The sequence below is a fragment of the Clinocottus analis genome, unplaced genomic scaffold, assembly GCF_023055335.1.
Source record: "Clinocottus analis isolate CAN_PGR_092001 unplaced genomic scaffold, fCliAna1.0.p SCAF_15, whole genome shotgun sequence".
NCBI lineage: Eukaryota > Metazoa > Chordata > Actinopteri > Perciformes > Cottidae > Clinocottus > Clinocottus analis.
This window is the reverse complement of record NW_027175876.1, coordinates 9,273,258-9,338,729: the sequence shown is the minus strand read 5'-3', so window position 1 is coordinate 9,338,729 and position 65,472 is coordinate 9,273,258. Positions and strand designations below refer to the sequence as shown.

Below are 65,472 nucleotides of genomic sequence, written 5' to 3'. Positions count from 1 at the left end.
ATCCTGTGCTGCTGCGCACGAGCTGCTGTGCGTCGCCCCTGTTTTCTTAACTACTGGTTTGTTTGGCTTTCTTTGGTGAACTCTGACTGTGCTAGTTAGTTCAAATGACAAAACAAATATGTTCTATCTATTTGGATGTGTCCATGGAGAAAGTTTGGGTTTTGACATTGTCTTATGTATTTCTACGTCATACGATTTCATTGGAAGTCAATTTAATTTGATTGTGGTGCTCACAGCAATGATAAAAAATACATTAAAACCCTCTCTTTGGAAAAATGTCTCTTTAACAGCTGTTGAAAAGTTGTTTTCTTAAAAGTTTTCTTTCTTTCTTCTCAGTCTGTTGAGCTGACGTCTAACACTCGAAGGTCTTGGAAATTAGTGTTTGTTAAAGCAGATGTTCCCAATTCTGTTTGACTAAAATGAACCAAGTTCCACCTGTTCAGTGTAACCACAGAGTGATTTTTGCGTTAAACATTTTTTTTCCCGGTGCATTAAGATGTAAATTGATCCAATAGCTCATGGACATAAACAGTGATTACAAAAATGTCAACATTTCTAACATTTCATAAGAATTCACTTTCACTTCAGACACAATGAGGGATTCACATTCAAATTGTCAACATTGTTTGTGATTATATGACATTTTATGACGAATGTAGAGCACCGAGACCTGTACCCGGACTAGTGGGCCTTGGCTGGGTCACTCAGTGATGTGGACGAATGATTTTTAATTATTTTGATCCTCTAGACCAAAACCCACAAGTAGAATTATTTTTTTCTTTTTGGATTGTTGACCATTTAGTTCACGATGCTTTTCCAAGTACAGCATTCAAACTGACACAGCATATGAATAACGTTTGAAAGGCAATTTTGTGAACTGCACTCTCAACAATGATCTGGTTAAGCTGCTTCTTTTTATTGGATTTCTTAGAATAGACACCCAGGTACTCTTTTTAAATCTGTGTCTCACGTGCTTTCTTTGTTGAGCAGTCAAAATCCACATACTGAGTCGATTTAAAGTCTGTAAGCTCACAGTCCGCACTCCGTAAGTGGTATATATCGTACTCTAGTACCACCATGTGACCTTTCCTTGGTATTTAAACCGTTTGCCAACTTTAGAACTGGATAGAATTAAAATGAACTGAATAATGATGAGGACAATGGCATTATCAGAGCTGTAACCCATGGTCACTGGCTGTTGTCGGCCTTTTTCTACAGCAACCCAGCCAATAATGAAGGCACTTTTAAAATAGCACATAAATCAAGTCATAAGCTCAGAGGACAGTCAGCTGTTTTTCATAACTAACCGCAGGACGTTCAGCCACGATGGCCGCTCGGCTTTCATTTATGCTTATCTGTTTATGGCAGCCCCCCACAGTCTGTTCCCCTCTGCATTGTGGCTCAGTGATTAATCCATTCTGCACACGCTGTACACTTCATGAAGATAACACAATACCTTCTTATCGAGGTATGTATGAATATTAAGCAGTCAGCCCCGTTGAAGGTAACAGTGTGCAATGGAGACTGATAGTTTTGATAAGACCATCAGGGAAAAAAATTAAGTAATGGTGAGTCATGCCTCCTTTAATCAAGGTTATAGTCAGGATAGTGCGCCATAGATCACTGAGTGCTTGTTCGGCTAATCCACAGACATCCATCATTACAAGAACACATTTTGGTTGGAGAGAGTCCAGGGTTTGCATTTATTGTAGCCTGATATATAGAATCACACAAATCTCCTTTTAAATTAAAACAGTAAAACTGACTCGGATACACTGCTTGGTATTCAATGGAAAGTATGGTCATTATTCATTCTATTGTTTTCCATAATTAAAATGTAATGTTTCCCTCAATTAGTCCATTTTAAAGATAAAGCTGCCAGACGATTAGAATTAAATCATTTCTATTTCCTGTGTCTAATCGTGTTTGTGTTTTGTCTTGTTGTCAGACTCAAAAGCTCCTGGCCGAGAGTAAGACTAAATTACTTGTCATGGAGAGCTGTGTATATGCAACTATTTATGGCTGCATAAATGTCATCAATGCTAACTTTTGGCAAGAAGTTTGTTATTGGCAGACCGTTCCTTCATTGGACAGGAAATGTGTTGCAGTTTTACAATAGAGGCACAATCCAAAAATGACTTCCATATAGAAAATTTGAGCAGGATGATCAGGGAGTATCGTCGTTGAAGATGCGCGTAGCCAATAAAACTAGTATAGCGTGAGAACCGAGACATTTCCTAACTTGTGTGAAACAAAGAGAGCAACTAAATGGACAAAAGCCGACAAGTCAGCAAATTCAGAAGTAGTCAAGAGAGAGTCTTTAAATCTGGAATCGGCTTCTTCATTTTATTGTTTCTGATTTAATTTAACTGAGACTAAGTGCTACAGGAAGTCATACACAGTAAATCAGAGGCAGGGAGAGAAAAAGCGCCTTTACCGAGTTATTACAGATGGAGAGAGCAGTATCACGTTCCTGATTCACATACCTCAGTGGTTCTCTCACTTTCTCTGTCACGCCCCACTTTGGAGTAAGACAAATGTTCGGGCCCACCGCCCCAACAATATTGTAACAAAATGATCCAACTTTTTGTGACACCTCCATCTGTGTTTTTTATTTATTTATTTTTTTTAAATAGAATGAAGAAAATTTTAAATTTGAAAATTGAATTTTTTCCTTTTAAGTAAACCAGATCGCTCCACCAGATAATAACGTGCTAATAACATGTGCACAATGCAAATGAAGTTCTATCTGTGCAAAAAATAACTAATATTTGGCAATAAAATGACCTATTGTGGCTGCAAATAACCTGTCTTGCTCTAAATATATTTCCAAGATAACAATAACCATCCATCCATCCATTATCTGAAACGCTTAGCCTGTTTAGCGTCGCGGGCGATAACGTTCAACTGAAATGTATTTCATTATACCGTAACTACGTTAATGAATGCTTTAAATATACCGTAGCTATATATGTTAGGAATATATGTGCAAAGTTTGGGTTTGATTGAGTGAAGTTAAGTATTTTTAATAATTATTTTAACTCGGCTAACCTTGAAAGTTCCCACTCCCTGCCTGGTCCCTGAACAGTCTTCGCTTTACTCTAGCAGGCCGAGAGCAAACTAAGGAATCTAAAAAAAAATCCGGATGAATCAATTAAAAAAAAAAAGAAAAGACATAAATGGCAATGTTGTGCGTATCTTTGTTGTGCGTATCAGATTTGGCGTTATTGCTTCACTATGCTCCAAGGATTCCAAAACGGTAATCCTGTAGCTTCATGCTATCAATATGAAAGAGCACATTCTCAAAACTCGAGGTGCTTTCCTAAGTCACTCTCGAGTCCCTTCAAGTCATACTTATGGTTTATGTTCATATTTATTGTGGAATAATGTCATTAACATGAACAATTGATTTCTATTGACTTGTAAGGCAAGGATGTACCCTTTTTCTTTTTTTGCTGTATGACACCAGAGACCCTTTTTGGACTTGTTGGGATCGGGGGATCGACGAAGAGGTTCGACGAAGGGCTGAGCCCCCAAAATGGGGTTCAGAAGGTTATTAATAACTAAGGATATGTAAAATGCAAAGAATACTTTCTCTACTGTGGGATTGATGAAGGATTATTTAAAAAAACAAAAACAAATTAAGACCGCCAGAGGTTTGTGCCCCTCAGTTTGAGAACCACTGACATACCTGGTGATTTACGGATGAGTCTCTGTCTCGGAGGGTCTCTGGAAAGGTGATCTGTTGCACAAACAGCAAAAGGTAATTTATTCTAGTCCCAATTTTGCCATTTGCTTTCTCCCCTTCAACCACTTGTGCTGGAGAGATTTTTTTTAAACAATCGTGGCATTACGCTCGAAGCTTAGCAATGAGCTGCGATCCAGACCTCAGCAAAGATTTGGTCTCGGTCACAGACATAAAGGCTCTGAATAGTACCAAAGCCTGGTCCTGTGGCTTTTATTCATAGTGGGGAATAGTTTTAATCAAATACTGGACCCGGTTTCTCCAAAAAATAATTTAGCTGAGTCTACTGTTTAGAGATATTTGATATGTTTTGCAGCAGAGAGCTGACCGGGCCTTACGGGGTCCACTATCTCACAATGCTGCATTTAGTATTATCAAAGTTGAAGATGACACCAGTGTCATTTCAACTTTTAGACTTAAAGTAATTTTACATTTAACACATAAAGATGTGGTGCATGAGCTGTTTAATTACATTTAAAAAACAAAATCTACTTGTTTATGTTGCACGGTGTCAAAAGTGCTGTCCTCGCTAACATGTATACTCTAAATACAGAAACCTGGATATGACAATAAAGTGTGCAAGCCTTGGTGACAAGATTTTAAAGCATTATTTATTGTGGTTCAGTTGATGCTATCACTTCCTGTGGGTGGTGGATGATTGGCAGTAAACAGTGTGATGCAATATATTTGGATATTAATGTGCAAAAAACAGCAACTGAAGGCAGCATTTTGTCCAACAGCATATTATGTATTGATGCAAGAGTGATGTTCGGACTTTGGAACTGACCATATACACTTTTGCCAAAAGAAACTTGGGTCTTATGTTGTAGTCTTATTGTTTCTTTTGGTTATAAGAAATACTTACTTCAGTAATTGATAATATCTGATAAAATGGCAACATTTCCACAACAAAATATAAATGCCTTCAGATGATCAAACAGCTGACTTTATTTTGAGGTAAAACTGAAAATGACTGCCATGAAAAGGTCAGTAATAAAACTTCATTACACAGGACAAACATGCGCCTGTCCTACGGATCTGTAAACTATGATGGATGTTTAACACAATGGACTGGCTGGCTGGTGCCAGTTTTATACCAAATAATTTACACGAAGCAGTCCAAAGAATGACGTGCAGCACATAATCCTACACAAGGTGATACAGATAGATCTCTATGTAAAATAAATTAAAAAAAACCTTTGTTATATTTCTCTCCTTGTATCATTGTCCTCCTTTTCCCCCACGTCCTGCAGGGTCGGAGAATAGAGTGAAATTACTCCAGGAATTCAGAGATGTACAGAATTAATGTTCAAGTCTGCTCAAAAGTAGAATTATCTCTGTCATAATGTCCACGCCAGAATCTCTCTGGACACATTTTGGGGGCAAAGTTTGATTAAATTGAACTTTTGCCGCAAAACCTGGCAGAAAATCAGAGCAGTACAAGCTTTGAAATTATGCCAATTATCTGCTTTGTGTTGCATTTCTAATGTTAAAAGACATTTTTGGACCGTTCGCCCTTATTTTCACTGTCTGTAGGTTTGATTTGAAAGCTGCATGATTGTCTGGCTACATGTTTTTGTTGTTCTGATTGCTTATGAGTGATGTCGTCATGTTCCCAGCTCTCAACAATTCACTGAGTGAGTACAAAAGTATTACTACTGTCAGGTATTGTGGTCAAAAAACCTTGAACTGGAACGATCTAAATACATAGAATTTAGGAATTATCTGGAAATTATCTCTTACACTATTGTGTCACCCTCAACCGTTTAGTAATGGTAATGTATATACATGAAGAACTATTCAAATAGATATATAACATATATTAAAAAACATATGAACAACATCTTAAAGCCATGAAAAATTCACCAGTAGGAAGTCCACTGCAAATAGGAGCATAACGAACTCCACCATGTCAGAGTGACTTCATATTTATGTCAGTTATTAGGCCTCATGGTGCAGAGTTACTGTAAGACAGGAGCTGAAGGGGAAACAGACAACCAGGATGAACTGGATGTGCCCAGAGAGATATGCCTCAGAAATACCCAACACTCCACCACCAGCAGGAACAATTTATATATTTGTACAATAGAGATTCCAAGAGAGGAGACGGGCAGTTTGTGCTGATACTCTGAGCCCCAAACTGATCCTGCTCACCAGTTAATCGATCGGTTGTTTCATGAGCTTTAAGCAACAATATCGCGGGAGTGGAAAACCCTTCATTGTGCAATGTGCATACTTAGTTTCTTAAAGTGCTGTAACTTTCTGAACACGGTTTTGAGTCTTCCTCTTTGTGTATTTTGCAAATATACTGTAACTTGGTTCTTGAAGCAATTTGCCAACTAAAATGAATGAATCCGTTCAAACAGCTGTCTTTGCAAAGATATTTGGCAGTAGAGTGAGCAAGCCTACTTATGTCATGAGTGTCTGTCGTGTAGTTTTAACCCTGCCAATGAGGAAACGTTAGATTAATAGTAGATTCAATGGTAAAAATGTAATGCAGTCACATAATATGTACCCTTGTGAATTATAATATGACTGACGTTTGTTCTGGTTCTTGCGGTCCAGTCAGTCTGATTTTTCTCCAAATGGTTTGACGAGACAGCTGTGAACTATTTTCAGACCCATGAATGAAATCAGAATGATCTTTTTAAAAGTGCCCTATATTTTGCTTGACAAGGAAAGAGAAACCCGACTCACCCCGGACTCTTTGTCACTCTGCAGCCGACAGTTCACCCAAATGGAGAGTCTCTGTAAGCTGAGATCAGCAGTTTAACTTAGTTAACCTCACGACAGCAGAATGACAGACTGTCCTCACGCGGCTGACCTCTCCATCTCATCACAACATTTAGGTCAGTTAATAAAACTGTGCACGTTCTCCCTCATCACTGATGTCGTGTTGGTGCGGAGAAGATTTACGGGAACACAAAAGCAAATGGGAAAACTGTGAAGAGCGACGGGAAGAAAAGGGGAAAACAATTAAAGAAAAAGGTTGATACATTTTTATCATATTTGCGTGGCTCTGTCAACAAAGTAGAGAAGACATTAGCAACTATTTTGTTGCTGCAAAATAAATGATCTGATTATAGAAAACCTTTAATTTCGCTAAAAATAGTATATACTTAATAATCATGAACATTTTGGAAATAGAAACCACGCTCTCATCATTATTCTTTTATACATACTTTTATTAAACCATCATTGGCCTCCAACAAGTAAAGAATGTACATAATAATAATCATAATAATCATAATAATTAATAATAATAAACTGAATAACATCAGAAAAAGGTTTTTCTGTTTGTATGTTATACTATCTATGCTTTATCTTTTGTCAATTCTTCAGTGAGGCGTTCTCTGGACTCTCTGCATCCTCCGACTTCAAAGCTTCAGCTAGTTTTAGAGGAATGTACAGTACAGTAAACAAAACATAATTATCTGACCCTCATCATATTATTTTTTTTCTGACATCACTACATATTTCGTCTCATTTGCTAGTCATCACACACATCTGTTGCGAAACGATTTGAAATAACCCAAACCTGCTGTGGTGAACAAGAACATGTACGCTTGCAGGCACACATCCTCTATAGACTAGTGTGCGTGCACATAGACACACGCACAAACATAATAAAACACACACTCGGATGCCTGCAGTCGGGGGTATAGTGCTGAGCTCTGGTGCTTTAATCAGACCTTTGGCCATAAAGTGTCACACTGACCGAGGCAGCAGCTTCCACAGAGCTCTTTTCTCAGCAGAACCGAACGCAGAAGGAGACAAGCATTCATCTGCCACCAACCTCGCTCTAGCACAGCACCGATAGCCGCCCATGACTGACCCTTGTCACTTTCTGCGTTTCCTGTCCATCACAGCGTCACGCTGAGTGGTACGTCCTTTGCTGCTGGAATTCAAAGGAAATGTCGCAGATGCACTGTTGAAAAAGTGACCTTTTAAAAAATACAAGACGCTCACTGAGGCGGGACCAACTGTCTGTTTTACACAACATAATGTCACCGGGCTTTGCACTGTGGAGATTGTCTCTCATAAAAGTTTGAACTTTTAAAACTTTTGAAACAATTAAAAACACAATGGCACAATAAAAACCTTTGACTTGATTTCAAAGTCTGCAGGCTGCACTCAGTCAAGTGTAGGTTTACAGTATGTTCTGACAGGCAGGTGATGCTGAAAATCTCTTTTATGGTTTCATAGCAGTTCTTGTGGGCTTGACAAGTGCAGAATATCATCCTGTCATGCAGCTGATTTCTCTATCTACCTCCACTTCTGGAGCTTTCATAAAAAGCAGTCCGTTTCTAATGGCGCTCAGTCCACCGCTGGCGGTCATGTGTCAATGGCATCCTGTACCGGCGAAGGTTCATGTGGCAAACTAGTGGCGTTGGGCAGCGGCTGCGTGTGGCTGTTCTGCTGCAGCTCGAGTGCCATGGCGTTCTGCGGGTGGGGGAACTCCTTCACCTGTCTGCGGTACTCCAGGAAAGTGGACGCCTTGGTGGCGATCGCCACCACATTCTTTCCGACAAAGATGGTAGAAACCCGGCTGTCCTGAAACAGCACCATGTTGACGCCTCGTATGAGGATGGTTACCACGTTGATGGTGACCAAGCTCAGAACTGGGTACAGCATCATCTTCTGGGGCGACATGTGCTCCCCCTGCATGCTGATTTCACTGAGCGACACGCAGGGCAGGATGAGCAGCAGGATGTAGCAGTAGAAGAACATCAGGCCCTCGGCCCAGATGGGCAGGCCTGTGTGCTGGGGCTCCCACAGGTTGGCTTGGATATCCAGCAGGTCCAGCAGGTCCAGAGCCACCCAGAATAGACGACTCCTCATGTCCTCCTTCTTCCGGAAAGTTCTCACGTACTCCATGCTATCCAGAGCCACTAGAACCAAGTATAAGCCTGGTACACATACAGATAGTAACAACGTCAAAGCCTTCCGGGCCACCGTCTCCAGACTCTTCCTGTCTGCCTTGCAATTCTGGAAGACAAAGTAGAGCTTGATCTCCAGGACAAAGATGTACAGGAACCAGAGGATCATGGCGTATCCTCGCCGGGCGGTGCGCACCTCGGCGCCGACCCACACTGCCACATATCGCAGCACTATGAGGAAGCATACGTCCCCTACCAGCACTATAATACACACGCCGATCTTTCGGGGACCCTGGTTCTGCTCCACCAGGTAGGCGTCCATGAAGGCCATGCTAGTCATAATGACGATGGTGGTCAGGCACACGTGGCGTTTGTCTGGGGGTGGCAACACCATGGCGAGGGCACCTGCTGGCACACACTCCCAGTTCCCAGCTTTTAAAAGCAAAAATAGTCCAGTTGGTAAATATGGCACTGTGTCCTCTCCAAACCTTTACGGTTGGAGAACAAAAAAAAGTATTTAAGGTGGTCCGACAGCTCTGGTGTGCAGAGGAGCAAATGTCTGACTCCTGTGTCTAATATTAGAACAGTACGATAAGTCGCTGCACTAATAGTCCGTAAAGGCGGACGACTATTACAATGTAGAAGCAGAGCAGTGTGTGGAGTCAGTGGAGAGATGCTGGCTGCTGATTGCTCTCAGAACATCACCTCGTTACTCAACGCACTTCCATTGATCCGCCTCTGCCCCTCAGCAGCGACTACAACCAACGTCTCAGCTGACACACCATGACTGATAGTCATCCACACACAGTCAAATGGAGAATGCTCTTAGAGCCGACTCGGTCTAATGCACATGCGATGGGATTGCGGGACAAGGTGCTGCAGTACAGCAATGTTTATGGAGAGGTGTATCCCGGTATGAGACCACGTAGGAAGCAGGAGTTGTATACGCGCCCGTGCTGCAGCTCAGCATGTGCGAGGAATTCCTCTTTGGATACTCCTGTCGACCGTGGTGCAGCGTGTGTGGCTCCTCGCAATCCTGCGGTGGGTGCGTAGGGAAACGGAGGAGAGGGAGGAGAGGAGTCTGCAGTGGCCAGAGGCCCCCAGCCGCCATAAATCACACAGACAGTAGGTCAACGGCCCATGAGGCCTTGCGTCCGACGCCAGCTTCCCTGGGGGGAGGCTCTTACATTGGTTTGAAGATCCATCCTTCCCTCCTCCTCCTGCCACGTTCCAGCCTCTCCACAGCCTAGAAGAGGGAGAAATAAAGAGGAGAAGAGGGGGAGGGCAGAGGAGAAGGAGAAAGAAACCTGTCAGCATTACTGGGCCATATAACACAGTTTTCATTGCCAACGGCCCACCACATACGAGGAGCCAAGCAATGTGTCAGCTTGGCTAAAATATATCTTGTTTCCCTTGATGGGGCAGAGCATATTGTACATGTTACACTAAGACTGCTTCAGGATGTCATTACCTCTCTATTGTCTGTGATGTGTCACAAGACATCTGGACACATAGCTAATAGGCTTCGGTGGTAATGTTATTATAGTCAGCATTTTTGGGACCATAATACCCAGTAGTTTCATTTTGGGGGTTGAAGAAGATTTATTACAAGCACTTTAAGTCTCTTATAGTAGCTAACTGGCACCTCTTTTTCTTTTTACTGCATTACCTGGCATTACATTTTCTTCTTATGCGAGGGTAAATGGGAAAAACGATGACAAAGAGTTCATTTCCTGCATGTTTTGAGTCACTCTGGTGCACAGTGGTCCGGAGGATTGTTAGATGGAGTCAGAAGCTCATCACACAGAAAACAAAACCACATTTTAGCTGTCTAAAACACGCCAATCTCTATTGTTAATTACATTGCTTTTTTTTGCCTTCAACTCAAGCTCTATTTACAGTCTCTTTGTTGGATGATGCTTCAAGGTGTTTCTGTTTTGACGTGTTTAATATTCCAGCTGATGTGAGTGTGTTGAAGCGTGTGACGGGTTGGGTCAGGGAGGGCATCTCATCAGCAGTCCAGTTGGACGTTTGCAGCACTTTCTTCAAAGAAACTGTGCAGATGCCGAGCGCTTAAACTCGCCAGCAGGAGCCCACCTTGTGCACTGGCCCCGTCCATAAATAACACAGCATGTCTAAGTTATTAGCACAGACAGCGAACAAGGCTGGATAAAAAAAAGGGAAATGTGTTAATTGAGCAGACCCGTCGCCCTCGGTTGTGTTTGGCGAGCTTCAAGAGAAACTAGAATTTATCTGTTGCGCTGTTCACTTCTGTCTGCTCCTCCTGTCACTGGATCCTTCAGGCAGAACAAATAAATCACATTTGTGTTTCCGTCAGCTAAGGTACGTTTCAGATTTAGATATGAATCCTTTAACCAAATTTGTTTTGATGAAAAAAGGGAGCTTGCAACTTGTGTCTCTCAGGGCTGCACTGAATTACATTTTTTTGGGCTTTCGAAGCTTCAATGAGAAATATTTAACGATATTTGATGGGGATGTGGATGGGGGGGCAGGGTGGTCGCACTACATTTGATTCTTTACAGAAATTGCAGCTTCAAAAGGTAGAGGTCGGCTCAATGTAGGCCAAATGTATAAATCTCTCTCACACATAACTCACACATGCACAAATACACACACACAGCGGAAAAGAAGATGGACAGAACGTCTTTTTAAGGAGCATCAGTCATCACTCACCCCTCAGTCAGTCAGGAAGAGAAACAGATCTTACTCAGATACAAAGAAATAAGTAAATATACTGTAGTCTATGTCTAATAATAGGCCCGCATAATAATAGTAATAATAATAATAATAATAATTCATGTTGATACATGATTAACAATTAATGTTAATACAAAATGATTAATGTAGAATTTCTATTCCTTATTTCATCTGATATTTTTTGGCAGTAAAAAATAAAATGCTGAAGCTTTTTGAAAAAAGACTAGAGAAAAAGGTCATATAAAATGTAGCATAAGAAAACAAAGCTAAAAAAAACAATGATGCATTTGATTATTGATTTTAATAATAATAATGAGCCTGTGGTCCAGTCTGTTTTCTGTTGTTGAATGTCTGTCCTTTTATAAGATCGTCACCCCAAAAACACAGGGCTCAAACACAATGAATAGATATGCAACAAATATTTAATGAAAAAGAAGCTGTCTGGCATTCAAATGTTGATTTAGATTTGTAATATCAACGTTATGAGATGTGGATTCCAAACTATCACCCCATTTTTACAAAAAGTGCATTGAGGGGAATAATAGACTCGAATATGAAATATATGTTTAGTCTGACTCTCTGCAGGTTGTACCCGACTGGTTGGTTTGCCACGGCTTATTTCACTATTTCCCAACATATCTCAATGTAATAAAAAGACCTGACAACTTTAAAAGCCTTCAGTGTATAAACATAAAATATTGATCTGCAGTGGGGTACTCCAGTGACTTCTTATTGCTTTTCCATAAAGATATGTGACCCACAAGAGACCCAATGTCAGTGGTGTTTCTAACATTAACAGAACGCTTTAATTTGTGCTCTTGCCATTTACAGTTTAGTTGAGAAAAATAATTTTGAACCCTTTTAGTGGTATTGATTAGATTCATTTTTAAAAAAGCCAATCAAGACATGTATTACAAATGGTTACCGCACTATGTTTGCTTTTCTCAATCAAAGGCTTCAACTTCACTCCCTTTTTGACTAACTGAACTCTTGATATGATAATTTTTAGTGTGTGATAAATAAACATAAGTTTGTTTTCAGCCGGGCTGTGCAAGACCAGCAAAGCAAAATGGGCTTTTGAGGTATTTGAATGAGATCCAGGGATTGTGGAGAGGTTATTTCTCCTCGAAAATACCACCCTTTACGAGCATGAACTGTATGCACACCCAGCCGGAATATACATAAAAAACAACATCAGAGCTGGAATGAAGCATTGTGCTGTATCATTGTGACATAACCTTGTGTGTTGAAGAACAATAATAATATGTACCAGCTGACAACATTACAAAGACCAGCTTAAGAAGAACATGACATGAGCCTCATTTGTAATCCAAGCATGCATTTGAATGTTTAAAACCCATTATGTGGGACAGTGCCTAAGTAAGAGATTAAATTCATAGGATGGTGATTAATTGACTGATTAGCAGAAGGCTGTGGATCATTACCATGCTATAAGGAAGGCTGATCCCACATATACAGTACATCACATCATCATTTAAATGCCATTAATTATACAAAAAAGACTTTGAGATTGTTTCCCTAATTAACGGATTACAGCCGACGTGATAATATGAGAGAGCCAAATTGGATGGTTTGAACCTCCCAGGAATTATGACTACAGCTGAGATCCCAGGATGTCATCAGCATTTGGAACTAAATGGGAACCCTAAAAAACAAGAACCGAATGAACTTTGGCAGTAATAGACAAGTTTTTATCCTTTCTGTCACATTTAAAAGTGCCTTTGTTTACGTAAATTGATGACAGAAGTGCTCTGCTCGGTTTTTGCATGTTCTGCTGAGCATTTATAATGTATAACGCCGGGCTGAAGTCTCCGGTAGAAATAGAAAAAAGGAAAGAAATTTCCATTGATTTATAATTTGACAGCTGTGACAACAATCTTTTCACAACTTATCTTGTTTTGTTCCCCTTGTGAGATGCCTCTGTCTACTGCACACTGTACCTTTCAGCTTTGCTTATATGCTTCAATTACAGCATATTAATTATGGCGTAACATAAAAATGCAACATGGAGGGCTGAACTGGCAGCGCAACATGTCTTTGCAGGAGGAAGGCTATTACTGTCGCTGTGGTCAAGGCCATTATCTTTCCAAGCAGCCAGAGTTTCCCTGTCAGGCAGTTATATTAACTATTAGCCAACCTTACAGGCCTCAGGCTTCCACATGGATCACAACAAGGACGAAGGCTGGGGCCCAACGGGGCTTTCTGCTACTTTTTGGTTTGTTTCTACTGTTGTTCTCAGAAAAGGTCTGTCAGGGTCAAGGAAAAAGAACAATGAGAAGAACAGCATTTTGGCATAGATTCCTTCAATTCTCTACAACGTGGGAAAATAAATCACTCTAATGCGTACAGGTTGTTAAAATAGTGCTTTTTCAAGGTGCTACTTTTGCGCAAAAACCTTTCCCTTTCAAGCACCGACTTATCTTAATTACCTGCGTTCTTGCTATTGATGTTTGTCTCTTTTGACTCAGACTCACAGCTTAAGGATAGTAAAGTCTTACAAGCTTCAAGGAGCTTTTCTTTTAATACTGAGGTGTTCTGACACTTCATACACCTTGCGAGGGCTGTGAGCTAGCGCTTGTTTACAGCAGCACAATCATTTCATCCTGCAACTGTGGCTGGTATGCTCTTTTACCTGTGGGCTTCAAAGAAAAGATTTGTATTCTTTTGGGAAGCCTCACTGTCATGCATTAAATGTATCGCATTACCTCCCCTATTGCGCTCTCTCTCCACGCTTCTGCTCTCATTTCTAATGCCTCAACACCCCAAGGATGATCAAATGTTTGAGTCAATGTCAGCAACACTGCAGTGGGACGACGCAGGTCTCTGGAGTGGTCCGTTTTGTTCGATATTTATGTCAGGTTGTCTTCATTAGGGCCAGAATGAGACGCATATGCCGTCTTGGCTGCGAGCCATCTTCATCATCTCAGCAGGTGTTCTGCGGCGTCCTTTGTGTTGCAGTCATCCTCAGCTAGTTTTGGGAGAGGTGGCAGATTGCTTTGAATTTGCCGAGTGCACAGAGTGCAGCTCAGCTGAGCACACACTTGTATACATGCAGAAACAGTATGCACTCACGTGGACATGTATGAAAGCTGTGACGCACACATTTTCCTTGCCTCTAAGGTTAATGACAGACAGGCGACCTGCAGGTCATGTCTTTCACACCCCGATAACATTCTGTAGCCACACACTGATCTCATACACCCTGTACAGATTATATCACATTACAGTATCATATCACCAAATCCTTGAATACATGTCAAGATATGTCTACGATAACCAACCTGGCTGTGTGTGAAGACGTCAGCTTGATTTCCCCCGGTTGCACTGACGAATGAGTATTGACATCTCTCAAGTGCTCAGCGCATTTCATGTGAAAACCACCAAACTCAGCCGCCCTAATGGGGCTCAGCCTTGTCTGTGATGCATCATTCACAATGTATATCTTCTGCATCTAATGGATCAATGTGGTGCTGCGTGAACAAATTCTAAAACACGTATGTTTGGCTTTTTGCTGTCAATATTTTCAGCGGGTTGAGAGCTTTTGTGCACACACCTCAATTAGTCGAAACACAATACACAGGGTGTGTGTTACTTGCCGCTCTTAGATTCCCATTCTCTTGTTTTCTTCTTATCACTGCACAATATACTTGTAATTGCTCATGATGTTGCACTGGGTTAGAATACTGAAGAGGATCTGGAAATAAGGAGAGGGCTGTGTTTTGGGGCAGTGGTTAAGCTCATTTTATCACCCATTATGGTTGATTAAGGCTGATCCTCGCTCTACTTTGCCATGTCACATTGTGTGTGTGTGATAAGCACTGAAGGTTCATTTCAGCACATAACTGTAACTAACCCAATCTGTATTCGGGGCTGTCGGTGCTTTTAAATAGCTGTGGGTGTTGATCAAACGCTGCCGAAATCAAACACGCGGCACATGACAAAGGATGGCTAGCTGCTGTGCAGGGTGGCCTACCATAATAGGCATTGTATAGGGTTGGATGCAGAAAGCAACTCGAAAGCGCTTTCCTCCAACTTGGCCCTCAGCAGCAGAGACGAGGCCTTTCAACATGACAGACGTGTCTTTTTCTCCCCTGCCAACTCTCAGACGGCCATACGTGCGCAGCGTCAATCAAAGTGTATTCTGTATTCACAAAGCTGGGGAGAGGATGAAAGGCACCGTGCCGCAGTGAGTCATCCGCAAAGTAAAGAGCAGCCCTCTGACACCCCAACCGGCAGTTAGTCGCTGACACAAGGGGGGCAAAGATGACTAGTTGCACAGGGTATACACAAGAGACGAGACACTCTTAGAGCATTGTCCAAAGAGGATGCTCTTTAAATGGCTACGGCTGTGAAAGGTTTCAGCTTTTTGTTCGACGTTACAATCTGGAGGATCTCTGTTTCGCTCTCTTAAACAAAGAGCGTTAATTGCACTTCCAGAGAGTGCCGTTTTTTGTCCCGGGAATGTTGCCGCTGTCACCTAGTTAGTTTGTAATACTGCGAATTCAAGGGCTTTTACCATTGCCCCTAAGGCTCAACCACCATTGTTCTACCTGATTCAGTGATAGAGGGACTTAATAGACATTTATTCAACTGAAAATTGGCCAGATTGTTCATTAAAAAAGCAGATAGTTTCATTTTTTTTGCACGACAAGCAGTTGAGTTTGATATCAAAAGTGTTAACACTGAGTTACATGGACTGTACAGACTGTCCCAAGCCTTCGACCACTCTTTCAGTAGCTTCTGTAACTCAAAGCAATCTCCCATTGAATCCTGGCTTTCACCAACCATGATCAGCTTCTCATTGGTTCCTCCCCTCACAGAGAGATGGAAAAAGGTGCCCCCTCAACCCTCCTTTGATTAGTTTTGCTCAATGCTTGGATGCCTATGGGATAATGATTGATATTTGATAGACACTCAAGTGCCGAGAAAGCCTTATATTACCGTTTGACATACACAGCAAATACGTGGAAAAAGGTCTGTCTCGGGGCATTTATTAGTTTCAGACGCAGTGGGACAGTAAATCTTCACAAAACTACGGTATCTCTAAACTATCTCTTTCACTGAATCACACATGTGTAGGCGATTCTATCTAATCTTCTTTTGATAACTAGCGTCATGTTTTTTCACTTCCATTCACTGAGCCTCTCCCATTCGGTTTTAAGTGAGTTCCACTTAATTTGTGTTATTACAACTGTCACACTTCAGAAATCTGAGAGTGGTTTCACTTCAGCTCTCTCTATAGTTGTGTCGGTAATTATGAATAATCGTTTGAAAGTATAATTCAAAACTTTGCATGATTATTATTATTATTATTGTTATTAAGATATGGAGCGCAAAAAGAAGGGAAGAATTTAGCCATATAAAAAGAATGAAATGCAACAATTTCTAAAACATTTAATATAAAATATAAATGGCAGAAAGAATCAAGACTTTATTTCACCACCACTAAATATTTTCAGATTGCATGGATTCACATGGATTAATGTAATCTTTGTATCTCACAGCAACCAATATCTTGATCTGAAAAATCTGTAATTTTACTTGGTTTCGTCACGGGGGTAATATGCAGTTACGATAATCACTGGCAAATGCATTTTTTTCATCAGTGTGGGATAAGAGAAATAAAAAAGTGTATAATTACAACTATCTTCAACATTAGACAAAGACATTTTCTCACTCATTCATGGTCGTTAAAACGCTGAATAACAAAGTTAGATGACATATAGTGTACGCATACAAATGATCCCAGTCTCTTCCACACAGTGAGGCATACAGATTATTAATTAACTCTGGTATTGTCTGATAAATTGGATCGGAGCATCCCTCGTCTTGACAAAATGCTCCGAGATGCTTTTACTTTAAGCTTTAATGCAAGACATGGATAGCAATATTCCTGGGGAAAGCCATTTTCAATCTGCAGCGTTAGCATATCACCACATGGTGGATCACTGTCTATAATACTCCCACACCTTAGTGGAGATGGTTTTTTTGCATTTCGTTGGAAGTGGAATTGCGTCGTCCGGGCGCTGACACTTCTTGTGACACGCTGATTCAGCACGTTATGCGATTCAACGTATTTTGAAATACTCGGCGTACTTTGACAAATTGCTCGAGCCTAACTTCGCCATGTTCACCAGCACACTGCAGATGTGTCTGTCTGCTATTTTGTGTCGTACAAGTAGCGCACATCGGGGTTATTAGAGTCTTGCTGCTGAGGCAGAAACCAGGTTTAGGTGACTGTCGAGAGTGAAAAACTCCATCAAACCAAAACAATGAGCTAGAACTGTGGTTCCTAACCTGTTTGCCTTGAGCCCCCCTAAAAATAATACACTTTTGTGAACAACATACACCATTTGGATAAAATGATTGAGCATATTAAATTACTTTGTCTGTTTTTCTATTGAATCCATTTCCTTTAAATAAGTCAGATAAGTCAAATAAGTGAAATTGTCGACATAACACATCCACCACGAGCATTTAATCCTACATATACTACTAATAGTGAGTACTGTGAAATACAATTTTTAAATAGTTTTGTATACAGACTTTCACATAAATTATCCAATGTGTTAGTGTGTTATTATAATTTTAGTTATACATGTGCAAATGTAATTTTGATGGCCTAAGAGCAGACAAATCCCTGAGCTCTTCCGGCTGTCTGCAGAGCTGCTGATGTTTCTCTGTGGATTCTTATAAGAGACCCGTTTCACATTTGATGTCGTCATTTGAGCCATTGTTCAAATAAAAATATTAATTATTGCATCTTTGAAGATCAAGACCAAGAACAAGATGTTCTGCCAATACTACATGTCGTTTGAGTTGATTGAAGCTCAAGTAAAAGCCTATAAAACCCATTTTGTCATTGAGTAAGAGAACAAAATGATATGAACCCAGTTATAAATGGGGACACACTACTACTGCTGCCAGTTTAAAGCTCATCTTATGAAGGGAAATCCCACTCAGTTTAAGAATTATCGCAGGTTACACCTGTGCTCTCTGATATTTCAGTTGACCTACAAAATACACTTTAATACCCAAAAGTGCTTTAGCCTCTAATGCTCCTGTCAGCTCTGATCAACGAAACATAACCTCATCCCTGTGAAATAACCCCTCATTTTCTTTCACTTCTATCACAACTCCAGATTGCAGGCAGTGAAGCAAGGCCACATAAAAACCCGAGCTGCTTCGTTCTTTGCTTTTGGTTTTGTGACTTAAATTTAAGTAATAACAATTAGGAATTGGCTGAATAATTAAGTCTATAGCTTCCCTTTAATCTCTTCTGTTGAAAACACACACACACACACACACACACACACACACACACCTTCAAGCATAAACTGTAACTACCCCTCACACTGATAATTGGATTGTCCCTTCAAGTGATTGTTGGACACCCCTTCAATTTTTTTAATTGTCAGCCACAAAAGAGCATAAAGTGCCGCAGTGATTACCATTACCCTCATTTTTACACACACACACACACACACACACACACACACACATAGAGAAATAACTCTGGAAGGGCACTGTACCATGGTAGCACACTATTATGCACTCTTCTAGCTTTTAATTCACCCATGCAAGAGTTTAACAAGCATATTGATTTGCCCAGCTCTCATAATAATTTCTCTAATGATAATTTGGGTGTGTGATCACCCAGGGACAGAAGGGATTTTTTTATCCAGCGGTATTAGAAGAAGATCCATTTGATCTTTGTGTCAATACCGCCCCGCCCAGTCCCACTTTCTCCTCTCCTAAGCCCGCTCTTTTGCCATGCTTCGCAATTCCTCGTCCTGTGTTCACTGTCGCCATTTCTAATCTAACAACCCTGAGGGAGGAGGCATCCATACCTCATTCCAGTCACGCTTCCTTTCTGTTTGCTTTCCATTCCACTTGAGGGTAAAATGACTTCCCAAAGACATCAAAACCACACAGCTCTATTCAGTATTACCATTTCTGTATTGAGTTAATGCAGCAAGTAGTGGCTAAAAATGCAAAGTCGCCAAAAAGAATCCTCTAGGTTTATAAGATGGTGTTTAGCCTAAAGCTCACTTTGTCTTCTATGTCCATTAAACACATCTCTCACTTTGCATAAAGCAGATGTGCACCGGCAGGTGAAAGGGCGAGAACAGTCTCCTTCACGACCCTCCTCAGAGGGGAAAAGTAACCGGAGAAAAAAAGAGGTAGGATATAAGATGGAGGGATGCATGCAAGAGAGCAAGGGTTGCTGTTCCACGTGATTGAATAAAAGGCAAAAGAGATGTGATACAGGGAGACTTTGAAGTGCTGCTAATGAGCTGAGAGTTAAAACAGCTTTCCAGAGGAAACAGATTTAAATATTACCAGTCAGGGACTCGGGAATGGGAGAGAAAACCAGGCAGAAAGAAGCAAAAAAATTTCCCTTTCAACAAGTTACTTAATCTTATACGTTCAGTCTTAAAAACATATTTTCCATCACGCAAGTGTAGAAAATCTAATAATGGTGAGAAAATGTTTCCCATTTCAAGGATGATAGGCTTTACTGACTGATTTCAAGATAATTTACCCTAAGTGGAGATGTTTGGTTGCGAACAAGGATGTGTGATGTTTACGGGGACTTCTACAGTATTTGATTATGAGAGAGACAGATATCAGGAATCCTGAGCTCGACTCAAACCTGGGCTGCTGTGGAAAGGACTGCGCCTAAATGACACACACTCTACCGATGAACGACCAAGGCCAGCGAGGATTTAGTTTAATTCTCTTCATGTGGTTTATTTTACATCTCTCAAGTGAAGCCGGGTATTTTACAAAACGTTTGCACAACTTTAAATGTGTCTCGCAGGCAGGCTGTTTGCTGAAGGCAACACCTGCTTTCTATGATAATGAAATGGAAAACGATATAATTTTCAGGATTAAACAATTGTTTCCCATGCGACTCGCTGAGGAGTGTCAAATGTCTTGGCAACTGCCTCCTCTGAGGTGTGTTCGGGGATGATTCTCAAGTTGAGAAGCGCTGGGCATCTAGAAAGGGAAATTCATGCAATTTATCTTTACTCAGTGGAACTAAAACCCAACAATTGTATAACTGTGGTAATTTGATTAATGTTGTTAACTGGACATGGATCCTATTCTGCACACGGCCAGTCATTTCCCTCAGGCTGTATTATGAGTGTTGCAGGTTTTACAAGCAATTATGGTCCGTGTTACTGTGAACAGACTTTGGTAGCTTTTGGCATGTTGCTGTGAATCTGCTCAGCAGTGCGCATGTTCTGATGGGTAATTCATGTCGATGCCATAATCTGTCCGTATGATGCAATTGTGAGGCAGTAGCTGTTCGGCTCTCACACGTGCAGTTTTCGCAATGTTTGGCGAGTTACTTGAACAATTTAATGAAATACTGATTACTTATGACTCCCTAATGATTGTATAGAGACTCCAAAAGTCCCTAACTCACAGTGATGGTCCACACGTTCACTGAAGCTGAAGAAAACCCATGTGAATCCCGAATTTAGTCTTACAAGAGGTCAGCGAGCAGCTAAGAAGACGAAGCAAATGTAAATGAGACTCATTCCTCCTCCTTTGGGAGACGCAGGCTGCCTCCCTCAAGCACACCAAGTTAATACGCACCAGACCTGAGCGCAGCAGGCTCCAAGGATGAGTCCTTACTGCAGGGCCTGGAGTTTGAATCTGTCCCGCAGCACTTTCCTGCACGCTGCCGCTTCTCTCTCCTCCTTTACTGTCTATCTCTGAATGTTTAAACACATTTAAAAAACTGAACCGACAAAGTGGAAACTGATAGAAAACCATCTCATGATATTCCTGGTATGAAGGCAGACGACCCGACTTGTAAGCGAGCGTTACTGGTATTAGTAACTGTATTTTTGATCAAATGAAAAAGATTACTGAACAAGTAATGACATTACTGTGACATGTTGTGAAGCACGGTGTTACTGCCCAACACTAATCTATAGGACACGCACGGACATGACATACGTTACTAAGGCTTAAAGCCTCTTCCTATTAAACACCCACACGGTTGTTCTCACTTCTGCTGCCTGAAAGACCTCTTCCCAAGACTGTGTGGGCAAAGAGTAGACCTTTTGTGATTGACATCTCTGTTTTGTTGCAGCTGTGAGAGAGGGATGACATGCACAGTTTATTATGGGTTGTGTCATAAATCACTTCCGATTCACTACCGTGCACGATATTTCCTGTACCTTACCATGTTTGAATGTCCACATTCTGGGACAATTTGTGACATATAGTGAACTCAAAACCTCCCAAGATGCAACGCTTTAACGGTTATAGATGCATACATGACAGTGATGCAGCTCTTGCTACTGTAGTTATGACATGAAGTGATGGTGCTTACTACGCATTTGAAATCTGAATTCACTAGAGTTAACTCTTGAGAGTTCGTCCTATAAGGGGCAGGGACATAGTCACATGACGTGAAGCGACGTCCACCTGAGGAGAGCTCTAATCACCAGAGTAAGTGAAAACACCTGTGAGGGTGTGCAGAGCTTTTAAAGGAGCTGTATTTAACGTTCTGAGCGTCAACAGAGCAGCAAACCACTATTTGCTGTGTAAAGATATAGTGGAGTAATATCCACCCAGGCGGAGGATTAAGTCGCCCTCCCTCTCCTCCCGTGATCCTCCTCGCTTTGTTTTATCGCCGGGCGGGCTGCGTGTGTGATTAGTGCATGCTCGTGCATGTGAGAGCGCCCCACCGGTTAGCTCACGTCCCAACCTGACGGCGTAGCAACCCCCTCCGGTTCCCTCCCAAGTAAACACCGTTAGCTCTGTCTGCACGTTTGTCCTATTTCGTGATTTTTTTTTTTGCACCGTTTGCCGCGAGCTGCCAGCTCAGCCGTCGTCACATTGAGAGAGTTTGAATTAAGGGAATCAAAATGCTCCCAATCTCGTATTTAGCACGTTTAGGGAGTCAGTGTTACAAGATAGTGACGTCAAGATCCTTGATGGATTTTCTTGTCAATTATAGGCTAGTTATTTCATAATGTACACATTAAAGAAAATAATCATGTTCCATCTAACATGGGTTATTATGGAATGTGCCACTTCATAGAGTCAATAAAATGATTAACTTGCACCATGAAATCATTACCATAGTGCAATTAATGAATTAACATGTTTTAATGTTGTGCGTGAGAACTCGTGCGCTCCTTAGACCTGTTTACCCACCGGGCTTTGTCAGGACACCGAGCATCATTGACATCCGCTTTGAGATAATAGCATAGTCTGTTGTTGTTATTACAGGCCTCTTCTTATCAATTGGGAAGATCTGAAGCCCCGCATCTAAAATGACACGAACATCAGGTTGTCTGATGTAAACAGCCCTAAAGAGGCCCCCAAGCAGATGGGGCACACTAATAAACCTCTGTTATGTCATGCTCTTCAAACAATGTTATGCAGTCATTTACGAACAACAATGGAGAGGAGCCATTAAGAGAAGCAATTCAAATCTGAGGTATTAATTATGTGACTGCGAACACTTTAATGGGGAAATGCAGCTTTTCTTTAAGCCTCTTTTTAAAATCTATGTTACATGTCAGTTGTCAACATTTTATAGTAATATGTGGCTTAATTATGAGCATCAAGCTGACATAAGACACTGCGGTGCTCATGTGTAGCTTATTGCACATTAAGCTGGATGGTAGACAAATCTTGACACAGTTTGCATAGAGGGCATTCAACAGGCTGCCTAATTATTTAAATCACGATTACATCTACTTCCTAGTTCACATTACTGTCCAATGACTATTCTGTTCTACTGCTATCCAGCTGACAAACTCCTCAGCTGCACCAAAGTTCAAAGCATTGTTGTTTATGTATGATATGCAGAGATGTGGGTTAAAGAGGGGTGACATGCCGCAGAGGGCTCCTCCCCAGGAACTGTACAAAATACAGAAATCCGTCATCAAAGCAGACTGTGTTCATCGTCTGACACTTAAGCTTTGTCTGTACTCACGCTTGGTGTCGCAGTGCAAGACTCTGCAGATGGTGCGCGAGCTCCGGGCATGAACAGAGGCGTCTGTGCCGCATTATTCTCCAAAACGCCAGAGGGCGTACAAACAAAATAAACAGTGAGGAATCAGAAAGACAACAAGTGAAACAAACAGATACGGCCGTAGACTTAGGAGTAAAAAAGCAAAAAACCCAACCTCCACAATGTCAAGGTCAGGTTGTAATTATCTGTTAATTCATACCACATGTTCATGGAGTCCTTTATTGCCTGTGTACAAGCCCAGTAAAGAAAAAACTCAAGTATGACACGCATTTGAACCTTTTTCACCCCAGTTAAGCCCCAGCTATTTTTCGCAGACATTTCCGAATGGTTTTGCAAAATCATAAATCTCCATCAACCTCAAGGGCTATTTGAATAATTTAAAAAAGTATAATATACAGAAAATACTTATGAGACCAGTTAAGAGGTTCATATAGCAGTATCTGAGTTACTGGGTTATTGGTTAGTAAATGATTTAGTGCAGATTTTTTTAACCATAGGTTTAGATCCGCTGAAAGCAAAAATGCCCTAACTTTCTTCTTGGACCTTAAACGCCTCTGATTCCACAACAAAGGGGCTCTGCTCGAGCAGATGCACCAGTACATACCAAGCAATCTCAAATTTAGATAAATATAATTAGACTGTTCTTCAGTGAATCCTTTGCTGAAAAACCTAGCTGAGATTAAAACAATACAAAATACACAATTTTCTCTTGTGCTATATCTAATGGTTCATGCGTCGTATTGCAGACACTTTGTCATGGATGGATTTCAACAGTACAAAAAACATCTTATGTCCCATTCTTACTCAAGGTCTCAGATTAAGCTTGAGGGGTTGTGAGCTAAAAAGTCAATTTGATCAATCAGCCAACCGCTTGTTTAAATGAGAACAGCCTCCATCTGCTTTGCTGATGTTTAGCACACACACACACACACACACACACACACACACACACACACACACACACACACACACACACACACACACACACACACACACACACACACATACACACACACACACACACACACACACACACACACCTCAGGCTAGCCTGCACCTTCCTAGGCAACATAGTGTATAAAGGAAGAATTAAAACTGCACTTTGCGGTCGTTTCCTTAGAATGTGTTCAGTGTTTTCGAATGTGATTCTGCCTTTGGGCTCTGCTTTGGCCTTTATTAACAGCCAAAAATTAATTGAGAATTAGCAATTCATCAAAATGTTATTGGCGCTTTGGTCTCGCCAAACTGGGTCTTAAATCATCCAAGCTATGGGCTCATATTCTAACAATCCTATTTCTTCAGCTCTGAGAGAGAGTCAGTGTCAGAATACACTGCCGCCTGCTACTGTAGCTCGTTTGGAGGTTTGTAATGTCCTAACTGCCTCCTACATGACATGCAATTTAGTTTTTGCTAATTATAGGGTACATTGGTCATAAATTATTCCCTGCTCTTTGGCTCTACCTCACCCCCTCTCTTCCATCAAACACAGGCAGAAACACACACCAACCACAAACAAAGTGACCCATCTGTTGATTTTCACACTGAGACTGAATGTCGCAAACAGTAGGATGCCGAACATGGACCTGGCGTGGGGGCTGAACAGCTGAGAGAAAGCGAGAAGGGGAGAGCCGTCGCAGAAACGAGAGCAAGGAAAATCCGGCAGTTCATCTCTCCCCTGCTGTTAAAAGCCATTCATAAATACTCGAGCCTTCAGTCGGCCTCGCAGAGTCACAGATTTTATGAGACTCCAGTATCTCAGCATAACACAAGCAACACTTAGATTTATCACAACAGCAAAGGATGGAAACATGAAATGCATCTTGACAAGAGAGGAAAAGTAAGAGTCAGAAAAGGTCTGCACAAAAGTAGTCCACCAACAGCAGAACAAGCTCGTTTTCCAATTATAATAATGAGACATTCACACAGCTGCTATATTCAGTTTGCATGCAGCAGGAAAGCTTTTTGAATTCTGAGTGTCCAGCAGAAGGCTGCATACTTTAGCATTTACAACTGGCTGAATAGACAAAGTTATGTTAAGAGCATGTAAAAAATATATCTTGAAGGTGTTGAATGATGGGATATCACAAAAAATGTCCTTAAAATCTTCACATCGCCCCAACAATACATTTACTTGTTGTAACTTCACTAATTGTAGTAAAGAACATTTTAACTTTGGACAAAAATAATCTCATTGATCGTACTCCAAGGTTTTCAGTATCGACTTCCCTGTCTTGCAATAGGGTTGAAAGCATTTACCTTGTGGACAAATATCCCTAGTATTATATCTTACTTTTTTGGCTCCATAAAAAAGTCTAGTTGCATTAATGACAAGCTAGTTGTATGCTCCCAGACGGTTGTTTTGGATCCGGGTTGTTATAGCTATCCCTCGCCTGGACTAAGACGACTCACGTCTCAGGACAGAATTGGAGAGTAAGCACGAGAGGAAATATTTTGTCGAAAAAGCTGCACTGTACAATGTGAGTGACATGCACAAAGAAAACACACTGCATCTTTTTCCTTCTCTGTTTTTTTTCCTATCTCAATGTCTGGTCATAAATGTTCTGTATCCACAAGGGGGGGATGCTCCAATTCTCTAATTTCTCTCCTTGAGTGAGCTCACAGATCCCCCCTCCCACCTTCCATCCTTGCTCCAGTCTCCCTTTCTGCCTCCGTATCTCGGTTGTCCTGATTTGTCCCTTCTGTCACAGAGTCTGTTTGACCTGCGCTAAAGCGATACGACTGCACCCCTCACCCCACGCTGAGCGAACAATACTCTCCTGCTCCCTGAAATGCTGAGCAGTCACGGCGCTCGCCTTGCTCAAGGTCATCCATTCAAGGTCAATGTCAGGATGTCCGTGTGTAAACAGCAAGAGAGCAGGAGCAAATGTTTGGATTCAAAATTGAACCTCCACAACATTTTTAATGACTTCAAACAGTAATGCACAGAGGACACTGAGGAGCTGACCAGCATGGCACATTTATCAGAGCATGTTCAAAGCAAAGTCCTTTGTTGCTGAGGCGGTCTATTTCCTGACGGAGATATTGAAACACAGGGCTATAATGAAGACCAGGCTCCCTGGAGAGGAAACACCCATGGCCAGTTTCACAGACATGGCTTAAGCTCGGTCCAAGACTAATTTAACTTTTCAGCGGATGTCTGTGTTGAGAAATCTCCTCAGTTGTAGACTACGTGTAACTGGCCCCCCGTGTCTCACGACTGAATGTTCGGTCTTTTCTCTCTTTCTAAAAGCCTTGGACTAACATGGACTTTTTCCATACACTTTCTCACCCCTCTACCTCTGGCAAGGATTCTAGATTAATTACCTGAGCAGATAGCACAAGATGTACGGCTCTGGCTTATTCATCATGTTAAATATCCCTTAGCCTTCCTCTCCCTCGGTGTAGATTATTCAAATGACGGCTCCCTCATATTTGGAATTAGACTGTAGACATATCTGCTCATAAATTGTCTCGATCCGACAACACACTACAGCTGCAAAGAGCTCTTCTGATGTATGCCCTTGTGTGTCATAATGTACTATTATTCCATTTTGAACATGCATAGTGTGTGCTGCGCCTGTGTCAGCCACCCAGATTAGAGTCATAAAACTTGGTGCTGAGATGATGTGACATTTTGCCCGGGCTGTAAAATCTCAGCAGCCTGATTGTACTTTCACACTGTAAATTAAAAACCTAAGCAAAAGCAGTGAGTCAGACTTGTGCATGCTAATGATATGTTCAAGGTGTACATATATATGTATGTATATCTGTATGTACATATATATATATATATATATATATATATATATATATATATATATATATATGTATATATATATATATATATATATATATATATATATATATATATATATATATATATATATATATATATATATATGCGTGTGTGTGTGCATTCATCCCATTAATTCAAACACATCCTCTGATGATGTATGCATGTGTGTATTCATGTATGTATGCACCATTACAGCATCTAACAAGATGCATTTGGGCATCTTAACTCTCCGCATGAGTGCTTTCAGCCATGACTAAACACATGTGCATCGGCTATATTTGCATGACTGTGTATTTTTTTGCCTTTCAGTCCGACATGCGTGCCGAAATCTGTGTATGAATTCTCATCACGCTCACTCCATGAGCATGTGTGTGTATTTGTGTTTGTGTCAGTATCTCCCCAATCCATCGGCTGGGGTGGCAGCGGGTTGTACAAGGGAAGGAAAAGGGACAATGAATGACATTGACAGGCAGCGTGCTGTAGAACGTCTCCTCATTCCAGGGACACTGAGCTGATCGCTGATAGCAGATGTGTGTCTAATTGTGGAGGGGTTGGGCGCCCTGGATACGTCTCTGTCTCCTCTCTCGCTGCCTGCCAGGAAGCTAAGCCCCCTCCGGAGCCCCCCTAATCACTGCTTCTAATTAGAGGCCTTATCTTTGTCAATCACTGTGCCTTTCGCTCTCCTCTGCGGCCCGCCGCGCGGATAACAGGAGACCGGGGGACTGGCCGGGATGGCGTGGTGGTCACGGAGGACGGCAAACCGAGATAGACGGGGAGGAGAGGGAGAAGTGCTCAAGGGAGCCGACGGAGGGAGATTCGGAGCAGGAAGATCAAAGAGGTGTGTGTTTGTATGCCTCTGCTTGAGCGCTGAAGTTTGAATGCACTGTGCATGAACAGGCGTATAGGAGAAAATGCCTTCCTCTGATCTCTCCATATAGATTTACTAAGCTACTCCACCTACCAGTAGGCGGTTAAGTGCTTTTCTCAATAGATGGATGAATATTTACAATAAAGGAGCTATTTACCAACAGTGCACATGTCAGAGACAGTATCTCCCCCTTATAGGAAAGGTGTGGGAACATAGACTTGCATTCACAGCGTCTCTTTAGGCTTCCGATCCCTCAAAGCGCCTTACACTGAAAGTGAGCATTCACCCACTCACACACACATTCATACACTGATGGCAGAGGCTGCCGTACAAGGTGCCAACGAGCCTACATGCCCATCAGGCTTTAATCTAAATATTCATTCACACACACTCACATCCAATGACAGTTTTTGGAAGCAATTTGAGGTTTCAGTAGCTTGCTCCAGGACACTTCAACATGCAGACTGCAAGTGCTGGGAATCTTCCTCTTCTCTCTCCACTGAGCAACATTCAATACATGTATCCATTAATGAAAAAACCTAAAAAAAACAACAACAACAAACTAACATGGTATTATACTTAGGAATACAGTACATGATGGACTTCGCTGCACTCTGCCATTCATGCAGGTTGTGTTTCCCTCAGGATTTCGGGAGAGTCCGGTGGAGGCTTGCATTGGTGGACTGCAACTAAGTACATTTAAGATACTCAAGCACTGTACTTCAGTACATATATTGGGTACTTGTACTAGTTGAGTATTTCCATAATATGCCACTTTATATTCAGCTCAAAAAGATTAAAGGGAACACTTAAACCAAAACAAAAATATTAATATAAAAAAAATATTGATGTATTTATATCTTCTTTGTGTAATTCATAGAGAACTAAATATTGAAGAACAGTCGATGGAAACCACACTTATTAACCCGTTGAGGGCTGGACTGAGTCAAACCGAAAATCATTGAAAAATCTAAAACACAGCTGTTAAAACTTGAGTGAATTTCAATATTGCGGGTTCAGATTGTGATTACAAAGTTGAAATTAACAAACAAAGATGTGTTATTATGTAGTTATGTTGTATATAACCTAATCATTAGTTAGTTATGAAGTAGTTTCAATCAGCACCTCTACAAGCTGCAACATTAAAGTAATGAATTATTACATTGCTCATTATAAATCAGTGACTTATACTTAAATATATTATATAAAATTTCCCAGTATGCAAAATGGGTTTTTGGTACTTTTTCATGCAAATACTACTCAGATAACATAACACATTTTACTTGTAACAAAAAGTATTTTACACTGTGCTTCAGTAAATATCTTAATCATAAACACATTGGTTGTATACATAAAAATGGTGACGAAGCGTCAAAGAAAGTCACACTTACAATATAAGACATCGAGCATGAAGTCCACGACCTGATTCATATTATCAGAATATGAGCATCACCACAGATTTGTTAGTAAATCGGTCCATCGGCTGATGATCAGATGCCAAGTGTGTTCATGCTTATTTTCTGCAGTTGGTTCCATTGATTACATTCTCAATTATTAAAAACACACATTGCTGTTCCCCTCAATGCAGATTGAGACTTCAAGTTGTATCTGCTGCATACTTAGGACTGAGTAAAATGAGATAACTGTTATGAAGATAATCACACCGCAGAGGTATGTGAACAGAAAACATGAGCAGGGGAAGGTTGAGGTTAAGTAGAAGAGATTGAAACAAAAGGACAGATGTGTGCCGATGAAGCTTGAGAAAAAAAAGATTAGGCCAGAGGTGAAAAGGGCTCGAACATGTCGGGAGAGAGAGAGAGGAGAGAGCAAGAGGAATCCTCTCCCTATCCCATCTCAATGTCTCTCCATGCAAGTTCTGTCTGGGCACCCTTTCAAAATCAATTTAAGAAATTACCATTCAGCCAGTGTTCCGTCATTAGGATTTTATAATTTCATCTTCCTCCTCCAGTGCCTTTATCCCAAAGCCCCTCGGTTCATCTCTGCAGCACAACCCCGGTGAATAATTAACCGCGGCCGTGAGCAGAAAGGCGATGAGCGACACAAGCGTTCTATCATTCACACACAGCTGCACACCTTCTTCGGCGGCAACATGCTTTGAAATCTCTCCACGGTTTTTACTCAAATCTGACACACCGTGTCTCTCGCTCGCACGCTAACATGCCAGCACTCTGAGACACAAACACAAGTTCTTACACACGCATGCACTCACATTCGCCTTATCATCTGCACACACACACTTGCTTAGTGTCTCTCTCCTCTGCCCTTCCTCTATTCCCTCAAGACATTTTTGTTCAGGAGGCAGAGATAGGTGGGGCAGGAGGGTTTTGGGAGGGGGGCGAGGGTGTAAAGAGCTTCACCTCGACCTCTAATATCCCTACGTGACACAGAAAGTTGCCAAGCCCCTCCATGAGCACGAGTTGAAGGAGACATGCTGAGAGGCGGGTGAGGCAGAGCCCTCGTCTGACCTCTCTTGTCTGCATTGTGAAGCTCAATAAGCCAGAATGGGAGAGAAAGGGTGAGCAGGTGGGTACTGGTGAGAGGTACAGCAGGGGTGGGTATTAACCGAGGCCTAGCTTTTAACACCAGATATGTGCAAAGGCGACAATCGATAGAAAGGCTCAATTGCATCCTTTGTGCTCCAGCTTTTTCCAGATCTCAGAGGCCAACTGAGTCTTTGTTCAGCAAAGGTATTTATTCCGGTGCCATTTGGTTAATAGCCCTGCATTGTGTAATATTCTGCAGCAAATATATTACATTATGTTCTGCTAAAACAAGTCCAGCCGGCAATGTTTGCTAATGTTGTTTGATGGAGATGTTTTCACCTCAATATAAAATAAAGAGATTCTGGCCTCTTCGTAACACTGGCTCAAAGTGTTTTTGTAATTATTTTTCTTACCATGATATTGAATTGGGCATTGAGTATCGTGGAATTGGTATAACTACAAAGTGTCTGGTATTGTGACGTCCCTCCTTGCGGCTGTGGGTTGTTTGGTCACCACCACCAGCTGAGGACTTTAAAGAAGGCCGAGTCGATCCTGGCTGATCCTCGTCACCACCGTGGCGTCCAAGTTGCGTCCATCTTGGCTGCAGATACGAGCAGCCTACATGCAGGACCAATAGACTCAAAACATGATTTGTTCCTGCTGTCATGAGTCTATTAAATATGTATATTACTATATATTTCATTCAATTTTGTACAGCCATTCATGTTCCCCAGATAATAAATCCCATTGATTTTGGTGATCTACTGTATGTTCATTTATTCCATCAACAAGGCAACATTTACATTTATCACAATATCTGCAAGATGGATCGGCACAGATTGTGGTACAGCCATTCACGCTCTTACTTTTCTTCTTGCACATTTTCAAGGTGATCCTGCAAATGTTGACCTCCGCTCATCAAAAGGGCAAACTTTAGTTTATAATGTATATCTGATGTCCTTACAATGAGCATCCCAGTCTCACATATGTGCTAGCATGGCTTATTACAATGCAAAGTGTTTTTACACTTGCAGTTGCGTACTAAATGCTTTTAAAGGTAACAAGAGATTATTTTTATATGTACAATGATAGATAAACAGAAGCAGTTCAAGCTGGCTTCACAACCTCTGGAAAAGCTCTTGTCTGATTGGTTACTGTCTCTGTCTGGAGTCAGAACATTGCAGAAGAGGGAGACGAGCCAAACTAAAACTAATAATGCTCCAAACGATGCGATCTGGGAACAAATCAGTCAGGAGCTGCTGGCAGATGCGTATTCAAATCACAACTCTCAGTTCTGAGCAAGTTGGAGGAAACAAAAACTAATATAAAGTTGAAGTGTAAAACATTTGCAATCCAGTTGGCATCATTTCTGTGAGTTGCAATGGCCGACGTTCAAGAGGAAAGAACCAAGTTGCAGACAGATAAAATATATGTGCCTAAAATATAGATTTGTCTGGACATTTTGCCATTTGTTTTGGCGTGAAAACAAACATTGGTGATGTGGCATGTGGCGATAAGTGTGGGTTTCGGGTGGCGATGTCAGTCTGACTGAATGCCTTGCCCTCATATCACGTACAGCGGAGTTAATCATCACTAGTTACAGTCAAGTTAGGCCTGTAGGAGAAACTGCTGGACACATTTGTTTTGACTGCTGCAAACTAGGGGTAATTCACAGATTGCAAGTGGCATGCTATCGTTCTTAATAATGCACATTCCCCAAAGTCTTGACTAATTGGAACCATTAAAATCTTGACACCAGTGGTTAATTTGTTTCCTTGTGTTTTATAGCGATCATTTGTCCCTTTGGAAAGCTCTGAGGGAACATGAGGTGATTACACAGCAAGTGGAGTGCAGATGTAGTTGGAGCGAAGGAGCGAGACACAGGTCAGCATCTCACACTTCCCAAAACCCCCAAAGTCATCATTTGCTAAAATGTTTTCCTTATGGAAATACAGGAAATAGATTGTCTTTTGCGAACAAGACCTTTCTGAACACAATTTGAACACACAATTGTTTAATTGTCAGCTTGACCTTTATTGTGAAATCCTTAGTGAGAACATATTGAAATAGCTTAATTAGAAAGAGATGGAGTTGCTAAGACCACACATTGATCAGGCAGAAACCACAGCTGTGGAGACAGGGTTGTCAGGAGGGAGAGGAACATGAGGCTGTTGTCGGACAATAACCATGAGTCATGTTAGTCTGCTCTGGAATGAAGAATAGGGTGGTTGTCTGTGTGAAGGAGTTTTCAATACAGACGCAGAAACCTCCACGCAATAATAGAATTCTATTTGATTTAGTTCATTATATTCAGTTCAAACTTCAAGGACCAACTTTCACAAAAAACATCTACACTTAGTGTACCTTGTTACAGCTGTAAAGGTTATGCAATCCAGTGCAACGGCTCTTTTAGAGAGACATTAAAGTGGTGTTGAACTGAACTGCTTCATATCGAGAGGTGTTTCTAATGTTTGACCGCCCCTTTTACTCAATTTCTTTCACCTTTTACCAAAAAAAGACTCAAACAAAGTGATGTGCTTCATTAAGTAATTAAGCATTTAAACTGGGTCTGGGCAAGTTAACGTGTTATTATTGCGTTAACTTTTTAATCGATTAACAATGTTAATTATTGGATCACGCGTTAACTGCATTTTTTTTTGGCAGGGGTGAGGGGGAGGGTGGGCTTTTACTTTGAAGGCGATTAATGTAGGTGCTCACTCTCGCTTCCGTAGCCTCACCGGACGATTTGCCAAGTTCAGCCTGACACGAAAGCACGCACTGTTTCGTAGTTTCTGTTCTCAACAAGCATCGTGGGAGCGAGTCGCTTCACAAAGCGGTCAGTCGAGCTCTGCGTCCCCGGATTGAACATTAATCGCGCATGTGCAAAGCCGCCGCTGATACCTGTCAGCTGTCCTTCACATCTCCACCTCATTCAACCAGACGTCAGTGCACTTGTTCAAGACAACACAGTCTGGACTTTTATCAAGGAGGAAGAAAAACTGAACTGAATTGGAAAACATGAAATGCACTTATTGATTTTGTACGAAGTGAATCAATTGCTGGTCTTTAACATCTTTAAGGTAAGCAGCAGACTGAACATGGACCAAAGAAGGACTGGCTTGTCCCTCACAGGCACCCTTACTACTGAACAATACCTGTTCAGAAAAATAAATAAAAAAGATTTATAAACTATATATGTATGTATGTTAACTTGCTCTTGCTCCACAGGGCTAATATATTGTTCTGATAACATTACTTTAAAAAAAAAAAGCTGTAATAAACTAGTTTTTATTTCATTATTGAATTTGGCGCATAATGTGAATAATCACAATTAATCGCAGAAAAATCATGCAATTAATCAGTTGTTTTTTTTTCAACTTTGCCCAGCCCTAATTTAAACATTAAAATGGGAAAACACATGAACGGGTGGCAGTTCTCCGGTACTGTATTGTCCAACTGCCTGGACATTGTGAAAGACGGCCTTCATAATTTCTTAAAAACAAAATATTGAATATTGAACTGAATATGGATTTGTCCAACCACAAGTCCAAAAAATGTGTCTGATTACTATCAAATAAAGCAAGATAAAGCAGCAAATCCTCACAACTGATCGAATGATCGAGATGCATTAAATCTGGTGAACAAACATGGCGGACCTCCTGCTCGCCACAGAAAATGAATAGAATCCATCCTTACAGACATCAACAAGTCCAATACATCTTGGCCTTAACAAGGGAATGTTTGAGATGTATAAAAGGACTTGAAGATTGATTCATAAACAAATAGCAAATAAAAGGGTATTCTGTTGACTGAGCAACTGCAAAATTGACTAATCATTTCAGCTCCGAAGTGCATCAGGATTCAGTTGACATTAGTCAAAATTTGATTTATGTTTTAATTTTTGTTGTGCCACGAAGTTGCATATTTTGAGGTGTTTCTTATTGTTTATACGTATTAATGCATTATACATTACCCTTTTCACTTCAGTATTTCATTGCTGTGCAATAAACATAGAGTAAACTGAAGTCCTTTGGAGGCCTTGTAGGAATTGTTAGTGTCATGCTGTATCCATTGAGCTTCAGGACACAGACTCACAGGTTCCTCAGTGCTGTCAAGAGGGCAGACATGTAGCGAGTAGCGTGTCACGGCTATTGACAAAGACCTTGTAAAAGTCAGTGAGTCCAGTGAAGCAAGGCACCACTCAACCTCCGATTCACCTCCTTTACTCCCGTTGGCCGGCTGTGATGTAAACAGAGTGCCGGACGCAGCTCTTGTTTGACCAATACAATATGCTGTCCGTCTTGTGCTGCGATGCAACTCAGCCCCTCGTCCAATATCCAGCCTGCTCTTTGGATTTCCGTCAGCTTGCATCACTGTGAGTGACCGCTGTGATGGGAATGTGAGCATTTGATTTTTGTTACATTTCAATTACTGGTGGGAGATTAAAAACTGTATTATTTGGCCTGACAGCATTCACAGGAAAAGCCAACTGAAGGACCCAGATGCTGCGGGTTTCATCAGAAACCTCCAGAGAGGATTTCAGGTTTAAAAGAAGAAAAAAAAAACATTCATTACTACAAAGTTTAGGCAGTTGCGAACAGACAGACAGGAAACGCGGTTGATATTGATCTGTTGAGGCTAAGAGTAATGTTCAAAGGCATCAGGGAGCAGGCTGGTCGGGTTTCATTAAGTGTAAACATTTTCAAGAAAGAAATCGCTTGAAATGAGAGAAATCTGGGGAATACCAGATGAGGGGGAGATATGAAAGCCAATGAGAAAAGAAAGGGAGAACAATTCATGTTTTCATTATTGTTAACCATCTCTTTTGCTGTGCTGCCAGCTCAGGAAAGACATGCATGATGGAGCTTTTCAGCCTTGGTGGTGGCTACAGCCCCTGCCTTTGGCTCTGACATGAAACTATGGAAAGCAGCCCCCAGCCCACACTGCCAGAGCCCTGTGTGGACAAGGATGAAGCACCCACCACCGCTTTAGCTCCAGTTCCAGCAACAACACCCACATAAATAGCCTATATAGGCTTTTAATAAGTGTTTGAACAAACAGGCGCTTGCATCTGCTTTTGTTTCATGCGTTTCAAGGGCATAGTAGTGTCTGTTTGGCAGAGCGGCTGTCCACCTGCCGAAATGCATTGCTGGGATGATAATAGCGTTTGACTTCTATTGAGGGCTTTGCGATGGGTAAGGCGTGAATTGTTTTATCTTTGTTTATCAATGTTTTTCCCGTGGTTTTTCGGCTAATTGCAGAGCAGAGTGGCTTGCCGAATGCCTATTAGTGCCGTGCTGCGTTGAGAGACAGGCCAGTGAAAAAAAATAAAAAAGAAGCTCATCGCCCGAAAACAAGAAAGACACTGGAGCACGTACACATTTGTACGTAGAATCCTCTCGTGCGTTCTTCTCGGTGCACACAAGCATACACATACTGGTGTGTATCAACACGCACACACACACTGGCACAAGGAAAACAGACAAAGATAAGAAGGACTAGCCTTTTGTATTCGAGCCCACACACAAAAAAAAACGAAGCAGTACACGTGAGAGTACATCCCTCCCAGGTGTGTGTGAGTGTGTGTGTGTGTGTCTGTGTGTGTCCTGCATTATCTTCTGCCTGTTGGTGCTGGTGTTTAAGTGCTGCTGAGAAAGAAAGAAAGAAAGAAGGGGGAGAGAGGCCTGGTAGATAGGGAGGTGAGGTGAGGAGAGATAGAGAAAAGGAGTAATAGAAGAGTAGGGAGAAACCGGCTGTAGTAGAAGGAGGGAAGAGGAGCCCTGTATCGCCCAGCGGCAGTGACACAGCAGCAGCTGCTTCTGCCTTTCAGAGCCACAGTCACACGAAGCAACCCCAGCAGAAACTACCAGTAGCCGCCATGAACTAATCAGTCCACCAGTCCTGGCCTCAATTCGGCTGAGGAAGTCTGACCTTTTCCCCTCATCAGGTTTGATCTGTATCGTTGCTGATACACACAATCGTAACTGCAGTTGCTACACACAAGCGATATTGTCCTCCAGCGGAGTCAGGTGGCCCCACAGAGGAGGGTTAATTCCCTGCCATGGTGGCCACCCTCCTGCCCTTCAAAGAACCAGTGAATTTGTAGAGGGCTGTCAAAGGTCCGCAAGTGACAAACGAGAGGGGAATATAGAGAGCTGTGCAATAGAGTCAGGACATGGTCTGTTGGATCACTGTTCACTGTGTGTGCATGTGCCTCTATGTTTTTTTGTGGTAATTAAATCAGGAGAACTTCTGTTTTTGAAAACCGCACAAGGGGCTTATAGACGAGCTTGGTTGCTGAATCTGTGGGCCTGACTTAATTACAAGCAAACACACACACACACACACACACACACACACACACTGCAATTACACACAAGCACACCTGCGTCGCACAGCCAGCTCGGACAAAGGTTGTTCAAACGTTATTTTCCACAGGAACAGTTTCAACTTTGCTCTAATAAGCATGCTTAGAGGACGACCCAATGACGCTCCCTCATTATATACTGTATGCATTAAGGTCGGACAGCGCTTGAGCTGATATAACCTTCGCTCTGGCTGTTTTGGGCCATTAGTAAATAGATAAAGAGGACAGCAGGATCCTGTCAGCACAATGTGTTGTTGCCATTATGATAATATGTTTATGTCATCCAGCTGGGTGAAATCTGCCACATATGTGTGCACATATGTAGACTGTTCTTCAACTTACTGGACTGTAATCAGTTTAAGCAGCATGAAGATGTAAACATGCGGGCAGTGATACATCTTTGCAGGCACACACACACACACACACACACACACACACACACACACACACACACACACACACACACATACACACAGTCTCACACTCATCTGCAGAGATAAGGGACATCTACACACTCACACAACACAGCAAAGGTCTAAACATATGCAGAGCCTACACTTTGCATAGAACACCAGGAAAAAAGAAAAGGTGTCACGACTCATGCTGTAAAATAGGACGTCATCCGTCTTTTGTGATGTGTTACAACAATTTATCCCTGAAATTGTGACATGTGATTCCCGAAAGGTTCGAACACGTACAGAAATATATCTAAATCAAGGATCTTAGTTAACTGTACATCTTTAACGCTCTATGTCATAGTTTCCACAAGTTATTGGAGCTTTATGGAGAGAGGAACAACATTCCTCGAAATATATTACCTCGTTTAGTTTTTTTTTTATGACAGTAAAACAGAGTACCGTATAACGGGTCTTCCCAAAATCCCCCATAAGGTTCAATTTGGTTGGCATCTTACGACTGCAAAAGTCTATAGCTCATCATCCCTGTCCAATGCAAAACATTTCAGTTTGTCAAGTCATGCAGAATAGATGATCAATTATTGTGGAATATGCACAGCCATGCTCTAAACTTGTCACTCCCTGCTAAGCTCAACACATTAGGGTCTAGCTCAGCGCAGTAGGGTGCCTTCGCCTCGACGTGAAGGTAGTCTTCCACACCTTCAGGTCGTTGCTCGCTCTTTACGGGGGAGGCTTTTGAAACATAATTTGAACAGAAATAGAGGCAGCAACAATAGCAGCGAGTGAAAGTATAGCTTTCAGGTGAGCGGGGTGAACGGGGTGAAGAGTGAACAAAGCGCGTTCAACACAGTGGTGGAAAGGGTGCATTGGATGTATGTGGCAGTGACGGGAGTATTCCCTGTGAGTGTAGCGGCAGGATCGAATTGGCTGCCAATAAATGGCTCATTGGTTTTAGTGTTTTTTTTAAATTTTCAGATGGATTGAAGGATTAAGCGTTAAGAGCTGAAGACAAGACTTGTTTTCTTACCCATTCAGTGACCCCCCCCCCCCCCAAACCCCCACGAGCCCAGTACACAAGCATTTTAATTTTTTAGATTTCTCCACTCACTTATCCCGTTGTTTTTCTTTTTTACTTCCTCCATCTGTGTCTTTCACAAGTGGACAAACAGAACTCCAGGGCCACTAAGTGAATATCATCATAAATCGTTTCACTCTGAAATGCTCAGTTAACTTTCCTCACCATAACAATTTTAAATTAGAATACAATTGATGTATTAAGATTAATGATGTTTTAGGATTCTCCGAATCTGAGACTGTTAAATAAATGCCTAGTTGACACCTTGTTGTCACCGGTACGGTGCTTCTTTCAGTTACTGTTAAAGCCAATCACAGCACCTTGACACACACACACACACACACACACACACACATATGCTGTATGCATATATATATATATATATATATATATATATATATATATATATATATATATATATATATATATATATATATATATATATATATATATATATATGGAAGAAACCCACTCGTACAGAGACGCAACACCTACTTACCATCTGGTACAGGTGCACAGACTTGCACTAATGATCCCAGAGGATGTAAATGAGAAACTAACACGTGCAACCAGGAGCAAAACATACGATTTACTTCCTCTGTAATAGTATTTGAAATGACCAGACACAAAAGCACTGCTGTTCCTCTTTATGCATTGAAGCATGTATGTGCATACATGAATTCAAAGCCCAACATACATGCTGATAGATCAATGTGGATGCTTGTCATGCTGACGGCAGGCGTTTAAGCCGGTAAGGTTATACTTGTTGTAAGATACACTTCCTGTCCCTGCCTCCTGTCAAGATGAAGCAATTGAGAGATTTGCATGACAATTGGTTTACATTGCTACTTAAAATCATTGTAGAGGAAACCGTGTGGGATAATATGGCAATCTAATGTTTATGGACACTTAAATCCTCTAGAGCCTCCAGCTACAGTACATAACCTTGCCCTGTTCAAATTTCAATGTGATTTTTGCCAAATCTGCTACCATTGAATCTCATAGAACATATACAAAGCCGCAGAGCCACAATAAAATGCATGAATAAGATATGAGATCTACATAGAGATGTAACACATCTGTTTTCTGTTTGCCTGCACACTGCATTGTCCACTTCACACTGAGCTGAGCAAAAACAAAATATAGATAGATATATGATTAATATTAAATTATTTTTGAACGTTTTATGATCTTCAACAGTTGAAGTTAAGATTTGGTTAAGATTATGCAGCTAAAACTGGCCAGTGGCCACCAATGAGAACACTAATGTCTTTGGTCGAGCAATCTTGGTAGAGTTCACACTCCAGTCGTTGTAAAACTCTGCATCCCAACGGCCATAGTTAAGAAAGTATAATTGGTTAAAGTTAGAGTAAGATAAAACAAACCAAATGTGACTATTGATAGGCGATGGGATGCAAATAGCATGTTCTAGTTTTGCATTGCATTGCATGGCCCGGTATCACAAGAGAGCACAGCCATTCTTAGCATGAACTCAAGAAGTAGCTTTTCAGGATTACTTACAGATGTGTCCTTTTAAGCATTTGAACACGTGTCCAATTCAATCTTTTTTCAGGTGAGGACAGTCACAGACCATCTTCTAATGCAACACGGCACAATCGTGCAACAGTTACGGCTGATGCAGGCAGTCATGTGTCCCTAATGTAGCAAAGTGGAAAGCAAGTGTGGGTGGGCTTGTCGGAGTGGGGTATAGTCATGTGAGCTATATAATTGCCATGCACAGATATTGTCAAAAACTGGGAGTGGACAGAGTGCATATATGCATATCTTCATGCGACTTCACGCAAACATGCATGTATAAATACGTGTTTGCTTCGGGGGTTAGAACAGAACAGCCCCGCTAGACGTTAAGCCATTTGGAAAAGACAAGAGTCCTCTCTTCACCACAGGCCAGGCCACTCCACTTGAGCTGATTGATTTCCCATCAGTTATGTATCCCTGATAACTGCATGCCTGGAGGGCTGCGATGGTTCCAATATTTCACCGCTATATACCTGCACAGTCACGCTCTGTCAAAAGCATCGTTTCCAATGTGTGGAAGTAGGTGCGTGGGTTTATGGTTGAATGAATGGTTGAACTATGTAGGTGTATGTGGGGATAGCTGTGTGTGTGTGTGTGTGTGTGTGTGTGTGTGTGTGTGTGTGTGTGTGTGTGTGTGTGTGTGTGTGTGTGTGTGTGTGTGTGTGTGTATAAGTGTGAGTGTGTGGAACGGCACCAACAGATGGTAGTGATATGCCAAACATTTCTGCATGTATAAAGGACAAGAAAGTCTCCAACAATCCTCCACAGAAGCAAATAAGCTGAGCTAGTAGCAAGAAAATGCCCACAGCCAAAAACAGTGATGAGGAAAAAATCCACCTTGCAGATGGTGCAGAATGTTATAATACTGTAACTCCTACTCGGCTAACTCAACACTAGCAGCGATTGGTCCAAATCCACAAATTAGTTCTCCTCTTGCAAGACTTTTTGTCTCGCTAAATGTCCAGTGTAGCTGTTGTAACTGCTTTTTGCTGAGCAGATTGCCAGATTTCCCTCTAACAGAGAAACTGCCATTTAAGGTGGTAGTTTTTTTATGCCGGATCTAATCATACATTGGTTTGCACTGTCTTAAAATGTGGTGCTGACAGAAAGATAAGCATCTTATCTTCCACTCAGAGCAATTTGCTTCTCTCTTGGAATAACAGCAGTGACTGAGCTCGAGCTGTGACCCTTGCCTAGTTACCTTTCCAATTTGTATTCTTGCCAAAGCCATTATGCCTTCACTGTGCATACGTTTATTTCAGGATACTGCAGACTTTTCAAACAGCTCGATAATTTAAGGGTCTTTTTTATGTGAAAAACTCTAGTTCTTATCGCTCAGATAAAACTGCAGAAATGTTTTCGCTGTTGAAAAAAGATGTTATATATCATAAGATGTTTTTTCTTAGAGGTCGACTTGGATGAAAGCTTGATTAACACTTTAAAATACAATGTGTTTTCTGTCTCCTTCAGAAACAAACTAAGCATGAGAAAGGTTAGATTGTTTCAACACTCTTTTCTTGCCCGATTTTGAAAACTCCTGTTTTGTGCTGAAGTATGTCAAGGAGAAGTCAAGGAGAAGAAGGTATTTCAACAACTATTTCAAATGCATGCTATTCTCATCTACAAAGAGTTAAACAGAAATTTGACCAACCTTTGGTATGTACTGGGTTAATACTGTTCTGTATGTAAGTTTTATATCTTAACTGTGGCCTTGCTGGGTTGCTTCTGGGTGCATTCACTGTGTTTGTGTGTGATTAGAGAGAGAGAGGCAAGCAAAGTGGTGCCAGTTTTTTTTCTTCCAACTGCTGTGCCTACATTAACATAGATCATGCAGCAATCCATAATACATGGCTCGTTAACAAGGTTGGTATTTTTGATCCATAATATAATCAAGGAGTATATTTTCAAAGAGTTTCCAGAGTTAAACATATGATTGCTGCAGGCTGCTGTCCCCTCTGCCACTCCCAGGCCACGTCATTGTACAGTATGGCAGCTATTGATTTGCCGTGCCATTTGGCTATTGATTGGAGTGGACGCCATTATGTCAGTGAGATTATAGCCCTCCGAAGCACAGTGATTCTGAAGTGGAAACCCAGTGACTGGGAACTGAGGAGATGAGCTGAGTTGAGTGCTCACCGCATCAGATACAGCAGCAGCTGGGTTTCAGCTAATGACATAGTGAAGCCCAGCGCGGCACAGCACAGAACCATACAGCTTAGCGTAGCATGGCACAACCTCGCTCAGAGAGCAGAGGCTATACAGCAAAGACAGAGCACTCTAATTTATCTCATTTATATCTCTGCCAAATGGAGCTATAGGAACACACAGGGGAGTGAAAAATTCTCATTGACTATTCCGGACACACGTTTTCTTTTTTATTGGGGCGCCTAAAATTTTCTATGACAGCCGTTGCCTCCCAGATTGTCTTTGGTTGATCATTCAAACTGACCACAATTCACTATGCAGTGGGATGAGGGGGAAGGGTTTTTAGAGGCCTGGGATGATTGGGAAGGGGGTTGTAGACTAGAGTGAGTGGGCGTTCACTGCCTCTGCCCTATCACTGGCTTTCAGAACAGCCCATCATGTATTTATAGCAAAATTGAATTTAATTGCGTTTCTAGCAGGGGCCTGCATTTTAAGAGACCCATAAATGGAAGAACATGAAACACTGGTGCAATGTACATGTGTAGCACACCCCCCTCGTGAAAAGAAAGTCTGCAATCCGAGTAACGTTAAAATCTAAAGCAGAACCCAAGCGGCTGTGTCCTGGATGCCAATGAGGGCGTGTAACTGCTGACCCCGAGGTTGTGTGCTGTGCCATGCTTTTCAATGAGGCAGTTTGACAGTGCACAAGTTAAGAGATGACTTTTAAAGTGGGCTTGATTTAATGGTGTGAGAAGTCCAGATAAATGCTGTGAATTTAGTGTCATACCCTGGGAGTTTAATTTGTAACAAAGAAAGAGGCAACAGGCAATTGTGTGGCCTGCCCTCTGTAGGGTCACTTTTCAAATTCAAATTCATGGTCTGTTTATTGTATAATAAATTGAGCATGAAAGATTAATTTGTATTTAGTTCATCATCCCCATGATATAGAGTAGCAATTTCTATCGCGTCCAGAGCTTAATAACCCAGAGGCAAAACTGGCATATTAAAAAGTGCTTTCTTTCTTCTGGGGACACTGGAGTCAAGCCCTGTGGCAACATCTCCGCTGATTCACACGTTTTGCTTCCTCCCACTAAATTCTTGTCACTCACAGTCTGAGCCGACATATCAGACACAGTTAACGCCGTGCTGAGAGTTATCACACATTCAGTGTAATCAGAATCCTAATGAACATCATTAAAATCAAGGCTTTAAAAAACGAGGCTTATATCTCTGTGGGTTTACACAGTCAGCGTATGTGTGCTTATGTGTGTGAGTGTGTGTGAGTGTGTGTTAAGGGCTATCAGAGCCTGTTAATGCGCCGCAGGCAAAAAGCATGGGGGTCACCTCTTATTCAAAGCAGGCCTGACTCTGGCATTTTTTTTTCTGCTTTTACATTCTGAGAATGAAATACTTCGTGCAAAAGAGCTGCAGCAGACAGTTCAAGTGATGCACGGAGCCAGCGAGAAAACAGAAGCGAGGTGGCCACATCCATCACCCGGCCGGCAACCAAAAGGTCATATGTTCAATCCCAGCAACAGCTCAAGTGCATCTTAGATTAAAAGGGTCTAGAATAGATACATTCTTGAATGTAACAGTATTTTGCCAACACAGGTTTATGACTATGCCTTATTATCATTTTCTTTATCGAAAATATGCAGATCATTTTCTTGATTCATTGATGAGGTATCTGTGTTTCAAATATCAGAAAATAGTGTGGAAAAAAAGACCTCATCCATTCCAACAACTAACACATGATACAAGAAAGGCAGCACATATTTAAAATGTATAACATGGAGCAAAATAATGTGTGCTTGAAAAATGACCTAAACAGTGATTGCATTTGCAAAACAGTTGCCTATTCATTTTCTAAGGGCTTGTGACACGCGCGTGAATGCGTATGTACGTGCTCGTGTGTGTGTGTGTGTGTGTGTGTGTGTGTGTATGTGTGTGTGTGTGTGTGCGTGTGTGTGTGTGTGTGTGTGTGTGTGTGTGTGTGTGTGTGTGTGTGTGTGTGTGTGTGTGTGTGTGTGCGTGCGTGCGTGTGTGTGTGGGCCTCAGGACATGGATGGGCTGCTTTTCCGCGCAGACTGGAGGCACGAGCCTCTGCTGCCTGGGCACGCGCTGACTCCTCCGAAATAAACAGCTGCTTTAAATAAAGCTGACGAGAGTGAACGGAAGCTCGCGTTATAGGCTACAACTAATGATGATGGTGATGATGATGATGGTGGCAACATTAATAATAATGTCAAGCGGCTACTTTAGCTCATATGCCACATCTAACTGCATTAGTAGGTTGAAAAACGCCAACATGTAGCTGGTTGAACACGGAGAGCAGCGGCGGGAAGAGTCACAAACTCGACCGTTAGAAAGTGGCTCATTGATAACATGTTTCTTTCAAACTTACAGGCTAAGAAACAAGGCTGAATCGGTTTGTTTTTGATGAATTCGTCCACGAACCTCCACTTATGCTTATGCGTAAGGTCTGCATTGTACATCAATCCTGTCTCGCTCCAGAGCAGCGTCGAGACGTTCAACAAATTGTGGAAGAGTGTTTTTTTTTCTTTCTTTCTTCCCCTCTTGCCTGCTGTTTTCAACATTCAACACGAAGACAAGCAAAAAAAAAAAAAAAAAAGCTGCTGTTAAACTCAGCTGGCTTACCTCCCGTGGACGGCTAGTCGCTGTCCAGGGTGCTGAAACGCTCAGTCTCTGTCCAGGGTGCTGATGATCATTGCCGGCTCCGGAGAGGCTTTGTACATCCGCTGCGAAGAGGCGTCGATAATGCCGGTCCAAAAACTGCTGCTTCCGCCGTTAAGTTACGTGAAAGAAAATCCCATACCGAGCCGAGAGTCCAACGCAACGCAGACAGCGCGAGACAGAGAGCGGCTGCGGCTCAACATGATGAATTCAGAGGTAAACGGTGGATATTAAAAACGGTAGCTTGCTGAATGAGCCGCTTTGGCAAAGTGGTACTGCTGAGGCTTCTTCGCTAGTTGATCCCTCATCCGGATAGCCTCAACCATCTCTCTCTCTCTCTCTCTCTCTCTCTCTCTCTCTCTCTCTCTCTCTCTCTCTCTCTCTCTCTCTCTCTCTCTCACCCCATATTATCCTCGCTCAATCACTATTCAATTCAAATATACTGGAGTGACAAGAGGGAAACCAATAGCCTCCAGTATTCTGTAAAATACAATAGACACAAGCAAATGACTGCCAATAGTTAAACAGAAATCATTTGGAATTAGCTTTATTGGCATTGATGTGATTAAGAAACATTCAACATAAATTAATTCAATTGCTCTGTGCCAACAAATGATGTCCCTGCTGCATGTACATTATAAAACAAATGCCACACACATCTTTTTAGACACACACACACACACACATGCACACGCACGCATGCACACACACACACACACACACACACACACACACACACACACACACACACACACACACACACACACACACACACACACAAACACAGATGAAGTGAATTGAATTTATGGGCAATTTACTAGAAGGAACAGCCATCTGTTTTGCGCACCTCCTGCCCCGTCATTTGTTTTTAACAGAGCAACAGTTTTTCACATAATATTTAGTGGTAAGTTATTGTCAACAACTCACAAAAGGAAATAACTATGTTAAATGTATCTCAGCCTGATAGCCCTGAGAGCAATATTAGATGAATCAGTGATGTTATAGGAGAAAATAGGGTCAGGCCACAATAAACTCACACAGTATTTGGGGGCAGCTGTACTGGATCGGTTCTGTATGAGACCAAAATGAGCAGCTCTTTGTTTGCATTAGCATGCTCACAATGCAGTGGTTCACATATAATGCATATATAGTTATCGCTTGATAACTACTGCTTTAGACATGCATAATTAGAGCTTGGTGTATAAACAGATTAATAATGCCCTTAGATTTGCATACAACAAAAGTCCAAAGTATGAACAAATTGACTTGATGTTGGCGCTTGATGAAAAGTCAGAGGATTATGAAAGTTATTTGGCTTCATCCTCTCGGAAACATGCATTTCGGTAAAACAAATAAATAAAAAGGTCACAGTAATCTACTCAATAGTTGTAGAGATATTTCAGTCTTGACCTGAAGCCGTAGGCCAACTGTCCAGCCGACTTTACGTTCAGAGCCGTGCTACTGGGAGCCTGAAAGGAAAGGAAACCCCCCATTGAACAGCTGACGTATATGATCTGTGTTACATTATACCATAAGACATTAAAATACTATCACGTAAGATGAGGACATAAGTTCACGGTGGAGTGCAAGGACGCATTATAAGTGTCTATCGTTCAGCAATATTTAATGCAATAAGGGATGAAAATTAAAAATGGAAAAGGTCACTTGACATAGAAACAGTGTACATATGATGCCAGGTGAAAATACCCCACTCAAGCACACTTTACAGTCATGGTTGAAGTACCATATGTAGTTTATGGGCTAACTATGTCTCTGCAGGGTTATAATAAGTATACTTTAATATTATTTGGCAGCCCCCTCCTCCAGGAGGAGAGGAGTCTGCTCTTTCTCATTAGCTTTCCAAACCACATCTGTATAGAGTGACTACGCACAGCTACTTCAAATCAAGTAGGCACAGAAAAACACTTCTGCACTTGCTCGTCAGTTTAAAGCAACTCAGAACCTACACATACCGGTATCACATTAAATACAATTTTCAATGATTAGGGTTTTCATAAGCCAATCAGTGCCGATTAGACCGGGAGATAGAGGGAGATGTGAGGTGACTGTCGGAGTGAGCTTTGATGGGCGAGATCAGAAGGTTAGTCCTCCGTCTCAGTCAAAGTGAATGTAGGATGAGAGGTGTTAAATATTGAGGAACCCCCTGGCCCCTCCTCCCTGTTAGATCTCTAGCTCCAGCTTCAGCGTTATGTAATGATTTTTTCTCATATTTGTGGGCTGTATGTGAAAGATTGTCCCCAGGCAGCCGCGGAGGGAAGTTGGCTCCATGATTCATGCTTTCATCATATAGGGGCGAGGCACTACAGTCCACTGAGGCTACCTGTGTGACTCAAGCAGATTTTAAAGGACTACTATGGAAGATCAGGCCGCCCAAAAAGGTAGTGGGCAATATTTCATCTTGACTGGGTCCATTCTGTTTCATTGTACTACAAACTTGCAGGGCAAATGTTAAATTCAATCAAACAAATGAAACGCAGAGAGTCAGTCAAATCGTATCTTACCTTGTGTGGCGTCAGCCTACAATTTACGTTAGCCTTCCTAATGTTTTGATTTCAGCTTTATTAGATTCATTCTGTTCTCCTGGCCGCAGGAAGAGCGCAGGAGACCACCCTGTCCAGAGAAGTGCTCGTGCCTTTTTTTTTTGTTGCTGATTCGGCGATTGGTTTCTGTCTATCAGGATTTAATCTCATGAGCAAACTATCCAAATACACACAGGCCTGTAACGTGATTGACAAGCCCTTGGGCCAGCGTTACCTCTCGTCTTCCCATGTTGGACCAACCTGTGTGTCACTCCCAACTTGTCAAATACCGCCGCCTGGTCAGTGCCCCTCAGCGTCGAATAACAACGCCCCGAGGTGCCATTTAGTGACTGTCTGGCACTGGAATTTCAACTAACTCCCATATTGACCCAGCCACGACATTAAAAGATGGCAACTGATGTAGTGTACAGAGAGAGAAACCCTGCTCATGCTGGGTGGGGACGGGTGAAACAAACACAGGACTTTCACCCAGGAGATGGATGTCTGTGGCAAATTATTCAACATTCTCATGTAAATAAATACCTCTGACGTCTTCGGACATTTTTCACATTCTGTTGATAATGTTAGTTATTGTTTTCTGGCCATATCTTTTACATTGCCCTTTTTTAAAGTTCCAGAGAAAAGCACTTAAAATGGTACAAATGATGTATGTTCTTAATATTCAATGAAAAGAAGCAGCAGTTGTGTATCGCTACACATCTTACTTACCACTTATTATCTTACCAAATCAATCTTTCTATTCACACAATTCCAACACCTTCTTTTGCTCTAACCAATTCACTGTATCACATGGTGGAAGATCCTATTAGGGAACTTATCTTCGTTCCTCATCAGTCTCAATTAGGCATCTTGGACTGAAAATAATGAGGCCATTTACAGTACACCAAAATGCATTCATTTCATCATTATAAAACATTAACTGGAGTGTTTTTTAAAAAAAATATGCAATTAGCCATTAAAGTAAAAGCTAAAGGGAGATTAGACTTTGAAACCCATCAGTTTTACGATCACTGCAACACAATTAAGATTACTGTGAAAACATGTTAAAGCCAAATCTAGGATTCAGACGTTGTGTAGCAGAAGTGGAGCAGCACATGCAAAGTCCAGAGCTGTGAGTAATTTTAGCACATATTGCCTGATAATGTATAGTGACACAGCGGCTGGGTTTGCTGGCCCTGTTTACACAGAAAAGGATTTGGTCTCCAGATTACATCTACACAATGTTTGTTGCCCAGGGATTAGCTGTGTTAACTTGTTACTCTGGCTGCCAGTGAAAAAACACAATATTTTCATCAAATTAAAACACTTTAATGAAGAAAAAGTGCCTCATTATTGTATTTAAGCACATAAATGGGAAATCACACTGCTACATTTCACCAAAACAACTAAGTAGCTATGTGAACAAAACATAGTCACGTAATGATGTTTATAGGAAAATGTAATTAAAAATGTCTTGATCATTTATCATCAAAAAGGAACACAGTGTTGGACTAAATGAAAAATACTGATGTATTTCATTTGTCTAAGTTGAATATGTGGGAGCAGTTATAGTTTCTTCTTCCACACAACAACAAACAACATATACTATCTCTGTATCTCTAACGCATCACTAGTTGAGCGGTTTATTTTAATGTTCACTGCCTTACTACAGTTTAAACCAACAAGTAATTAGAAAACAACCTTTTGCTCCGTTAAGTGCTATGAAGTGATGAACTTGTGAACGAGCTCAGATAGTATTCACATATAAATAATATACAGTCTAATTTCAATAAGTCATCGATAACGCTTAGTTTGAAAAGGTAGTTAATCAATTTTGTCTTTATTCTAATTCTAGATTGCGAGACACAAAATTGAGCTGCAGCCACGAAAAAACACTTTTTAACACATTTATTGATTTCAGTTTCTGCTAAATTGGTCCTTCATTTATTTTAACTAGCACACAAAATTATTTAACATTAACTAAATCAAACAGAACTGAAGTAATTAGTCTATTTACTGCGTGCTTTTTTTGGCAGCAAATGCGTATTTTTTTATTTAAAGAAAGCCTGTTTAGTCTAAAATCTTCACTATTCACAAAACTTTTCCTTTTTCTGAAAAAAATAAACACATTGTTGTGACTCTGGCTGCAAATGCTTTTATCTGTCACTTTAATCGTCATTTATTCAGAAAGATAAGATGAAAGTATTGGACTTCTTAAAGAATTGTTGAGTTTATTGGCACTATACTGACATATTATGATAACTTCAGTAGGACAACGTGAGTCTCCTTCCAGCAAAAGTTCTCCCTTCAGGATGTTTTCTTTGCCTTCATTTCTGTCTCTGCACCAAAGAACTGTGAAGAAGCTGGAGGCTCTGCTTTTCTTGCACTTACATTCTTTTAATATTCTTGAGTGCTGCGGCATTTGTGCATTTTTAACTCCTAACGCGCGCACTGTGACAGCTGCAGGCGACCCCCCCAGTGACCAGAGGCGTTGAAGCTGCGGTCTCCCCTGGCCTGGCCTGAATTTCCTTGGGTTTAGAACTTATGTCGAATCCTCAGGACAAACAGAAACTGGTATAAATGAGGTTAGTGTTTCAGTCATTGTGTTTGTGTGCAGCAGCGAGCTCCACAATTCCAGCCGCTACACCCATCTGCCACTGACCCTCGTTTTGCCAAAAGACCAATTGCAGTTTGTGGCTGCCAGATTAGTCTGTGGTGACATAATGATTGTGTCCCACATAAGGGTGATTTGACATGCTCTGCTTGCCTGTCTGTTGCTTGCAGGCTCTGCAATCCGGCACTCTGCCTCTGCCTCATTACTGTCAAACACATCAGGAGATGGTTCCTCTGTTTGGTGCACATTAATGCGTGCGTATGTGTCGGCGCCTCCACATTCACAACAATCTTTTCCACTTATGTGTGTCTGTTTTCATGCGGCTCTTAGTGTGAGTCTGCTATTTGTTCTCATCTGCATGATTTCTACTTGCTATCCATTATTCATGTTTTCTCCACTCACAACTTGCTTTTTCTCGCTTTAGGGCTTTTTTCTCATGTTAATCTTTTAGTTTCCCGCAGCTTCACTTCTGTGTTTGCTCTCAGCAGCGCTTTGATGTCATGATGCCGGCCCAGCCCAGCTGTCTGGACCAGGTGAGCAGGGATTTATTCTTAATAACACTTAAAAGTACTTCAATTCAGTTGAATTGAAATACTTTCCAGGGCCAATACTCGGAATACACATGCAACTTAAGCTATGTGTGTTATGCATTGGAATATTTTACTCAGAATAGAGTCAAACAACTATTTAATAAAGAAAAAAAGCCCCAAAACAAAGAAACACAACCTTGAAATCTCCCTTTAAAGTGTCCTGATACTTTACTTTTTGGCTCATTAAAACCAATATGCACACCAACATCACTATGGATTGATGTTACTATAGCGCTCTTGTTATTTAGGATACCTAATAAGGTACAGTTGAAACTTTAATGACCCCCATGGGAATTTTGGGCAGTGCAGTGTAACAAAATGTAGCAATGCAGTGTAAGGAAAGGGAAGGAGGCATCAGCGCGGTGCTGCTTGCTTCTCACAACAAAATGCACAAAGTACACACTCAGGCATAATGATGATGGAGGTATAAAATATTGAGAATATAGATTTGTGCTGAACATAGCCATTTACAGATACCTGTTTGGATGTCCATGACTTTTGTGCCTCTCATTTTCACCTCCATTTGAACCTGTTACATGTCTTTTTTTAATAATATTTTCAAAGAAGCGATGGATAAAGAGAGATAAGCGGAAGATGGCAAACCGAGTAAATCATTCCAAGTAAAAGTGGCTTTAGTGTAGGTAAGGTTGACAAAATAAGTCCAATCCCCTCTTACCACCACACCACCTCCTCTACCTCGGCCTTGTGAATCTCCTCATGGCTCACTTTCATCTGCGCTGCACTATAAACAGAGCTTCTTACCATTTCAAAGCTCATACCTGTTATGTCTCCTCTCGCTCGCCTCCCATCTGCAGCGGCGTCAGGCCAGATAGCGTTGATACAGAGGGACTGGACCTGAGCACACAGGTGGTGGGATTTGGCGAAAGGTAGTGACTGTGTGAGGGATGATAAAGCCCCAGAGTGGAAGCACATTGACATTCAAAGTAAAAGAGAATTATATGTAGAGTACAAAGGATTGTTCTCCGTACAGTACGGCAGATAAACAGGGAGGTGGATTTGAAAGTGCACCGTCTGACACATGTATCATTGACTTGTATATCGTCAACGGCTGTGTAACTGTGGGAGGATTTCAGTAAAATATGCGTGGATATGGCAGCTTGTCATTACGTGTGTGTTAATACATTTGTGTTTGCATTTATTCGGCAGCCATTTGGCATTCGGAAGCCGGTTTTGGGGCTTTGAAGCATATTGTGTGTGTTTGTGTACACAATAATATGTGCGTGTGTTTAGGTAGTGTAGTGCATTAAAACCCTGCCTGGCACTCTCTGCAGAGAGTCAGGGAGCCTGTTCCAAGATAAAGCTAGACTCAGATCAGCATGTTGAGTTTTGGCAGAATTAGCTTCCTGAAATACGATTTGCATTTTGATTGTATCTAATCAAGCTCAATGTAAAAAGTAGCAATGCTTATTACTGTCAAGTGATTAATATCTAGCTCTTGTCGCACATATGACTTCATGAATATGAATCCTTTGTTGCAAAACTTACTTTGGCTGCGAGTAAATTTGACGGCTTACCAACATTAATCCTTATTCATATTTATGGCCTGTTGTTTTATGTTTTTTTCCTTTTTTTTCTTCTATACATGCTTTGGCGAGATAAGCATTTCTTGTACGGGGCTCATAAGGGAAATGAAATTGAATTGCAGAAACACAATTGAATGGGCGTGTAGGATGAGAGTGAGACTGAGAAAAAAAAAGGAGGGAGTGAGATTAGAGCAAGTGAATGTAGGGGAAAAGAGAGAGGGATTAGTAGAAGGCAGAGTGAAAGAGAAAGAGTATTGCTCTGCCATGTGAGCCGTGAGGTGAGCCAGAGCTTTCGGAGATTATAACAGGCTGGTCACAGGTCAATCAGTGGGACACGTTGTTAGAAACTGTGAGGCTTTTCACCTCCCACAGCACGATCCCCGTAGTGACCCATTGTCAATGTGTGCCTCATTACCTGCACTTGGATCAGCATGTTCTGAAACAAGTTGCTGAGGAGAGAGGTGGGCCGCTGATTGCAGGGATGCTAATGGATGTAAATGGAATGATGTGGAATGGGATTTTACAGGTGAGGTTGAGAGGAGGGCACTCGAAAAGAGACGGGTCAGGCTTTAATCTTTTGTAGGTCCAGGTTCTAGCACAACAGATGGCGGGGCTAGCATAGTTTTGGTCAGAAAATTTGCGGTTACAAGAGCTTTGCAAGCTGAAAGGAGCACTGACCGCCGTGTGTTTACAACAGAATTGTCTCAAAAAGCCCCTCATGTGTTTTTCTCAACGGTAGTAACATGTAATCAATTAAATTTAAGCTATTGTATTAGGGTGGTGGACAAAAAAGGGACTTAACGGATGAGGCTGGCACTATTGTGTGTGTTTCCTATTGTTAGCAAATCCAATGAAAAGACCAAAACCAATAATGCGTAAATCCGTCTCTCAATACTCGTCCCTCCTGTGCCCTTTCTGTGACATCCGCCCAAAGCCCATTCATTCTTACTGCACATGGTCATCTCTAAAGATCCCCTCCAGACTTGTTTTGAGTCACATGCAATTCATCTTTTGGAATAATTATTTGTATCTGGTTTGTTTTTCCCCCCCAAAAAAGTTTGATGACATTGTTCAAAATGATTACATTTAAACGGACTGATTTGACTTGAACCTGTCATGTATCAAGGTCGATGGTTTTGTTGTGAGTTACAGAGTGCTGGAGATGCCGGAGAGATGTCTGTCTTTTCTCGAATGTAATGGAACTAGACTGCGCTTAGCTTGGCGAGCTCAAGGCGCCAAGAAAACATTTGAAAGACTCAACAGCAACTTCTCTTTCCAGAAATCATGACCCAGTTCCTGAGTTTAATCCACAAACTTTGTTGTGAGCATTTGAATGTGAAGTTCCAGGCCAACTCCATCAACACACAGAACAAAGCGAGCATTTATACTCGACACTGCTAACTCAGCTATTAGTAGATGCAAGCTTTTTCCTGTGTGGTGATACAGTTGGCTGGTTTAGTTCAGATTGCAGTTTAGATTGTTGTATTTTTTTTGGGTGCTTTGAGCATCAGCAAAGTGTAAATTATTTACATTATTTTTGAGGGAAGGCAGACTTCTCTACTGCTTATGGGCAACTCATGGCAACGCAATCTAGATTTTAAAATAGCACGAGAGGCAAAAGGAAATATATGTATTTTTGATTTTTTGGGCAAACTGTTCCTTTAACATTTTGTCCTTCTCCACACTAAAAAATCCAGAATCTATGGCTATGCAAATCTGCACGTTTAAAACGTTTAACTACTGGACACAATATAAGTAATACAAAAATAACTTCCCGCGCTGATAAGTCCGCCGGTGCCTCACTCATGCAAACTGCATATTGGACAGATGTCCTAAACTCAGATTGAACTTGAATTGAGTAAAATGTTCCTCCCTAAACAGATGAATGTGAAAAGAAACTCTCCTCATATCTCATTCTGAATAGTTCATTCATATAACTCAGACATCCAAGTGAAGTAACACTAGCAGCAAAACCATTTTTTTCTGTGGAGGGGACTTTACAAATGGGTAGTGAATATATTTCCATTTGCTGGATCTGCTGCAAATATTATCTTTTCATGTTTTATTTGATACTATTTTCAGGCCCAGACTCAAACGCCTCTGAGTATATTCGTCACCACCAGGACGGTATATGTGGGTTTGATCTAAAACAAACTACCATGACCAGAGTCAGGGTAATGAAAGACCTTGTGACCCATTGAAAAGTTTTGTCTTACTGTGTTTTTAATAGTTTTTGAACAACAGTTGTGCTATATGGTACAGATGATTAAATACAATCAGGCTTTGGCTGCAAAGATGTATTTGTTTGTTGAAATAATTGTTGAGTTTTGACTTTTCAAGGAACTTGTTGACAGTAAGAAGAATGCACAAACCACACTTCTCCTCTAAGCTTTGAAGGAAGTTAATCCTTATTTCAAACACAACTACAAAGGTGGTTATGTTATACTGCATGCCAATTAGCAGGGTGAGTCCCCCTGGAGGTTAGTTTGATCTTTTGACCAATGTTCCTGTTTGTACTGTAAGTGCTGTTCATCTGTCTTTGGCGTTTGTTGTCATGGTAGCTGAGATTATGCCCTTGATATTATTGTAGCTCTGTTGTTTGCTGCCATGCAATACAATGGCTTTGAAATGTTATTGCTCAACTCCAATCATTTTCTGATGGAGAAAAGCTGCAATAACAATGATTCAAGATTATATCGCCCATCTTCTGTGTCAGATGTATTTTGCCATCATTTAGTCTGCCACCTGTATGTTTTACAAGCCGCAACAGATGGACACTAATTACATTTTCAGAGTAAAGTTTCTGCAACAGGTTTCCTTCACGTCTCGGCTTCGTCTCGAACTCATTCTGTGGCTTTAAACACAGGCAAGTAAGGACATGTTAAACACACATAATAAAGAGTATTTACCAGCGAACATGAGTCGTTCTCTGTTCTATTTGGTTTGAAATGGCGTTATGTTAGAGCAGAAACACACATATAATTGCAAGCCGCATATGAACTCTCCGGAGGTTTTGCTCTTTCTCTCTTTAATAGCGTTCCTTTACTTCACATTCTCTGGAGCTTTACACACAGTCCCAGACAACTTGTTTGATCGGCCTCCAGTGGCGTGAAGGTGCAGCCAGCTAGAAACCTGACCCGAGCAAAAGGCAGGCAGTGTGCTGATATGTTTGTCCCTTTCTGAGCATCCCATGATATCTGCGTAGTGACGAAATCTTGTGCAAGACGGCTCAAACACACAGTTCCCTCATCGTTACTCAGACTAATTAGCTTTTCCAACAGGCTCTCATCTCAGTTGGATTGATGCTGTTTCTTTAGATTGACACTCTCAGATTGCAGTTCGCCTGGAGGTAGAAAGACCGATTAATAATTTGGCTGAGGATATAATTAGTGCGGTCTCTTGTATGACTGCTGAGGGGCTCTTGAGCACAGCACTGAACTCCAAGTCGTTTAACGGGTAAAAGAGTTTGCTCTCAGGCTCAAGCGAGGTGTGCTGAAATGGCGATGTGTAACTCGGAATGATCTGCTGAAAGACATAGTTCAGTTTTACATGGATAATAATGTGAAGTCGTTTAGTCTTTAATTTGTTGTTAATTGGAATTCAAGTAATGTTTGTTACCAGTCGCTGGGCTCTTTTTAAACAATCTATTGCGATTGGCCCAAAGGCATTCAGGTCTGACTACACTTTTGCTATTTAAACATGGCATAATGGGGTAGTATTTGTTTCTCTTAATTAACACAAGGTGTGTTTTGGATGTAACATTAAATAAACTAATCTGCCTTCACACGGTGGATTGCTCCACCGTGTTTTAGCAAATTGGAGAAGCGAGTGTCTTTCTGCTGGGGAACCGAGTTGAGTTTAATCCTGACACTAGCATGCTAACATGCTGGCATTAACAATAGCACAGTTAGTATGTTTGAAAGCTAACATTTGCTACTTAGCATAAAACACAAAGTACAGCTGCAAAAGTCAGAAAGACGTCATCCTCTGAGGGCCAAGAATGTCTGCAGCGAATGCTATAGCAAACCATTTCCCCAGTTTAGGGGATATTTCTATCAGGAACAGATTTGGTGGACTAATCGACTGAAATGCCGCGAGGCTGGAAACCATGCGCACATTGTCTCAGTTCCATCTCAGCCTTCTTAACAGAACTTGAGATTAATTTGAGTATAATTTTTTTAAAGTATCATAAAAGAGCCATTAAATATCCCCTGGAGCAGCAAAATATGAGCATTTTAAAGAAAAGCTCTTCTCGCTGCTGTAGTGTGTGACTGACCATTATCAGAGAGGAAAATATACCAGAGAACAAGCTTAACAGTGGACTTTTGGATCCTCAGTGCAATCGGGTTTCTGCAAAACACTCAAATTATACTCGGGGGCATCAACACCGAGCAGCTAATGACAAAGAGATTGTTTTAGCCTGAACTATCCATTTTAAAGCTTCTGCTTCTTGAATAACTGGTCAGCTCTGATTTGTGTCACTGCCTTGCTTCACAAACTCTACTGAAGTAAAATAAAATGACCATTTATTATTTATTATTATTCGTGTTCTAAACTTAAAAATGTAAGATCCTCTTTAATAATAAATACTTTCTGTGGGGATTTACATTTCAAATGACATTCCGTTATGATCTTTTCCAGAATTAAAAGTTAATGTTGTGATCTTGCAGACCCATAAATTAGTAAAGAAAATCAACAGAGACTAATTGCATATTCTAGAGGAATTACACTCTAATAAATGTATATTTCATTGGATTCTTCACTTCATTTGGAAATTTTATGAACTCAGAGCTTCTTAAGTTTGACAGCCACTTTTGATTTTAGACAGAAATCAATTCATGTCCAGAAGTCATAAGTTAATGAATTGTATTGACTCTGTAGCTCACATTTGCTCGGCTCATCATACATCATACAGTTTGATAGCAGCAAAATAACCTTAATGTCTCCAACTTTATTTGCCCGTAAACCTTAAAGTAATGTTAACACCCAATATGATAAAAGCTTGTTCTTGCAGCGAAGCCTTTTTTAAAGACATCTTAGTAATACGGGCCATTTGGAATAAGGACACATTTGGAAATTGTGGTTCTCAGCCCAATTAAACTATAAAACTTTACTTGTTCTTTATACATTTTTTTGCTCAATCTAATTTGTGGTGTAAAAGTAATGTAATTGCATGTGTAGACCACAGCAACTAATCAGAGCAATATGTTTTTGCTTCTTCACATTTTTTACTGATTATGCAAATCCACGAACTGAACAGAAGCTCAGAAAAGTTGCTGCTTAATTAATTCCACCTATAAAAGAGCATTAATGCAGTTAAAAAGTGTGAAAAGTCCAAAGGCTGGTTGAACAGTTGATGGAAAGTGTTACAGGAGGATACAGTGTGCAGAGGAAATAATTGGAAGACAATAAGAACGGCAGCAAAGATGTGAGGTGAGATGAAGGACAGAAGTGCAAGATTAGATGCAAATGGAAGATAGAGAACATTGATGTGGAAGTGAAAGAGGGACGAGTTCGCTGTCATATTGCTTCATCATGTGGTTTTGAATCGAGATGCTGACCTTTATGTCACATCTCTCTCTTTCACATTTCTTTCACTGAGTCACTCTGGGCAACTCTGTGTTGGTTATACATCCACCATTTGTTAAAGTGATGCAAAAAATGTCTTTAATCATTTGGTCACAGCTTTGCCGCATTGGTGTTATCCCCCGCTTCTCTCAGAAATCATGTCTTTTTTTTCTCTCTTTTCTGTTGATGAAGTTTGATTTACTGTAGACGGTTCTGTTTTCTTGGTGTGTTCATCCAAGCTGTCTATTACTGGAGCATGCTGGTATCATTGTACATTGTCAACTGGGAAGTAATGAGACGGTGCACCGCAGAGATGCGTCTCAGGTAATTATGTGTCACCAATACAGTGTGTCCACAAGTGACTTGACAAGTTTATGACTCAGCTGAAAAATGTCCCACTTAGTGCGCAGAGTACTGCGAGGTCAATCCCGGAACCAATAATGTGAGGTATTCCTTCATAAATGTCTGTTTGTGATCTGTGTTTAATGAAAAATCTGACTGATATGTCAGAATTGGATTAAATCTAGACGTTTATGTTACATTGCTGGCAGACTATATATACTGTACTCCACTAAATATCAATCAGAGGCTTTAATAATTATTTTTCTTGGTCGTACTGGACTGTGTCTTCTCCCATCCTGCTCTGAGGCCTCACATTCAACCAAACATATTCATGCTTATTTGCAATTTAGAGATAGTAATTCATCTGACCCTCAAGCTTCGTTCATACTCAAGCTTTTATACACCGTAGTGTGAGTTGGCACAGATGGCGCACGAGCTCCGAGCATGCACGCAGGCGTCCGCTCGCAGACACATCGTGCAGAACACACAGGCCGTGATTACGTCATTTTCAGGCACCTCGCGGCGGCTTAACTGCGCCGAGTATAAACTAAGTTGTAGACTTTGAGAAGAGGCTGATGCAGCAGAAGATGAAATGCATAAATCTGGACAAAAGATGCAAATTCAACAAAATGGGAAGGTTTACATATGCAGTATATCTTCCTGAACATAAAAAACAGGTAAGGCTCGAGTCAGAGACAAGGCCAGGAGCAGCGGGTTGGCAGCTTGCTCTGTGTCTTGGCCTTCGGGCATCGTAGTGATAGATTTGCGCTATACTCAATCTCTGACCTTTTAGTCTTGCCGTAGCAGCAGCAGACGCCCACATTTCTCCACGTCTCCCTTCCTCCACGTCTACCTCTCTCTCCTCAGCCTCTTGAGTCTCCTTTCAGAACCCATAAGCGGCTTGAATACTCTCCTTCTTTTCCCCGAGTGGCCCTTTGCACCGCTTTGTTTTCATTAAAGGAGAGTTTGATGTCATTTAACCGCTGAGCTCCACTGGAAAAAGAACAGAAGAAGAGGACGCATGTAAGAGTTAGCTCAGACACTTTTTTTGTACATTGCATACTTACTGATAGGAGGCCATGCAGGCTGAAATTCATGGTTGCCTGTAATCACGGCAGCTTTTCTAGGAGGTATCAAAAACAAAATACCAGCTTTATTCTTGCCAGCTGTGCTTCTCCTTCCTGTTTTTTATTGCTCCCATTTTTCTGCTTCAATATTTCTGCTTTCCCCTGCCTCTGCTTTTCTCTTTCACCCTAGACCATATTCTCATTATTTATCACTCTACCTCTATCACCTACCTCCCTGCTTAGCCTCACTCTCTTCTCCTTTCTCCTTACCTTCTGTGCCACTCGCTCACTTAAAAGCAAGGCTGGGTGAAAACTCTCATCCCGGTACCAGTGACCCAATTACTCTAAGTTGTCCCTCCCTGGTAGGATGTAGCTGTGTCCCTCCCTTGAGACTCAGCCTGCAGCACACAGACGATCCATCACTCTCCTCTGCCATCTCCCTCTCGCCACATTTATTACTGTCACACACACACACACACACACACACATAAACACACTCACATACACAGGCTCAGAGGCATTCACATAACCCCACATGCACAGATGCCCTCAAATGCTCTCAAAACAGACGTACACATCGGTAAAGCAGTCATATGTATTCCATGCATTTACATATGCACACTCACATGTAGTTGCGTAATTGTTGGTGGGCGTCTGACACTTGTTGACATCAATTTATTTTTGCTCTGACACCTCATCACACCTCCACTCTTTGTATAATCCCGTCTGGGCTTTTCACAGTCCTGTCATCAGAGTTTGATGAAGGGGGCAGACGTCATGACGGAAGTGTGCAACCATTAATTTGCAGAAATCAGCCACTGCTCTGGAAAATAAATCCTGTTCAAAATAGGTAATGTTAGGTAGAGTTGCATGAAAAAGGGTTTCATTAAACGTATTCACGGGAAAGCTGGTAACTGCAATCTATTATAATTTCTGTAAAACAGATTTCAGCCCTTTTCCTGTCGTAATATTAATACAAAATAACAGCATTATGCACAAGTATAATTTAAGGAGAATACTCTCTTCGTTGTATTATAGCACTATAAATGCAATTAATGAAATTACCTGACAGTTGTTCAATCAACATTATCATTACTAATCATGCCTACTGTTTAAAGCACACACACATACAATCAGCATTGAACATCAAAGTAGGTCCCTGATAAAAAACTGCTTTGGTGAATTATATTTTGATGATATATTGATCACTCTCCAGTACAAAACCATTGTAAGGGTTAAATCTGTTTTGCTAAGCAGCTTAGACGGCCTTCGTACACACTCCCATCAACTGTGTGAGAGGACACGGAGCGTAGACACACTGTTTGGAGTTGTTTGCCTTTCTCAGCAACTTGCAACTGTCAAATCAGCAAAGGAAGGAAGAGTAAAGGGTGTGTTGGGGAAACATGATTATCTCCAAGCAAGAAACTAGGCCAGTCAATAAACGCTAATAGATTAATGGAGACAACTGGGGATGGAGTCCCATGTCTAACTCTGGGCATTAGTTTAATGATCAGAAATGCTGAAACAGGCTTCGCTTGGGTTCAGCCAATGCATTGCCGGCGGGACCTCTAATGGGTCCAAAGCTGGTTTCACCTTCTGTCTCTGTGTGTGTTTGTGTGTGTGTGTGTGTGTGTGTGTGTGTGTGTGTGTGTGTGTGTGTGTGTGTGTGTGTGTGTGTGTGTGTGTGTGTGTGTGTGTGTGTGTGTGTGTGTGTATGTCTCTAATTCTGTCTATGGGTCACTCTTCCCTCTGGCTGTGTAGCTTCTTATGCTCCTTGTGGCTCCCGGGCTCCATTGTGATTGACGGATGCTGAGAAGGGAGTCAGGAGGGTTATCAGCCCATCTGCCAATCAAAGCCTGCTTAGAGTAGCAGCACCCAGCCTGGCGCAAGAAATAGGTCCAGAAGTCGTGAGGAAAAAGGTTCAGAAGTTAAATGGATGTTTTTAACCCTTTTACCCAAGAAGGCTGACAAACACACACACACACACACACACACACACACAACTCCTGCCTGCACAGGGGACTTGATAAATTCAGTGTTCAAAGTATTATGGCCAAGTGGCTCAGAGATGATGGAAGACAACCCGTTGAGGTCTCAGTATGGGACCTCGACTGATGCGGACGCCCCCAGGAGAGACAAACTTGCGGCTACATGTTCTCCCAGCATGGCATCTGTCCAAGCAGGTGGGTTAGCTGAAGCTTGAAAATGTGTCCCGCTGAGAATAAATGGGGCCAAGCAGGGGGTTGTGGCCAAGAAATCTGGTTATCTCCCTGGAAATCACATCTACAAATTCCCTCCAAAATGTATCCCCTGAAGCTGGATCTCCTGCAACACCTTCATTTTTCTTTTTCTTTTGTCCTCCTTTCATTGTCTGCCTTATCTGTCATGGCTGCCCAAGGCTAAACAATGAATTTGGCAAAATCCTCCTGTTGTGTGGACGGTTTCCCTGGACAAGTTGGGATGTGTTCACAGGCTAGCAATCCAGGTACAACACTAGTGGCTGATGTTGCGTGTGACGCGGTTTACCCCCTGAAGACATTCCCTCATATGTAACAAGGTCTGTGTGGTATGTGGTTTTACTTGCCATCATCCAGTAGTAAAGGCTTGTTAGCGCATTCTGTCAGGAGGTAACAGTCTCTCGGAGCTGTATTACTTTGCCAGCTCAGGAGAGCTATGCCTGAGGTAAGTTGTTGAATGTCCCCTGTATGGATGTGCTAGTGTAACAAGTGCATGCAATGCATTTCACCCTGCAAATTGGTCATATGATTTGAAAGGGAAGACCTGGTTGTTGACTCTTTTATCGTGTGTTGGGTTTGAGGCTAACTTTATGACTGACTAACACATGTATTATTTTCCTGTTCAGACGATAACTGTTAGCACAGAAACCGATGCAGCCGTCCGGGCAGTGCGATGTAGACTGTACGGGTATCTTTCAAGAACTTCTGACTGCAATAAGTTACATCAGGTTACACAAACAAACCCATTAAAGCTATAACGGGCACCAAACCAATGTATAAAATGTGCTATCACAAATACTCAAGAATCACTGTAGTCAAAATGTATCCATTAGGTCCAAGAAAAACAAATAACAGCCCTGGTAGAATAGTTTTTTTTGTCATTTGTGTTTCAGCCAGAGGAGGATGCTAATGTAAAAGTGTGAAGGCTCCAGAATCACAGAAGCACTGAGACTTTCTTGGCGCTCAGTGCAGCCAGTGAAGAACTTTCGTTGGAAGGAGTGGGGCAATGTTTTGAATGTGATGCACTGAACACAGAAACAGATTAGCATCTCCTAATGCTCCCACATACAAACTAAACAAATTATGATAGTGCCTGTTGGCTATTAGTTCCCCATTTGTTCAGCCCGAGACTTTAGCAGGACAAATAAGATAATATCTAGCTTAGTACTATTAATCTAGTTGGAAGAATTTTCAGCAAGCTTTAAAAAAAAACAAAAAAAACGGAACAGTTGATGAGAAGCCAGAGAGGTGAACTTTTCTGTTTGATTGAACATGAGGGGTCTGAATCTTTATGAATAGAATAAAGTCTATTAAACATCACTGCTGTCACTAATACAGTCATACTGTCGATTGAAGCGATATATACATGTTATATATCAGTAATCTAGTTGTGATAAGAGAGTCTTACTCTCACTGGGGCCACCAACACTAAAAATACAGAATCAAGTCCGCCATCATGGGGTCATAGTCTCTCGGTGGATCTGACGTTAATCCTCTGGGCAGCTTTTGAAATGCCCGCTTTTCATTTGGTGCTCTGAAACATCATATCATTTCCAAACATTTTGCATCGTCGGTCCTCAGGGAGCAAATTATGTCTCCTAAGCACAGAGGGCTGTTTTGGTACACACTGTGCTGTCTGTAGACACTCACAACATGGGAGTGATGGCGACTGCTGGCTGGCTGCATAACAAATTCCTTCCCTTTACCTTTCTCTTCTTCCACACGGCCCTCTGTAAGCCACAGCCTCCTTTGAAAGACGGAAGACCTTTCATAGCATGCAAAAAAGGGAGGAATTATGTGAGCTGGTGTAATTTGATGTTGTGACGGAGCTGTGCAAAAATATGGTTCCTCCAAAAATTTTTTGTGGTGTGCTGTTTTTCCTCAGGTGTGCTCACTAGATGAACATGTGTGGCATGCTCTTCCTTTGTGTGACCGCGTGTGCACTCCAGCACTGATTGTAAGAGTGGAAATGAAAGCTTTGCATGTTCCTTTGTGTGTGTGTGTCAATCTATCTAAACGTTAGTGTGCCACAGTGTGTGCATGTGTGTCGCTGGGCTCCTGTACGGGAGCTCAGCAAGACAAAGAACCCATTGAGTCATTGCTCGAGACTTCCATTGCAAGCAATAGCTCCTATTTTCAGAGCTCCCTCGCTCTCATTACGGGCTCTCACTGCAGACAGAATCTGGCTGACATTTAGCCATTATGCTCTGCCACCGTCCTCGCCTGTCCCAGCTCTCCCGTACTAATCGACTGTGTTAACGAGCGGGTTAAAGACCATGGTAGACGGCATTAATGACGGGCCTGTGAATACACTGAAGGAAAGGAAGCCTTTGCATAAATGAAGCGGGTTAAGGCCGGCTCAGAATCAGGGGGAGGGTTTAGCCGGGAAGCCAGCGACTCTGTAAACTCTACGAGGTTATAGAGCAGTGCTGGCCATGGTCTCGGGAGATTTTAAAAGGGTGCTGCACCATCTGAGAGTCACAAAGTCCATGGCAAAGCAATTAACTCAGAGGCACTTGATGACCTCAGCACGCAGGGGAGCAGAAAGCAGTGTGACATTTGTGTCTAAGACACGCAACTGCCCTGCTCTGCGACTGAACATGATAATTTCTCTTGTCAGGATGTGATTAAATGCTCCGGGCTTACTCTGGTACCCTCCCCTCACACACACACACACACACACACACACATTATGGCGCTCTGAGGGAAAGAGAGACATGAAGACATGATGCCAAAGCCAGCGACGTTACCCTGCAGACGTGTCCTCTCGAGATGTTGTGCAGCTCTACCTCGATGACGAGCGCCATGATGCTCTTTAAAGGTCTGAGGATCTGTTAACGTCCACAAGGCAACCACAGTCATTTCAAGCCGTACACTGGTATGCGAGAGAATAACTAGGAGTGAAAAAAGTGAGTGAAAAAGATAAAGTGAGAGAGGCACCGAGAGGAAGGGAGAGAGGTAGGGATGGTTGAGCTGACTGTGCCCAGTCACCATGGCAACCCCTTTGACATGCAGCTGCCATACCTGCTGACGACATCGACACTCGAATCAACCATTTACTCTGTGTGTCTTTGTATGAAAGGTGCACGCCGTCATATATGAAGACAGAATATTATATGTTATTTTTACATTATACGCAGTAGTCATGCGTGTGGCTCTTTTTTTTTTCAGCCTGCGGATATTAATGTACCTCGAGTGCCTGCAGTAATTATGTTGGAGCGCTGATGTTTGACAGAAAGAAAAAAAGCTGCTTTAAAGGGAGTTTTCAGACACACTTCACTGGTAATTACTTTGAATTATTACCATAGTTTAATCAGGGCTGTGGTGTACGCATATGTGTGCTTAATGTGTCGAGGTGTGCGTTCTCCAGGGAAAAAGTGTGGCTTCAGGGCAGATTATTCAACGAAATATAACTCTCATATCACCAGAATGTCCTCCTGTGTGTTGGTGCTCTGTGCTGAGGAGTTGGTATTTGAGGATTGTCACTTATATGTTGTGCTGAATGACCAGTAGATTTAGTGCCTGAGGTTGGGTGACATCTTTAAAGTCTGACAGCCATGTGATAAAACACCTGCAGCTTCTCCACACGCACTGCATAAAAGAAACTCCACTATAAGCATATAGTCTTGTTTGCTTCACTGTAATATTGATGCATTGTGTATATACCATATGTACACATACTGGACGACAACCTGCACACACACACACATGCCGACACACATGCTGACAGACAGGAGTGGTCTCACTCGGCCCCTCAACACCAAGAAAAACACCTGCAGCGACGTAATTCTCCTCTGAGCTGTGGAGAGCTGCTGTTTGTATATGAGTAGTGTGTTATTGTGGCCCCAAGAGACACCAGCAAGCCAACACTCACAGTCACAGACACAGACACACACACACACACACACACGCACACGCACGCGCACACACAATATATCCACACGCACACACATGTGCACGCACATGCCAATCAAGAAGATACTTTTGAGATTTGAAAAAATAAAGTTCAGAAACACAACAATGAATTAATAATGATAGTGTCAGAAGCAACTCTCCTCACGGGGCTCTGTTTCCGGATTTCCGGACATAACTTTCTTCACATGACACCTCCTTGTCACTCTTCACACGAGTAGCGGTGCATTTACGTTTGTCTCTCAAACTCTTGGGGTAAACCAGGGGCCTTCAATTCAAA

The 65,472-nt window shown here is 41.6% G+C and overlaps 1 protein-coding gene across 1 annotated transcript; it reads right to left on the bottom strand.

The window, feature by feature from the left end:
* Nucleotides 1-6,954: 6,954 nt before the first annotated feature.
* tmem121ab (transmembrane protein 121Ab) lies at nucleotides 6,955-45,074 on the bottom strand. The gene is made up of 2 exons (XM_068577227.1): nucleotides 44,743-45,074; nucleotides 6,955-9,871 (listed from the first exon to the last, which is right to left on the bottom strand). Exon 2 carries the CDS (start codon nucleotides 9,017-9,019, stop codon nucleotides 8,081-8,083), a length of 939 nt encoding a protein of 312 aa, XP_068433328.1. The 5' UTR covers nucleotides 9,020-9,871; nucleotides 44,743-45,074; the 3' UTR covers nucleotides 6,955-8,080.
* Between the last annotated feature and the right edge of the window lie 20,398 nt (nucleotides 45,075-65,472).

Excerpts from the sequence above, each read along its gene's own strand:
- tmem121ab (XM_068577227.1), bottom strand. The coding sequence starts at position 9,019 with ATGGTGTTGCCACCCCCAGACAAACGCCACGTGTGCCTGACCACCATC.